The 72,089-nt window shown below is 39.2% G+C and overlaps 1 pseudogene; it reads right to left on the reverse strand.

The window, feature by feature from the left end:
• Positions 1 to 20,938: 20,938 nt before the first annotated feature.
• LOC127672324 (zinc finger protein 431-like) lies at positions 20,939 to 58,369 on the reverse strand (annotated as a pseudogene).
• Positions 58,370 to 72,089: the final 13,720 nt, after the last annotated feature.

The following is a 72,089-nucleotide window of genomic DNA, read 5'->3' on the forward strand; positions in this document are numbered from 1 at the left end:
AGGATTTATTCTTCATATTGGGCATTGTCTTTACGCAATGTAGGAATAATACATGAGTGCTTTTGAAAATGAAATACACATGTGTAAATATTTATATAGACAAAAACACTTTAATAATTTAAACAATATTTATTTCCCAAAATGCCTCATTAAAAACCAATAAATATACTAAGATAGAAAGATCAGCACAAGGCTTCTGACTTATTGTCTAAATTAAACAACAACCATTTTCATATCTTCAACTCCCTTGAATTAATATATCACAGAGGGTCTTTTTAAATGTTATTAAAACTCTGTGAAATGAGAGGACATGGGTGGCCAGTATTTCTATAATTTGTAGGGGGAATAACTTATTAGGTCATGTGAATTTGTCTAAACATATCCTGAGTAACTTGTTTTTGATGTATAGAATGTACTTCAGGGCTGGATAGAAGGCTCAGCATTTAAAAGCATTGACTGCTCTTCGAGAGGTTCTGAGTTCAATTCCCAGCAACCACAAGGTGGATCACTACCATATGTCACAGGATCATATGTCCTCTTTTTCTGTGTCTGAAGACAGGGATATTATGCTCACATACATGAAATAAATAAATAAATCTTTTTTTAAAGAAATGCTTTGTCAATTTTCTTTAGGGAAAAACAATAATTTTACCTTTTATCCTTTGATAAACTATGATACTTTTAAAACGTGGTATCATTGAAACTTAGAAATGGGGAATAAGGCCAGGCGGTGGTGGCACACGCCTGTAATCCCAGCACTCTGGGAGGCAGAGGCAGGTGGATTTCTGAGTTCGAGGCCAGCCTGGTCTACAGAGTGAATTCCAGGACAGCCAGGGCTATCCAGAGAAACCCTGTCTCGAAAAAAACAAAAGAAAACAAAACAAACAAACAAACAAAAAAAAAGAAATGGGGAATAAAAATATTTTATTCCCCACTCCTGAATTAATATTCTGACAATAAATTGTGGATTTATTTGTTAAAGCTATTTTAACTTATGGTGTTAACATTTAACAGTCTTAAAAAAGAAGTATTTATATATAGAGACTTCTATGTCTTCTATTCTGATCCTATATAGTTGGAGTTCAAGGTCATCATTTTATCTTCTTAAAAAGCTTTCTGAAAGCACATTTTCTAGAAAGAAAAAGAGCCAGGACTACTGAGTATCACTGGCCATCTTATTTTTCATTCCAATCATTGGACAGAAAGAATAATTAAGGCCACCCTGTTGGGGTAAATATTATTATTTTTTTACCACAATTGAATGATAAGGATTCCAAGTAAAAGACACAAAAGACTTGGTATTTATAATAAGATTTAAAGCACTAGAGTTGGACGGACTATTTTGTATAGTTCCTGTTAATAACTGTGAGATATTTGTCCGCAATGGGGGAGCTAGAGAAAGGACCCACGGAGCTGAAGGGGTTTGCAGTGCCACAGAAGGAACAGCAATGAGTCACCCATACTCCCAGAGCTCCCAGGGACAAAATCATCAACCAAAGAGTACACATGGAATTACTCAGGGCTCCAGACGCATAGGCAGCAGAGGATGGTATTGTTAGACACCAAAGGGAAGAAAGGCCCTTGGCCCTGGAAAAACTTGATGCCATAGTGTAGAGGAATATCAGAAAAAAAGAGCAGTTTAGGGTTGACTGTGGAGGGGAGATGGCTTAATGAATTTTTGGGGGAGGGGGAACCAGGACAGGAGACCAAATTTGAAATGTAAATAAAGAATATATTATAAAAAAGAAAAAAACGAATAGAAAAAAATTGGATACAATGGTCAAAAATAAATCTGGATTATAAAACTTTACTGGGACTAAACAACAAAGAGTTCTGTAACATATGAGAAAGCAAAGTTACAAACAATTGGAGAAAGGAAGAAGAAGAGGAAGAAGAAGAAGGAGAAGAAGAAAAGGAAGAAGAAGAAGAAGAAGAAGAAGAAGAAGAAGAAGAAGAAGAAGAAGAAGAAGAAGAAGAAGAAGAAGAAGAAGAAGAGGAGGAGGAGGAGGAGGAGGAGGAGGAGGAGGAGGAGGAGGAGGAGGAGGAGGAGGAGGAGGAGGAGGAGAAGGAGGAGGAGGAGGAAGAGGAGGAGGAGGAAGAAGAAGAAGAAGAAGAGGAGGAAGAGGAGGAAGAAGAAGATGAAAAAGAAGAGGAGGACGAGGAGGAAGAGGAGAAGAAACAGGAGGAGGATAAAGTCTGGAAAATATTTCCAATAAAATCATAAATGAAAATTTTCCTAAACTAAAGAAGGTGTCCGATAATGTACAAGAACCATCAAAAATACTAAACAGACTGAGAAAAAGTCCCTTTGAAACATAATAATCAAAACACTTAACATATAATAAAAGGAAATATTAAAAAAAACTGCTGCAGAAAAATTTAACAAACTAAACAAAACAAACGTTAGAAATGTATGAAATCACAACGATTAGCTTCATATCCATCTTATTTTTATGGAATTAATTCATTACACACACAATGTTCTCCCTGCATGTATTCCTGCAGGCCAGAAGAGGGCACCAGATCCCATTACATTTGGTTGTGAGCCACTATGTGGTTGCTAAGAATTGAACTCATGAACTGTGTAGGAACAGCCACAGCTCTTAACCTCTGAGCCATCTCTCCAGGTCTATTCCTGCTTTCTAATTGTATATTATAAAAGACAAAAAGATGCTGCATAGTCTCAGAAACCACCCATGCTTATACAAGAAAGCAACTGGTCCACGTGTTTTGGACAGAATAACAATCAGCCATGATCCTGAAGTTATTCAGAGATCATGTCCTGACCTATCAAGTAAGAAGCAACCACTAGAAACCTCACAGGAAGACACATCTGGCTGATCATTCCAATCCAAACCCATAGAGGACACACTGCTCAACCACATGTTCCACCCCATTGTGGGCAGTGATCCTGTACTCACCATGTCTTGATTTCAGAGCTTCCCTGAGGTCCCCTCACAGCACACAACAGCAGAGCTCAGAGCAGGACACAGAGAAGCATTCAAGCTGCACAGCCACAGGGAAAACGCTCAATCAGCATAAATGTCTAGAAAACATTTCCAAATAAAACCATAAATGAAAACTTTCTTAAACTAATGGAGGTGCCTGTTAATGTAAAAGAAGCATCCAAAATATCAAACAGATTGTAGAAAAGTGTCTTTCCTGCACAGTAATCAAAACAGCAAGCATCAAAGGAAAACAATGTAAATAACTACTACATAAATAATTAACAAAACTAAAGAAATAAAATAGCCTGGGACCTAGCCCCATCCATTCCACAGTCTTTGACACCAGCCAGCTCCAACCTGATTATTTATGTTCCTTGGGAAAGCGCCAGCCCAGACCTCTGTAAACTCTACCAGGTCTTTGTCATGTCACAGACCAGCCTGTGTCATTAAGGAACAGGATGCAGTTTATTGGCCTGTGAATTTCCTTCCTGTCTCACCAGCTCACAGGCAGAAGCCAGGGCCAGGCGCACAGCCCAGCGATCCATGGAGGCCAGGCTTGGCTTCTGTTCCCACAGGAGGGTCGTGCTAGGAGGCCACTGTCCCCACCTGGAGGAGCACAGAGAGGGTTTGCACTCTGCCCCGCTGCAAACTTTCCAGAGCGGGAAGCCTGCACCTTTCCCAGCCACTGTCCCGGCCTGGAGCACAGAGAGAGTTTGCACTCCGCCCTGCTGCAAACTTTCCAGAGCAGAGCGGGAAGCCCGTGCCTTGACTGGCCACTGTCCCCGCCTGGAGTAGCACAGAGAGAGTTTGCACTCGGCCCCGTTGCAAACTTTCTAGAGCGGGAAGCCCGCGCCTTGCCCGTCCACTGTCCCTGCCCAGAGCACAGAGAGGGTTTGCACTCCGCCCCACTGTAAACTTTACAGAGCGGGAAGCCCGAGTCTTGCCCGGCCTCTCCAAACTTACAGACTGCTTCTGTGGAGACGACAGGAGGATAGCGCGGTGTGACTTGAGAGCTCACAGACACCCGCAGCATGGAGCACTATCTACATCTGAATGCACACAGGAATACGGTCCCATTCCACAATTCCAGGCCCGGCTGCTCAGAGCCCGGGAAGCTCAGCAATAGCAGCAGTCGCTAAATGCGCGCACTCACCTCCTTCCCGCCTCTGCCAGACCTCCGACCAAGGCGCACATTCAAACTCCCTGCCCACTTTCATTCATAAAAATTAAAGACAGGAAATGACAACATTCCAGGAGGCTGGATGCAGGGCGGGCACTGCGGTGACGTCAGGGGTGGTGCCAGCGGTTGCCGGGTGATGGACAGGGATGCCAACATCGCGCCCGCCAGGGGCTGAGATGCACGGTCACGGGGAGGGGGCGGGGCGCGGGTGATGTCAGGGGGCGCGGCCAGCGGTTGCTGGGTGACAGTCAGAGAATCCAACATGGCTCCCACCAGGGGCTGAGATAGATGCGCGACATCAGGCGCAGGGCCAGCAGTCTCTGAGTGACTGACAGTGATGCCAATATGACATTTTCACTGAATTTGAAGAAATATATAAATATATGTGTTAAAATTGAAGAATTTGATGTAAAATAATACACATGAAAGTGTACACATAGTTAATACATCAAAACTGATTGACAAACCATGTAAAAAAAAAATCTAATCAAATTGATGGCTTTCATGGAAAATACTTCTTATACAATTGAAGAAATATACAGAAAATATATTTAAAATTAAGATTTGGCATTGAAAATAAATACACATAAAAAGTTGACAAAGAAAACTAACTGTGTATGCAAACTCAATTTTAGGAAAAAATTGAAAAATAAAGTGTTAAAATTGAAGAATCTGTTGGAAAATAATAATGGTAAAAGATAAATCATCTTTACTATTTCAAGCACTTACAAACATTTTCTTATTATATTAATGATTTTCATGGAAAATATTTCTGATAAAATTGAAGCAGTGTATAGAAAAGTAGTGTTAAAATTTTTCATGGGAAATTATTCAGATAGTATTGTGTACATAAAAACATCTCTAAATACTTGAAAAATTAAATAGAAATGTTTTCTGATAAAATTAAAGTTTCTCTTAACTAATATTCAAGTAATATTGAAGAAATATATATAGATATGTGTTAAAATTGAAGAATTAGTTAGAAAATAATAATAGTAAAATAACCTAAACCAAACCTTTATGTTTATGGGATAAAAATATCCATCTAAGCATTTTCAGTGCTTTGCTTTGTTATTATGCTACATTAACTTAGATAAAGCTTGATGTCAGGAGATTTTCTGTAAAGTTAGTTTTGGTAGGGATGAAAAAATTTTAATAAAAAGTTTTCTAATACTAAAATATAAGTCTTTTTTCGTGAATTACTAGAATAGAAAATATCTTAAGGGAATTAAGTTAAAAGTTCTTTAATGTTTTTGGGGTTTGGCATTAAAGTTGGCGGTGGGAGGGTTGGAGAATAAATCCATTGATATTAAAAAATTTAATTATAGAAATTAAGTGAAATAAAGTAATATGTCTAAAAAGCATTAAGATATTAGCCTTCGATGATTTGGTTATGTGGACTAATGATCCTTCACTTAATGTCCAGCTACATGATAAGTTGTCCTTCATGCCTTGACGGCTATGCTGAGTCACAGCATCCTAAAAATAAAAAAAAATACCAACTGCCCAAGACAGTTATGGAAGTCTTGGCTGGTTAGACCCGTACCATCGAGATGTCTTATTTAAGGGGAACGTATGGGCGATAACGCAATCAATGGCCCTGAAGTAAGAAGCAGATGTCTGATAAAGTTTCAGTTTAGCTACCCCCAAGTGTTATGGGCCCGGAGCGAAAAGAGGGGCATGGGAGGGCGGGTTGATGATTTCACGGAGGATGGTAGATTAATAGACCAAATGGGGAAGGGAATAGTGATATGGAAGAGAAGAGTTTATGACAGAATGGTGTATGTATGATAACGCAGATATGTCTATTGAGCATTAATTATAAATGTAATTAAATAATATTCATGTTATGAAGGGTCTTATGTACGATTAAGATGATTTATGTGCTATTACATTAACTTACTTTACTTGCTTATATGCTAGGGGAATGTAATTTAATGTACTATATACATAAATGTAATAATATACTATATAAATTTATGTACTCAAGAAGTAGTTTAACAAGAATATCAGCTTTGGGTGTTGATGGTGGGAAGGCAGTCCTTCTTTTTGATGCCCTGAAAAGATAGTTCTTCATTTTTTGGTTTACAAGACCAAGGTAATTTTTATACTATCAGGACATAGGTTTCATTTTAATATTTTATCTTCGATGATTCCTGAGATAGGTATAAGGATGAGGATAATAGAGAAGTAGCTGATTGAGGCTAGTTGGCCGATAATAATGAATGGGTGTTCTACTGGTTGACCTCCAATTCAGGTTAGAACAAGAAGGTTGGCAACTAGGATTCAGTACAGGGTTTGGGTAATTGGGCGAAATATTAGGCTACGTTGTTTGGAGGTATGAAGAAATGGTAATAGGGCGAGGATTAGAATAGATAAGATTAGAGCTAGAACCCCACCTAGTTTATTAGGGATGGATGGTAGGATTGCATAGGCGAATAGGAAGTATCATTCTGGTTTGATGTGTGGCGGAATATTTAGTGGGTTAGCAGGCATGTAGTTGTCTGGATCACCTAGTAGATCTGGAAAAAAAAGGACTAAGGTTAGTAGGAATGAGACTATTATGAGCACACCTAGGATGTCTTCAATTGTATAGTATGGGTGAAATGCGATTTTATCGGCATCTGAATTAAGGCCTGTTGGATTATTTGACCCAGTTTCGTGAAGAAATAAAAGGTGGACAACTACTAGGGCGGTAATGATGAATGGAAGAATAAAGTGAAAAGCGAAAAAAAGGTGTTAGTGTAGCTTTGTCTAATGAGAATCCTCCTCAGATTCATTCTACTAGGGTAGTTCCGATGTATGGGATTGCTGATAGTAAGTTTGTAATTACTGTTGCTCCTCAGAAGTACATTTGTCCTCATGGAAGAACATATCCTATGAATGCTGTGGATATTACTGCAAATAAAAGGATTACAGTGATATTTCATGTTTCTATGAAAGTATAGGATCCGTAGTATATTCCTCGTCCTACATGTAGAAATAGGCAAATGAAGAATATTGAAGCTCCGTTTGCATGTATATATCGGATCAATCATCCGTATTTTACGTCTCGGCAAATATGAGTTACTGAAGAAAATGCTGTTATTATGTCTGATGTGTAGTGTATTGCTAGAAATAGGCCTGTGAGCATTTGGATTATAAGGCAAATTCCTACTAGAGAACCAAAGTTTCATCATGATGAGATGTTAGATGGGGCTGGGAGGTCGATGAAAGAGTGGTCAATAATTTTTAGTAGTGGGTGTGTTTTTCGAATGTTTGTCATTAGGTTTCTATAGTTGAATTACAACGATGATTTTTCATGTCATTTGTCGCAGTTAAGTGCTGTGTGGAAATAATGCTAAATTATATTTCTGTTTTAAGTCTATTATTTTTGACTGGATGTCTTGGGTTGGCTTTAAAACCTTCTCCTATTTATGGTGGACTTGGATTAATTGTTAGTGGGTTTGTAGGATGCTTAATGGTTTTAGGGTTTGGTGGTTCATTTTTAGGGTTAATAGTGTTTTTAATTTATTTGGGTGATATAATGGTAGTGTTTGGGTATACTACTGCTATAGCTACTGAGGAATTTCCTGAGACTTGAGGGTCTAATTGAATGGCTTTTAGTATTCTGGTTGTTGGAGTATCAATGGAGTTGTTAATTATGTATATGTTAAGTTATTATAGTGAAGTGGAGTTGGTAAATTTTGACAGTTTAAATGATTGATTAATATACGAGATTGATGATGTAGGTGTGATGTTAGAGGGAGAAATTGGTGTTGCGGCTATATATAGTTGTGCTACTTGAATAATAGTAGTTGCTGGGTGGTCTTTATTTGCTGGAATTTTTATCATTATTGAAATTACTCGAGACTAGTAATGTAAATTAAGATTACTAGAAGTAGGGAAATTAAAAATGATAAAAAATATAACTTTACTAATCCTTTTTGATTGGTTAGCAGTTTTGAAATATGGGAGTGGATTGTTGAAGTGGATTTTGGGATAGATTTTTCTAGGCATGATAAATGTAGACGGTTAAGAGATACTTTAAAACTTGATATTAGAGTACTAGTGGGGATAATTCAGCGAATAATTAGTGGGAAGTATCCTAATGATGTAGAGAATGATGAGTATGGGTTTTTTTGTTAATAGAGAGGTTTAGTGTGAGGTTATTAAGATTATTTAGGTTATATAGGGCTATTAAGAGTCCTAAAATGGAGATTGCTAGAGCTGTAGTTTTTAGATATCATGGTATTGTGAGAAGTGGGATGTTAGTTGGTGGGATGTTATAAGAGATAAAAAATCCGGCTAGACGTATAATTAGGTTTATGAGGTCTGGATTGTTTTCGTTAATTGAGATTATTGGTGGGAATCATGGTTTTGATATTACTACAAAGTAAATGATTCGTATGCTGTATATGGCTGTTATTGATGTAGCGATTAGTGTAATTAATAGGACTCAGGCATTGGTATTACAGGTGTTGATAGCTTCAATAATTAGGTCTTTTGAGTAGAAGCCTGTGAGGAATGGTATTCCTGTTAAGGCTAGGCTGCCGATTGTAAGGCAAGATGATGTGAATGGTATAGTTTTTATTATATTCCCTATTTTTCGGATATCTTGTTTGTCGTTTAGGCTATGAATGATTGATCCTGAGCATATAAAGAGTATAGCTTTAAAGAATGCGTGAGTGCAAATGTGAAGGAAGGCTAAATAGGGTTGGTCAATTCCTAAGGTTACTATTATTAGTCCTAGTTGACTGGATGTGGAAAATGCTACAATTTTTTTTAATGTCGTTTTGGGTGAGGGCAGAGATCGCAGTGAAAAGAGTGGTTAGGGCTCCAAGACATAGTATTATTGTTAGAATGGAAGGGTTGTTTGATGTCAGTGGGTGAAATCGAACTAGTAAGAAGATGACTGCTACTACTATAGTACTAGAGTGAAGGAGGGCAGATACTGGTGTTGGTCCTTCTATGGCAGATGGGAGTCATGGGTGGAGGCCAAATTGGGCTGATTTCCCTGTTGCTGTGATTAGTAGACCTAGAAGGGGGATTATATTATGATTATCTGTAAGCATTATTTGTTGTAGTTCTCAGGAGTGTATATTTAGGCATAATCATGTTATGGCTAAAATGAATTTGATAACTCCAATTCGATTATATAAAATTGCTTGTAGGGCTGCTGTATTTGCATCTGCTCATCCGAATCATCATCCAATAAGTAGGAATGACATGATTCCAACTCCTTCTCATCCAATGAATAGTTGAAATAGGTTGTTAGCTGAGGTTAAAATTAGTATGGTAATAAGGAAGAGTAATAAGTACTTGATAAATCGGTTGATGTTAGGGTCTGAGTGTATATATCATGATGAAAATTGAATAATCGATCATGTAACGAATAATGCTACAGATATAAATATAATTGAGAAATAATCTATTTTGAAGATCATTGATAGTTCGATAGAATTTATTGTTGTTCAGTGTCATGAAGTAATTATATATTCTGCATTATAGTAGAATAGTATTATTAGTGGAAGTAAGCTTAGAAAGAATGAGAATTTAATTGATAGCATTGCATGAAGGGGAAAGTTAATATATTTAGATAGGCTAGTTATAGATATTATGATTGGTATAAGTAGTGTCATAAAATAGATAAAATAGATGTTATGGTGTTTTTTACTTTCATTTACATTTACACTAAGATTTTTGGTTCTTAAGAGCAATGGATTACTTTTGCCCTATAAAAGAAAGAAAGCCATGAATTTAAGCATGGGAGCATGAATTATCAGTTCTTGCATACTTTCTTGGTAAATAAAGAGGGTTAGTTCTTATTTTTAGATTCACAGTCTAATGTTTTTTTAAACTATATTTACATATTGTTAGTCCTGTAATAAGTTTTGGGCTGATAGTTAATAGAGTTAGGGGAATAATGTGGAGACTTATGAGTGTAAGTTCTTGTGTATGTGATGGTTGAAGGTTATTTATATGGTTGGTTAGTTTTCCTCGTTGGGTTGTAATAATTATATATATTGAATATATGGCTGTAATAATAATATTAATTCCTATGAGGATAATAGAGAAATTTGATCAGGAGAAAAGTGATATTGTGATAAATAACTCTCCAATTAGGTTAATTGATGGAGGAAGAGCAAGGTTAGAAAGGCTTGCAATTAGTCATGAGGTTGCTATAAGTGGGAAGATTATTTGCAGGCCTCGGGTTATAATTATGGTTCGTCTGTGGATACGTTCGTAGTTTGAATTTGCTAGACAGAATAATAATGATGAAGTTAATCCGTGAGCGATTATTAATATAGTGGCTCCTATAAAGCTTCATGGGGTTTGAATTATAATAGATGCAATAACTAGGGCTATATGGCTGACTGACGAATATGCAATTAGTGATTTTAGTTGTGTTTGACGTAGGCAGACTGAACTTGTTATAATTTTACCTGATAAAGACAGGAGAATAAATGGATAAGCTATATATTTGGTTAGAGGGTCTAGGATAATGGAAATTCGTATTATTCCATAGCTTCCTAATTTAAGTAGGACAGCTGCTAGAATTATAGATCCTGCGATTGGAGCCTCAATGTGAGTTTTTGGGAGTCATTGGTGAACTCCATATAATGGTATTTTAATGAGAAATGCTATTATGCATGCTAGTCATATAATATTATTTGTTCATGAGGGGTTAAGGGAGTTAGTAGTAATGATAAAATTATAATGTTGAGTGTTCCTGTGAAATTTTGAATATGAATTAGAGCAATTAGGAGGGGAATTGAGCCAATTAATGTATAAAATAAGAAGTAAAGTCCTGCATTTAAGCGTTCTGTTTGGTTTCCTCATCGTGTAATAATGATTAATGTGGGGATGAGAGTGGCTTCAAATAGAATATAGAATATGATTAGTTCGGTTGCTGAAAAAGTTATGACTAATAAAATTTGTAGGCTAGTAAGTAAAGAAATGCAGAGTTATTGATATAATATTTTTTTCTTTTTTAGGTGACTTTGGCTGGCTATAAGTATTAGTGGTAATAATCAGGTTGTTAAAATAATTAATGGAGTGGATAATGGATCTGAGGAAAATATAAGTGAGAAATTTAAATAATTTTCATCTGTTTGTCATAAAATTGATAGGCTAATTAGACTAACTAAAAAGCTGTAGGAGGGTACATATGTTCATACATTTTTTTGGATTAGAGAGTTAGGTTAATGGGAGAAGTATTAATGATAGGATGATAATTTTTAGCATTGTAGTAAGTTGAGGTTTTGTATGTAATCAATTCCATATGTGTTTGATACTTTTACTAGAAAAGCTAATCATACTGCTTCTTCGCATGCAGCAAATACTAGAATTGTAATTGGGATTGGTATTGATGCTATTGAGTTGGAATTTAAGGTAGCTATACAGGTTATGATAAATAGGGATAATATTAGGCCTTCTAAGCATAAAAGTGTAGATATAAGGTGAGAGCGGAATGTGAGTGTGCCTAAGAGTCATAAAGTAAAGGATAGTGTGAGGTTAAGGAAGGCAGATGTCATTTTGGTAATTATGAGTATATTCATAATCTAATGAGTCGAAATCATTAATTTTGTTTAAACTAATTACCAGTTACTCAGTTCATTCTAGTCCTTTTTGAGTTCATTCGTAAGCTAATCCTAAAGATAGAATGGTTTGTAAAATTAAAACTGAGATTATTATTGTCATTTTTTTTGTTGTTTGAATTGCTCATGGAAGGGGAAGGAGTAAGGCGATTTCAAGGTCGAAAAGTAGAAATGTAATAGCTACAAGGAAATTTTTTATTGAAAATGGTAGGCAGGCAGAGCTACTTGGGTCAAATCCGCATTTGTATGGGTTTGCTTTTTCTGTATATAAGTTCATTTGAGGACGTCAAAATGCAATTATAATAAGAATAAAAGATAGAATAGTGTTAATAGACATAATAATTAATAAATTGATTACTCTTTTCAGAGGGTTTTCAGAATTTACTAATTGGAAGTCAGTTGTATTATTTATACTAAAAGAGTAAGATCCTCATCAATAAATAGACACGTAAAGGAATAATCATACTATGTCTACGAAGTGTCAGTATCATGCTGCTGCTTCAAACCTGAAATGGTGTTTACATGTAAAGTGAAATTTTAGTTGTCGAAGAAGGCAGACGATTAGGAATGTAGATCCAATAATTAAGTGAAGTCCATGAAATCCTGTTGCTATGAATAATGTAGATACGTAAATTCCATCTGAGATGGAGAATGAGGTTTCGAAATATTCGGAAACTTGAAGAATAGTGAAGTAAAGTCCTAGTATAATAGTAATTAGAAGAGCTTGATTTATGTGATTGCGTTTTCCTTCTATCAAACTGTGATGGGCTCATGTAATTGAAACTCCTGATGCTAGAATAACTGATGTGTTTAGTAGTGGTACTTCTAGTGGATTAAGAGGGATAATTCCTGTTGGTGGTCAGCATCCTCCAAGGTCGTGTGTAGGTACTAAGCTTGAGTGGTAAAATGCTCAGAAGAAACCGGCGAAGAAAAATACTTCAGATACAATAAATAAGACTATTCCATATCGTAAATCTTTTTGGACAATGGGGGTATGATGTCCTTGGTATGTTCCTTCACAAATGATATCTCATCATCATTGATATATTGTGAGAGTATTAGCTTCGGTGACTGAGATTATTCTGGATTCTTGGACTTTGCATCCTATCCAGCTCTTGTGGAATAAGACAGACTGCATCCTGTAAGTCATTCTAATATAGCGCCCTATCAGGAAAGAGGGAGTGAGTGATAGATCATTTTATGCGATCTTTTCCTCTTAAAAACAGGCACCCCAAATAGACTCCCTGGCCCATGAGCACTTTCCCCATTACCTGTCTAATCAGTTGCCTATAATGTTTAACTCTAGACAATTGCATGATGTTGAAAGATATTTCCAATCCATTCACATTGAGGTGGTGAGAGGCTAGTGATTAGAAGGGAATGAGGAGGAGGAGCTAGGGAGAGAAACACAGGGAGATGCATGCAGGAGCCATGAGTGGGAGAGGGTAGAGATACAGGGTGCCAAGATGGAATCAGAGGTAAATATATCTAAAAGTTAGACTATTGGGATAGAACTTTTATTTTTATTTTATTTTTACTTTTATGTTTATTCATCTCAAAGGCAGGGAATAAAATGTGAGACAGACAAAGAGGCTGTGGAGTGGGCAGGTGGAGAGGAGAGTCTGTGTCCTGAAGCTTCATCTCTACACTTATCTGTTCCCCCTAACCATCTCTCTGCTGGGAATACAGGATTAGCAACTATTCAGGACATCAGCAAAAGAAAGTACACTTAACAGGATTCCCAAGCAGAATGAGGTGACATGCACCTTTAATCTCAGAACCAGGGAGGCAGAGACTGGAAGATCTTTTATTTGTGGTCACTTTGGTCTACAAAGCGATTTTCAGAACAGCCATGGTTACACAGGGAAATACACTCTGTGGACTCTATTCTGTGTTGTCAACTTGATTACATCTTGAATTATGTAAAATCCAACACATAAGGACACACCTTCAATGGATTTGTTGTTTAATTTGTAGAAGGTAATCAGGATCTTTGAAGTAGGAACACTATCATTAAATGCATGTCTCTGTGACTTAGAAAGACACAGGCCTTTAATCTGGATATGGAGCAAGAAAGCCACATAACTGTGCCATTGTGATTTTTATTGATTCTATGAGCCAGGGTTTGTCTGCAATACCACTGGCTGTATAGGAATGCACGTTGTAGACCAGGCTATGAACAGAGATCCAGCTTCCTGATTCACTCCCTTAGTGCTTGGATTAAAAGCATGTGTCACCACACCTGGCAGAAGACACTCACCTTTAATCCAGAGATTGAATCTGGAACACACACCTTTAATTTGGGCCACACTTTCATCTTGAGGCCTATATAAGAACACAAAGAAAGCAAGTTTTCACATTGCCTGCTTGCTCTCTCCTAGCTAGCAAGTCATATTGCTTAGCTGGCATTAGAGCTTGCTTCTCTGTGATTCCATCTTCTACTGAGGACCAGCTGAGACATCCAGCTTCGGGGACTGAGATTTTCTGGATTCTTGGACCTTGCATCCTACCCAGCTCTTGTGGAGTAAGACAGACTGCATCCTGGAGGTCAATCTAATATATTGCCCTATCAGGAAAGAGGGAGTGAGTGAGAGATCATTTTATGTGATCTTTTGCTCTCAAAAACAGGCACCCCAAATAGACTTGCTAGGCCATGAGCACTTTTCCCATTGCCTGTCTAGCCATTTGCCTATAATGTTTAACTCTAGACAATTGTGTGATGTTGAAAGATATTTCCTATCCCTTCACATTGAGGTGGTGAGAGGCTAGTGATTAGAAGGGAGTGAGGAGGAGGATCTAGGGAGAGAGACACAGGGAGATACATGCAGGAGCCATGAGTGCGAGAGGGTAGAGATACAGCATGCCAAGATGGAATCAGAGGTAAATATATCTAAAAGTTAGACTATTGGGATAGAACTTTTACTATCATAGATGGCTTTGTTATTACCTTATTGACATCTTGAACTTTTTTAAACATATGCTTAAATCTAATTGACAAATTAATTTATTAAGTGTTGAGAGTCTGTCCTTCTGAGTAATTTGAGGCACCTTGATTGGGGAACAGCAGAGCTGGTGTCCCACAGGTAGTGTGACATGTGTGAAACGTGGGTCCCCTGCATATGGCAGAGAGAGAACTCAGCTGAGATGCTAAGACAGCTAGTTGGAAGAGATTGCCTCAGAGTTAAAAATGAGAGCACCTCTGAAGAAGACACTGTGGAGGCATGGTAAGTGTCAGGTGAGGCAAGAGAGATGCCCAATGTGGCCCAGACTGCTCTAGAGAGTCTGAGGCAGGGACCAGATTCTTGATAGCCAGGCTTGACCCTACCAAAGAGCTAGATTGCTGCCTCTGCCAAGGACCTCACTGAGCAGACTGGCTGTTTCACCTGCAGTTATTATAGGTGAGGAATGTATTGGCTCATTTTTAAATCAAATACCATTACAGCATCCAGAGTGATAGCATTTTATGTTGAGAAGCTTCACTCCTTTTGTGTTTGCATGTTTTGTTCTTTGAGCCTAGGTTATCCTGTATAGTCCTGGCTGTCTTGAAAGTGGGTCTGACTACCAGGCTGGTCTTCAGATTAGAGATTCACCTGCCTCTGCTTCTATCCCCAATCTACTTCATTCCTATAGGTGATGAGATTAAAGTTTTACACCACCAGACAGGGCAGAATCTTGTCTCCTTAGACAATGCAAATAGATGCTACTATTGTAGTTTTAACACCCAATTTACCACAGCACAATGCTTGGGAGGGTATAATTAACTAACTGGAGACTTCTCTATATCAGAAGGTCAAGAACTTACCCTCAGCATTCCATGGATAACCTGAAGGTTCTGAGGGAGTACCTTCTCAGTTTTGTCAAAAATACAGCAGATTCCGAAGAGCATGGACTGTCGAGTGCATACAATTTTCCAGCTGTGAGTTCAGGATCTTCCACATCTCAGCATCTTTCTTTCTGTGGAGAGAGAAACCACAGCTTTGATGATGACTGGATTGTTGATTGGGATCTACACCCCTTTTACTATGTATCTGAGAGCTTAGACAACTTGAGACACAGCAGCACATTGAATTGTGTCATGAAGGGCCCAGAAGTCTTGCAGACTGAGTGTCAGAGGGAGCCACAAGTGTCCTCAAGAGATGTGGACAACATTTAAGACAAAGGTATAGAGGAGCCAGACCAACCCTCAGGAAGCTTGCTTAGGGAGAAAATGCTGGAACTTGCGACCTGTGATGGTGTAGACTGCCCTGACCAGAATCCTGCTTCTGACCTTCCCAGTAACCTAGGATGCTGGGCCTGGCTTCAAAGGGCTTTCAGTGGGCCCATGCCACGGCATCCTTCCTCCTGAGGTTACCAGACACAAGACAAGTTATAGTACAGAATAGAGTTTATTCAGGGCATGGAGAGGGGAGTTAAGAGGGTAGTAGAGGCAGAGAAAGGCAGAGAGAGGGAGAGAGTAGAGAAGCAGAGGCAGCCATGACCATGTGGAGAGGGGGGAGGGGAGAGGAAGGGAGGGGAGCACAAGAAGTAGCAAGAGAGAAGCCAAGAGTGAGAGAATAAGAGATGGGGAGGGGCAGGAAGCCCCTTTTATAGTGCACCAGACCTACCTGGCTGTTGCCAGGTAACAGTGGGGAGGGGCATAACTGGCTGTTGCCAGGTAACTGTGGGGTGGAGCTTAGACAGAATCCTAACAAGGGGGAGGTTCCTCAGGGCGTGGCTCTAAGGGACTGCCTTGGTTATCTTAACTGGTGTGGGAAGCCCCACCCACTGTGGGCGGCACCATTCCCTGGCTAGGATCCCAGGCAGTGTGTGGAAAGGGGCTGAGCAGCAGCAGGTGTTCTTTGCTCTTGGCGTCCTGATTATTTACACACCTGATGTGAGTGAGCAGATGCTTCACACTTCAGAGTGGCATCCCCACCATGAGGGACTTTACTGTGAACTGTGAGCTGGAATAAACCTGTTCTCCTGACAGAGTGTTTGATCAAACAACAGCAGTGATTAAGATTCTTGTGAACTGACCTTTATCCATTCAAGGTGGTCGCAATGAGAGGTAATGTTGTGTTTTGTTTAAATATTTTTTTATTAGATATTTTCTTATTTACATTTATTTTTTGCTTTTGTTTTTGTTTTTTGTTTTTTTTTTGTTGTTGTTGTTGTTTTTTTCGAGACAGGGTTTCACTGTGTAGTCCTGACTGTCCTGGTTCTCACTCTGTAGATAAGGCTGACCTCAAACTCAGAAATCCACCTGCCTGTGCTTCCCAAGTGCTTTTTTTTTAATTTTTATATTTATTTATATATTTTTATATTATATGTACATATTCTTATATTTATATTTTTTTTACATTTCAAATGCTGTCCCCTTTCCTCGTTTTCCCTCTGAAAACCCTCTATCCCATCCCCCCTCCCCATGCTCACTAACCCACCCACTCCTGCTTCCCTGACCTGCTATTCCCCTGACCTGGGTCAATGAGCCTTCATGGGTCCAAGGGCCTCTCCTCTCATGGATGTCTGACCAGGCCGTCCTCTGCTACACATGTGGCTGGAGCCATGGGTCCCTACATGTGTACACTTCGGTTGGTGGTTAGGTCCCTGGGAGCTCTTGGGTTACTAATTGGTTAATATTATTGATTCTCCTATGGGGCTGCAAACACCTTCAGTTCTTCGGGTCCTTTCTCTAGCTCCTCCATTGGGGACCCTGTGCTCAGTTCAATGCCTGGCTGAGAGCGTCCACTTCTGTGTTTGTCAGGCACTGGCAGAGACTCTCAGGTGACAACTATATCAGGCTCCTGTCAGCAAACACTTGTTGGCATCCACAATAGTGTCTGGGTTTGGTTTATGAGCTGGGTACTGGCCCCAATATGCTTGCATTACCCTAACTCACCCAAACTGTTATTGCAACAACACTGAAGGTAAGAGGAGGCCATTTGTCCACAGTCCATCTCTGCTGGCAGGGCTCGAGGTGGCCACAAGATGGCTCACAAATTTGTCCAGAGTGTATGAAAAAATAAAAGAGAGAAAATAAAAGCCTTACAGAATTTTTAGACGGGGTCATGGAGACATTTTGACAATACACACCCATGGACCCTGAATCACCAGAAGCAAAGGCAGCACTGGCTTGAGATTTTGTCAGTCAGGGAACACCAGCTCTGAAGACAATGCCCCAGAGGGTGGAGTTGTTAGGAAAGAGTTGTCTAAGAGATTTAAGGACAGTGGCAAAGAGAGTATTTAATGGAGGACAGACTGCAGAGGAGACGCAGATGAGAGGACTGAAGCAACAGACTGGAGACCTGGGAAAGACCCTGTTGTCAGCCAAGGCCAAATCAGAAGACCATGAGTGATGCCTAAAAAGGACGTAAGGGGGCCCTGAGAATCAAAAGTGCCCCCACCACAAGACCACGGTTACCCTAAATGTAAAATGGAAACCCACCAGCTTTTGTTGATAAAGTTCAACATTTTGTCTTGCTAAAACCTACAGATAGAGTCTCTTCATCAGTTTATAAATGACTTTCCAGTTGCTACAGAAGAAAACAAAAATGGAGGACCACTTAGATGCCTTAAAATTGAGGATATTTAAGCCTCTGCAAAGAAAAAAAAGCCTTACTCTGCCAACTTCAGGTGACCTTTGTAGACCTGTGGACTGCATACTCAGACCAGGGGTCCTGGCATTAGCCAATGACCAATGTGTAAACAATTGGAACAAGCTATCACTCTACTTACACCTCAGTCACAATGGCTTCTGGGTAAAAATGATGCCAGAAGGACTCATTACCAGCGACCCTTCTTGAATCCCCCCAGAGTATCTACTCAGCTGCTCTGCTGTTGGACCCTGACCTCACTGGATGGGCCTCTGTATGACTGCTCAAATAGAAGTAGGGGTAACGGGGTTCACCAATGGCAACTTCCTCATTCAGGATGGCCAGAGGTGTGCTGGGGCAGTGGTGGTGTCAAATACCGAGATCACATGTGGAGGACCACACCTGGCAGGAATGTCAGCCCAGGAAGTTGAACTGGCAGCTCTGAAATGTCATTAGAGCTGAGAAAAGACAAGACACACATGGCTGGTGTGCTATTGTTACCTCTCATACCCATGGGGCCATTTGTAAGGAGAGGACCGATCTGATGGGGAAGGACTAAATTGCACCCCAGAGAGAAACAAGAAAGCCCAGTGGGTGGCCCCTAGAAATTGGGTTCCTCATGTCCTTGATTGCACCAGACCCAGGAGTTCCAACACTCCATGATGAGACAAAATATATGATCTGGGCCAAAAACCTGTTGATGTCTCAGTGTTGTAAGAGATGAGGGAGGACAGCTAACTGACTATAAACTAATGTTTGAGAGAAAATGGGTCTACACAGAAAAAAGGAAGAAATCAGAGACTTTCTAGTGTTCAATGGAAATGAATATGCAACATGCACAGTCTCATGGAACACAAAGAAAATGAAAGTGGAGCTAAAAGAAAGTTCACAACACAAAATGCCTACATGAAAACATTGGAGAACTCCCATGCTGGCAATTGAACAGCATGTTTTAAAGGCTACAACAAAAATGACGTGAGGGAGCAAAGAAAATGAGGAGGAGACATCAAGAAATTTTCAAGTTGGGGGCTGAAATTGATAAAATAGAACGAGAACAATTCAAAGAATCAATGAAACATGGAGTTGGTCTTTTGATCCTTTTATTAGACAAGATAAACAAACCCCTATTAAAAGATAAAGAATATACAAATTAATAAAATCTAAAATGAAATGGGGGATTAATTAACAGGTAATGAAGAAATCCAGAGAGTCCTAAAGACATAGTTTAAAAAGGGTGCATTCCACCAACTTGGAAATTCTAAAAGAAATAGCTAACTTCCTCAATAGATTCCACATCCCAAAATTAGACTAGAGAAAAACAACTTAAACTGACATAAACATGAAGGAAAACGGAATTCATTAAAAATATGTCCCCAATATGAGCCCACATCTATGAGTTTTAGGGTAGAGTCCTACCAGACTTTCAAAGAGGACTTAACAAGAATTCAGTGTATTCAACAATATAGAAACAAAATAAATATTAGTCAATCTATTTTCTGAACACCTGATTACTCATATATCCAGTCAGGAAAGACTGAGCAATTAAAGAGAATTACAGACCAATTATCCCTAAAACCACAGTTTCAAAAATACTTAAAAGATAAAACAAATAAAATAAAATATAAAACACATCAAAAGATCGTTCAACATTAACAATGAGGAAGGCTTCATTCTAGAAACATTGATGGTTCAACAAAATGGGATTAAAGTGTAAGAAAAAGCAAGAATTGATCATCTCATGAGGTATTGTAAAATTCTCTGACAATATTCAACACCACTTCATGATAAAATTCTCGGAGTTCTGCTGCTTACTGGGGCTGGTACATGGCTCCTTCCATTCCATTATCAGCAGCTTTCAATATTTCAAATATATCACTGCCTAATCTTGGCTTTCCTGGAACTTGCTTAGAGATCTACCTTGATCTCAAAGATCTGCATGACTCTGTCTCATGAATAGTGGGTTAAAAAGCATGTAAAACCTTGCCTGGAACTAAGCCTTTCTGCTTATATTTTAAATTCAGAACCCAGAATCCAAATCTGTCTCTTGGCAATTTGACACATAATTGTATCTTCATGTGTCTACATCAAAACAGTATCCAGGTAATAATAATTCCTAACATAATACAGTTCTCTTTCATACAACTGCAAATCCATATGTTTAGCTGAATGCAATCTTGTCCTAATCTAACCATTCCTTTAATGCCATTGAATATCCTTGATCCCAAGATTAAACGTCATTCAACTTCCTGATGGTGCCTTGTATTCTGAACCTTTCTTTTTTTTATTTTTCCTTTCTTAGTTTCTATGCTTGTTAAAACTTTCAGGCCACATTCTATGCGGTGATTTTTGTGACTTAAGTTGTCAATACAATTAATGTAAACATCTTTACTTTAACCTCAAGGAAACTCTTCAGACGAGGGCAGCAAACTTCTTTGCAAAAGCATCAAAAAAAAAAAAAAAAAAAAAAAAAAAAAAAAAAAAACAACTCCAGAGTGGAAATAATCCCAAGCACACATGCCTATCATATCCTACTATGATATCATCCTAATTCCCACTCAATTCATGACCATATTCATTACGATTTTCTCTAGCAAACAAAATTTGGAGACTTATCCCTGGTGAAAACACTTTATCACATTGATTACATTAATAAGGTTTCTGTCCGTTGTGTGTTCTTTTATGATACTGGAGATGACTGGGTCTTGCAAAGGTTTTACCACATTGATTACACTCATAAGGTTTCTCTCCAGTATGTGTTCTTTTATGATATTGGAGATTACTGTGCTGTGCAAAGGCTTTACCACATTGATTGCACTCATAAGGTTTCTCTCCAGTATGTGTTCTTTTATGTCTTTGTAGATCACTGTGCTTTGCAAAGGCTTTACCACAGTGATTACATTCATAAGGTTTCTCTCCAGTATGTGTTCTTTTATGATATTGGAGATGACTGGGTACTGCAAAGGCTTTACCACATTGATTGCATTCATAAGGTTTCTCTCCAGTATGTGTTCTTTTATGATATTGGAGATGACTGGGTACTGCAAAGGCTTTACCACATTGATTGCATTCATAAGGTTTCTCTCCAGTATGTGTTCTTTTATGATATTGGAGATGACTGGGTACTGCAAAGGCTTTACCACATTGATTGCACTCATAAGGTTTCTTTCCAGTATGTATTCTTTTATGTCGTTGTAGATAACTATGAGCTGCAAAGGCTTTACCACATTGATTACATTCATAAGGTTTCTCTCCAGTATGTGTCCTTTTATGATATTGGAAAGTACTGTGATTTGCAAAAGTTTTACCACATTGATTACATTTATAAGGTTTCTCTCCTATATGTGATCTTTTATGTCTTTGTAGATAAGTGTGAGCTGCAAAGGGTTTACCACATTGATCACATTCATAAGGTTTCTCTCTAATATGTGTCATTTTATGTCTTTGTAGAAACTGGGTCTTGCAAAGGCTTTACCACATTGATTGCATTCATGAAGTTTTTCTCCAGTATGTGTTGTTTTATGATATTTGAGATTACTGCATCTTGTAAAGGCTTTACCACATATATTACACTCATAGTGTTTCACTCCACTATATCTTCTTACATGCCTGCAAAGATAATTAGCACATGTGAAAACTTTATGACATTCATTACTCTGATCAATCATGTAATCGATATGAATTATGTTTACAATTTGTCTAATGGTAAAAAAAAAAGCAGCAGATCTTAAGGATTTAGCACTTTCTATGTTCATGTTTTTCTCCCTCATCATGAGTTGTTCAAGACACCTGTCATGGTTATTACATGGCTCATACTTATAACACCCTCTTTTTATATGCTGTATTTTAGCTATCTGAAGAAAGTTATAAAAACTCTGATCTTTATAACACTGATTGTATTCATATTTTTCCTCTACTGTGAATTACAACATTTTTGACTGGTAACCAGGACACAAAGAAAAATTTCCAAATTTCTAGTGCCCATAAAGATTTTCTACACTTTCAGTTTAGGGATATTCCATGTAAAACTAAAAAACCAAGTAATTGCAAATGTCTTTCATATTCCTAATTACTTTCAAAGGCAGAATACTACATATCTTCTTGTTTCAGGACAAAAATTTTATGTTTCTTTTTTCAATATCCCTATGCTCACATAATTATTATCCATTGTGACACATGATATACCTAATAAAAAGAATGATAAGTGAAAGGTTTACACATTACATTCACACTGTTTGAATTTTTATTTCTTATAACATGTGCAATATGGACTAATGTTTCTCCACAACAACATTCTTGATTCTCATAAAATTCCCTCTCACCAAACTTAACCATATTACTACAAGAATATTAGTATCACCAAATTTTCTATGGATGATTTTCTTATTAAAATGTTTTGGATATAAATTTGTCACTATTCAATGTGCAGTTTCTAAATACTATGAGACACTACCGATTGGCAGGTACACAACATAGCTCTAAAAAAGCTACCTATCAGATGGATTCACAAATCAGTTATCAGACCTTGAGGTACATGGTTTTGTAAGAATATTATAATCATAGTTACAGTTAAAGGACTGTTAATTTACACTCTTGTTTTTGCTGGAGATTCCATGAGATATTAAAATTTCCTCAGAGACAAATTTGTATCAGCTTGCAAATGAAAATTACCTTTCATGTCTTCTGATACTTTGAAAATGTTCTTCAAGATGATGGTCTTCGCAATTATAGCCTAAAATACAGTACCGGAAATGAATGATATACTATTGGAAATTAGGAAATAATCAAGGTACTGTGAATTTTCACTGCACAATGAAAGTTACAGTGAAAATTTAGTGAAACTGAATTATTCAGTTCAATCTTCATTATTCACAATGAAAATAATAGAAGATCATCAATAATGAATAAACATTTGTTTCCTTTAGAAAAAAATAACAATCTTACCTATAGCTTTGAGGTTCAGGTAGGTTTCCAACATCACATCTTTGTAGAGATTCTTTTGGGAAGGATCCAGCAAATTCCATTCTTCCTCAGTGAAGTTCACATGCACATCATCAAAAGTCACTGCATCCTAAATTTCCCATATGTATACAACACAAAGCATGATACTAGCATCAATGTAAAGGAAATACATGCTTTTTTGAAAACATATTCATATAATTTTGGCACTTGCTCCACTTATATTCTGACTCAGAATTTACAATGACTGTGTCATTTTAGAAGGAGCGTTAATTATAAGATTTACCTGTGTTGCTTTTGAACACTTTGTATAGGATACTGCCTTGCCAGAGAAATGCCAATTAAGAGGGAGATGCAAGAGAAACAGATCTACAACATTGAGCACACATCTGAAAAATTGTATGAACATTTACTAACTACAAGAGTGATGGGCAAGCTGGATGTATTTGCCCATGACTTCAATCACAGACATACAAACAGGTGTATGTCAGTGAGTTGATGGAAGCATGGCATAAGTATCATGTTCTAGGAGATCAAAAGTTATATATTAAGACCCTCAATCCCTACAAAAATCCACCAAGGAAATAAAAATGATAGAGAACGCAGAGTTCTATACTAAAACTTCCCATAACGAATTATGCATTCACTTGAGATCCGTATCCATCTTGTAGAAGCATGAAGTGCAACAGTTTAAACAATAAAATTAATAAAATTTTGCTAAAAGGGAATGAGTGCTTAAACAGTTACAAAAGAACAGATGAAAATACATTAATATAAATGTTGATCATAAATAAGCAATATAGGGCAGGAGAGAGAGCTCAGCAGTGGAAAGCTCTAACTTGTCTTCCACATTGTGTTCGTCAATTTCTCACATAAGCATGGGGACCAACATCTATTCATTACTTCAAGATCAAGAGTTCTGAGGCCATCTTATGACAACAGTTATGAGGATACATATGATATTCATATTCATTCACATAGGCAAAATACTATTTATTCAAACATTTCAGAACAATCACAAGTGCGAGGAAGTACATCATACACCTGGGATCCGAGGACTCTGAAGGTCCAGGTAGTATTGATGTAATGAACATACATCAACTTGAGAATTAGAATATAACCTATATATTTGGCCAAATTTCAAAGTGAAACATGAGGATTAAAATTTGCACAAAAGCATATCCTTATTGTTCTAAACCATGTCAGGTGGCTTATGTGGTTCCTATATTGACTATCAGGACAGGAAGGATTTCACAGAGAGATTTTGTCTTGAAAACAACAAAGGATTTAAAAAAAATATTAAAACACCAGGCTTGCAAAATAGCTTAGCACTAAACGCAAATGGGGATAAGCATCTTATGTGATTTAGGGACACAGTCCAAATATTGAAGGTATGGGAGCATGAGAAGAAACCTGAAGGATCAGTTTCAACTACAGCACAGTAAACACAGAGAACAAAATCTGTCCCATCTAAAAGAAAAACAGGGGCACACCTGTAGCACAGATTGAGGGAATGCCCAATGAAAATTCGCCCAACTTGAGACCCACCTCATGGGCAACCTCCAATCCTTAACATTATTTTGGATATAATGTTAAGCTCCCAGACAGGAGACTTTCATAAGTGATCAGTGAGAGGCTTCACCCAGCAGCTGACTGAAATAAATGCAGAGAACCACAGTAAAACATGGGATGGACTTTGGAGATGCTTAAGGAAGAGTTGGGGAAGGATTGAAGGCCTTGAAGATGGTAGGAACTCCACATATAGTCTAGCAGACTCAACTAACCTGTAACCTTGGGGACACTGAGAGACTGAGCCACCAACCAAATAGCATACACAGGCTGGACTAAGGCCCCTGGCACATAAGTAGCAGAAATTCAGGTTAGTCTCCATGAGGGTCCTCCAACAACTAGAACAGGTTTGTCCCTAAAGCTGCTGCCTATCTTCGGTATCTGTTCCTTTAACTGTACTCCAATGTCTGGCCTCATTGGGAAAGGATGCATTTAACCCAGCAGACAATTGAAGCCCCATGTTGTGAGGATACCCAGGGGACCCAATGAACTGCATTCTGACCCTGGATGCTATAGGCTTATGTTTATCCTGTGATGAAAATGCATTCAGTCTACAGTGATCCTAATAGTCTGCTGGAGCTCCTACATGGTTCAAATGTCTAAAGTGTCTTCTGACACTCAAGGCAATATCTAGAAAGTCGAATCTTTTAAAATCAGAAAGCACGTCCTATCTTTCCAATATAAAATGGTACAGAATAAACCCTTCCTCTTCCAGTAGACAGGGATGTGTGCACTCATTTTTCAACCACATGCCATGCCTGCCAGGAGAAAAGTTAGGCATCCCATAAGATTCACCACACTATTTATTATCCCACATGCAATTTACACAGCTCTACCTAACACTGTACAAAAGCCAGAGACAACATAACCTCTCTCCTGACTAAGTCTCCTGGTGTATTGTTAAGATCATAATTTCCTGCCTGAGACTTCTGCCAGCTTTCAACATGAGCAAGCATTCCCTCTTGAACATAATCCACCAAACAGTTCAGTAAAATGGTAAAAGCACAGTCCACATTCTCTGAAAATACAGACAGCAAACAATACCTTGCGAATAAAATTACCACCTAAACAAGACAAACCCAGAGACAAGTACTTAGACATATGACCACAAACCCAGATACTTAGATATCAGCATAGGAATATAATTAGCGTAAGCCAAGAAAATATGTCAACAAGAAATCCAAGGTGTCCTGTCACAGCAGGTCCTCAAAAATTAAAACGTGCAAGAGTTCTGATACAAAAGAAGTTGTTTTGTGGAAAGGAGAGGAGTGACAACCTGGGGAAGGGATAGGGGTGCACAAGAGGACCCGTGGACTGGAACACATATAGGGAGCAGAGAGCCTGGGATGAGAGTAGAGAAAGACTATAGCGGGGGCTTGTGTAGAGAACAGAAACAGGGAAAAAATATAGAGAGCAGCTGAAGCTAGTGCTCCATGTATATAAAGCACACCTGACAAAACAGCAGCTGATGGAGGCAGGTAATGACTTAAGCAGGTGCTCAGTCCCTGAGAGCAGGCCATTGAAATTGCCTGCACGTTGACAACTACAGAGGCAAGGTTCACACACACTGAACAAGAAAGTAAGATAAATAGAATAAATGGACTTATTGGTCAAAAACTAATTTGTGCATAAAATTTTACTGGCACTAAATAACGAGGAACACTGCAATGTATCAAAAGCAAAGACTTCAATTGACTGTAATAAAAGAATATCAGCTCAAAGGTCAAGAAAATAGTTTTAATGAAATCATACATGAATAATTTCTAAACTAAAGATAAAGATTCCTATTAAGGTACATGAAGCATCCAAAATACCAAATAGAGTGAAACAAAAAAAGTTCCCTTGCCACAAAATATCCAAAACACTATACATGTAAAGAAATATGAAAACTGCAATAAAAATGAAACAAAAACAAATAATAGGTTAAAATAGACCTATTAGTTTCATACCTGCCCTCTCAATGTGTAGTGTAAAACACAAAATGTTTTGGACATATCCTTCAGAATCAAGAAAATAATCCATGATGCTTCTACAAGCAAACCAATGGTACAAATGATGTGGGAAGATCCAGCCTTGATAGTAATGATATTCAGAGGTCACCATCTTATTTAGCAAGTAAGAAGCATCACTAGAAACCGCACAGGTAGTCACATCTAGCTGATGTTTCCCATCCAACCACTGATAGGAGCCTGCACCTCAGCACCCTCTGATCAGCCACCTGTTCCCCCCCATTGTGGGAAGATATACTGTGCTTACCATGTTCAGATTTCAGGGCTTCCCCGAGGTCAGCTCACAGCACAACACAGAACAGCAAAGCTAAGATCAGGAAACAGTGAACTATCCTGGTCTGCAAAGCCACAGGGAACTTGAAGAAAGGTACCCGGAAGATCCCGCCTCTTTCTTTGAATGGTAGGTCTGGCTTGAGTTCTGGATTGGCCCGTAAGCCTTACCACTCCTTACAGTTAAATTGTGCCTCTAGTCCAGGGTGAAATTTTTTACAGATCTTAGGAGTGGGTTGCACTCACTTAGCATTTGTACCCTGCCTTGCAAGAGGACTTTCATACCAAGCAGCCCTATGGAAGGACCCCACTATTCCACCTCAGGCTATTCAGCTGCCTGCTACTTTCCTTGTTAGCAATGACCCTGCACTTGACAGGACCTAAATTCAGACCTTCCTTGAGCTTTCCTCAGAGCACTTGCCTTCCCCTTCATGTAATCAAGGTTAATAAGTTGCATAGCCCATTCCTCAGGTGCACTGAAGATATCAATCTGACTCACAAGGGCAGGGGTGCCCAGGCAATTAACTTTAAGTAGTGACTTTAGGAAATAAGAGTTTTCTTTTCTGGATTCATGCTGGGCTCAGGGAAATTGCAGCTCCCTTTCACTGGAAGATAAGTCCTTGATTTTGAAGTTTCCCTTGGCCTTGGCAGACAGCCATTATTAGAAGAAGAGGACAACTGTCTCTGAAACATTATAATAAATCTTCTTTCTACATACACAGAAAAATCCACCCTCTCTATGAGATATTTTGATCTAGAGAATCTGTGCTAACACAACTGTGGGTTTTTTCCCCACCTTGCCATTGAGAAAGATGTGCTGACTATAAGTAGTGTTCCACACTGTTTGTCATCTGTTTCCTGGTTTTCTCCAAGGTTTTATTCATATGAATCATCTAGTAGATTGGAATTGTATGAATCCACATAGCAAGTACATGTTTCGTAAAATCCCTCTTTAATATTAAGAGCCTTGGTTCTTAACTGGGCTTCTTCTTCGGATGAGCCAGCTTTATACCTCCAGTGGAAGTCAAGTAACAGGTTATCCCCCTAGATATCAGAAAGAAGGGAAAATGCTGTGCGGAATTCTCAAACAAGCTGTGTAGTCAGGTCATGATGAGTGCAGGGTCACTGCCCACAAAGGGGAAGAGAAAGCAGCTGAACAACCCCCAGCCTCAGTTGCAATGGTGTGTCCTCCTCCAGGGCTGGGTGGGAGTGCAGATGGATGACATTCTTGGAGGACAGGCACAAATGCTATGGGAGTGCAAACCTGACCTGAGATATAAGAAAGTTCTAGCACAGGAATGGGATCACACTCTAACCTTGAGGATAGGTAAGACTCACTGTCCAATCAAGGATACCAGGCAGACCTGCCAATCAGACTGAGAGGGAGGTTCTTCCTGGTGCCTTGTTGAAGTTTGTTTTAGCTTAACCAGCTTGAATGACTCTCTGTGTCCTGCTTTGAATGATGTTCTTGGCTGCTGTGTGGTGACCTCAAGAAAGTTCAATTTTTGACACGTGTTGAGCACAGGGTCTATCTCCATGAAGAGGAGAAAGTGGGTGAGCACTGGAGCTGGGGTGGTGTGTCCTCCCTGGTGCTGGATGGGAAGCATCAGTCACATGTAGTCAGATGGGGCCATCTTTGAGGTCCCTTGTGGTGCTCCTCATTTGGTACATCAGGTGGTGACCTCTGAATAATTTTACTACCAGGGCTGAATCTGCTCAAAACATTTGGGCCAGGGGCTTGCTTGTAGAAATGTCATGGGCAGGATGCCAAACATGGATAACCCTAGTATCTTTTGATTCTTATACAAGTCCTGCCCTCAGCATTTGCCACTTATGTGTAAAATCCACCTGCAGTTAATTTTGTAGAGCTGTTAAAAGGCATCTCATATATTGGGGAGCACTACCATATTAACCTGTGATGCAGAAGAGTAGAACTTATAATTAAAGGACTTACCGAGCTTAGGAAATAGTTACAGTCAGTAGCATTTACTTGATAGCGACTGCCTCAAAAACACCCCACAGATGAGTAGTGCGCTAAGCCGTCTGGCTAGAGACTAGGATACTAGGATTCACATATTTGTTCACCAGGTTTCTCGAGATATATGGCTGCAAACCATAACAGGTGAGGCAACTGTAATGTACAAAACAAACGTCCATTTTCTTGGCACATGCACATAGCAAAAATCAGGACAGTAATAAGCATTTCCATGGGTCATTACAACATCATAACCAACATTAAGGCCTGGTGTGCCTCAAGTGCCCATTTTCTAATTGGGAAAAGCATAGTTCTGCCTCAGTGGAAAGACTACACCCGCTGACAGCCATTTGAGAGGGAAAAACACCTATGTACTTGCAGGAAGGAGCTGAGCATGACTGTCTTCTGAAAAACAACAGGGGTTGTCCTGTGTTTTCCCTGTCTGTCAAGTGTACTCTTGGACCATGTCCCCAAGGCAACAGGGAAACTACAGCTAGATGAAATGACCAGCTGAGACAGAATACCAGTTGAGCACTTGTCTGTGCCATCTGGAAAATCTTAGGCAAACAGAAAGGAAAGCAGTTGCAAGGGGATTTTTATTTGCACTGAGTTTATTACATTGCTTGAGAGGGGGACAGTGTGGGATGTATTGACACACTTGTAGGGCCGAATGGGTCATTTACCTATGGTGGACAGAATAAAGTGTGCTTTTTGAAATGTCAGGAGGCTGAGCGCTCAGGAAAAAAATCTCAGCACCTGCACTGAATCTCCATCTGCTAACCTGGGCACCATGCATTCTGGTTAGGCTTTAGGAGCACAAGTTCCAGAACCAGAGTTCTCTGCAGAATTCCACCTCTGCCTGCCTGTCACAATCCAATCCTGTTAGCACACTGCATGCTCAGAGGAGCAAAAACACATATAAGGTATAAAATCACCTGCGGAAAAACAACTGAGGCCTGCTGACAGCCTAGCAGAACTTGGCTTGGGGGAGAATTCATAGCTACTAGAGAAGGGGATCCAAGGTGTGAGCACGGAGATCACCACCACCTGCAGTGCCCTCTGTGGTGAAGAAGTTGCTGGTCTGCAGCTCTGTAGGAGAACTGAAGATCTGCAAAAGGAGACTTTAGGCTTCTAGCCAGGCCTCATTCCATGGTTCTGGCTCCTGCATTGCCCTCAACCACCACTACCATCCTACATGACAGTGGTTCCTTGGAGGGGACCAAGCTAATTCAAATAAAATAAAATAATAAAATAGCAACCCTAATATGAGTTACATCAGATCGGCTCCTATCTGTTATTTTGTAGATCACTAACATTTCCCTAGCACTACACTTCCCTTCTCACCTAGTTGGAACTCACTTTGCAGACCAAGCTATTAACAGAGATTCACCTGCATGATTCACTCCCATGGTGCTTGGATTAAAGGTCTGCATAGGCACACCCAGCAGAAGACACTCACAATCCAGAGATCTGGAACACACACCTTTAATTTGAGCCACACCTTCATCTTGAGGCCTATATAAGAAAACAAAGGAAGAAAATTTTCACACTGCCTGCTTGCTCTCTCCCAGGTAGCAAGTCTTATTACTTAAATGACATTGGAGCTTACTTGTCTGTAATTCCATCTTCTACTGAAGTCCAACTGTGACATCCAGTCTCAGGGACTGAGACCTTCTGGATTCTTGGACTTTGCTTCCCATCCAGCTGTTGTGGAATAAGGCAGGCTGCATCATGTAAGTCATTCTAATATCCCCTTTCAGGAAAGAGAGAGTGAGAGATCATTCTATGTGATCTTTTACTATTTAAAACAGGCTCCCCAAGTAGATTATGAGCACTCCCCCCATTGCCTGACTACTATAATGCTTAGCAATATAATGTCCATTATAATGCTTAACTCTAGACACTTGCATCCAGAGTGACAGGATCTTAATTTGAAAAGCTTCCCTCCTTTCTTGTTTCCATTTTTTGATTTTTTAGACCAGGTGTTCCTGTGCAGCACTAGTTGTCTTAAAATTAAGTCTGACTACCAGGTTGGCCTTGAGATCAGAGATCCACCTGCCTTCGCGTCTATCCCCAATCTACTTCATTCCTATAGGTGCGGAGATTAAAGTCTTGCACCACCAGACTGGGCAAAATCTTGCCTCCTTAGGCAATGCAAATAAATGTTAGTATTGTGGGTTTGACACCCAATTTACCACAGTGCAATGCTTGGGAGGGTGTAATTAACTAACTGGAGACTTCTCTATATCAGAAGGTCAAGGAATTAACCTCAGCATTCCATGGACAACCTGAAGGTTCTGAGGGAGCACCTTCTCAGTTTTGTCAAAAATACTGCAGATTCCGAAGAGCATGGACTGTTGAGTGCACATGATTTTCCAGCTGTGACTTCAAGATCTTCCACGTCTCAGCCTCTTTCTTTCAGTGGAGAGCCAAACCACAGCTTTGATGATGGCTGGATTGTTGATTGGGATCTATACCCCTTTTATTATATATTTGAGAGCTTGGACAACCTGAGACACAGCAGCAGATTGAATTGTGCCAAGAATGGCACAGAGGTCTTTCAGACTGAGAGTCAGAGGGAGCCACAAGTGTCCTCAAGAGATGTGGACAACGACAAAAACAAAGGTATAGCAGAGCCAGACAACCCTCGCCAAATTTGTTCAGGGAGAAAGGCCTGGAACTTGAGACCTGTGATAGTGGAGACTGCCCTGACTAGGATCATGCTTTTGACAGTCCCAGGAACCTAGGATGCTGCATGTGGCTTCAAAGGACTTTCAGCCAGAAGAAGAAGAAGAAGTGAAAAAAAATTCAGCCAGGATTCTGTTTGAGGCCCAGGAACTCTGATGCCTGCTACGATTTGCAATTAGGAAATCTTCTCTCAGCTCCTGTATCACAAAAAAAAAAAAAAAAAAAAAAAAAGAAAGAAAGAAAAAAGAAAAAAACATACAAAGGCAGCCAGGTTTCTGCAGCTATCTACTTCATGTTTGGTTTTTTACAGCTTTCTTAATAAAAGTGTTGAAATTCTGGAAATTTGTGTCCTTCTTGAAATGGACTCAGGGAAAAGGTGACGTGTAGAGTGGATACAGATTAGGATACACTGTTCTCTAAACCAGGCACCCCAAATAGATTTGGTGGCCCATTATCCCATTCCCTTTGCCTGTCTATTGAGTCACCTATTATGCTTAGCTCTAGACAACTGCATCCAGAGTGAGGGGATTTTATTTTGAGAAGTGTCACATCCCATTTTTTTTTCCTGCTTGTTTTTTATTAGGAGCCTAGGTCACAGGAATAAATGGTGTTTTGTTTTTGTTTTTATTTTTTAAGAAGTCTTCAGGCAATCTTAGGAAACCTGGTTCTCATATGTCCTGGGCCATAAGGTAACCAGCACACCGGGAGTAAACTTGAGAACTTTGAGAAACCCCTGTGCTGAATCAACGTGGATGACAACTGTATTGAGAGTGTAGAGATCCAACACAGCCCAGAGATACTGAGAAACAATGGCAGCTGAGAGGACCTAAAAACAAAATGAAACTGAGTCAGTATCACATTTCTCATATAATCGCACATAGGCGCCAGGGATTTTGTCCAGTATTTCCTCCCCTCTTTCTGGACTCTAGGTTTTTGCAAAAGATCCTGGTACAGCCTGGAAAAGTCTGGTTCCTTTGGAAAACTAAAGCACCTAGAAACAAAATCAACTATGCTGTTTGCAATCAAGGTGTGATTTAGGATCAGACTGCTGACAGCACAGCATCATATCTCCTGCACACTCACACTCTAATGCCAAGAATTTTGGTTGGTTGCTAGGCACATGGGGTCTAGATCTTGGGTTCTCACACAATCCCACTGTAGCTTGCCTGGCAGTGTCTCATCCCGTCGGTGAAATAAAAACACAAAATCATGTATGAGGTCTGAAATCACTATCAGATTTCAGCTCAGAGTTTGTTGACAGCCTAGTAGAAATTGCATAAGCAGAAATTCTCAAGCACTCAGGGATAGGGCTGACCAGGGGGAACTGTGACAGTGCATTGTTAGCTCCTGAGCGCCCTCCACTGGAAGCAATCACAGGCTTGCAGCTGGGAGCCAAGAAACATTCATACTTCTGGCCAGACTTATTCATTGCCCAGGCTCCTTTTCTAGCTACTGCAGGTGTGACCTTGAGATGCCAAATCTTTTAAGTTAAGCTCCATTTTAGAGAACCTGACCTATGTTTGAACACAGGTAAAGTAACCGGCTGGTACCTAACATGAGTTTCCACATAGCCTCGAGACAGAATTTTGCTGTGGGGCAAATTCCCAACAAGACCGGCATTTCTGGGTTCCACCTTTGAAAAGACCTCCATCTCCAGGTCATTCACCCAACAAACACACACCCCCAGGTTACAAGCCAACCCCTTGCCTAACCTCCACCATTTCAGAGGAGATCAGAAATTAAGTTTATAACGCCCAGCACCAGGCAACTTATTAAAGGCCACAAAAGCTTTCCAATTAGATGTTTACACATGGACTCCCTGCTTACAGCTTTCTATAAAGCCTTGCCCTGATGGACATATGGGGTTAGCCGCCCAATACACACACAAACTGTCCTGAGTGAAGGTGGTGCGAGGCAGGGATGACTGTAAGCTAGATGGAGTAAATACCCTGCTGTGAGCTGCATCAATCAGCTCCTGTCTGTGTTTTGGAGATCACTAACATCTCCCTGACACTACAGACAAAGGAGTGGGCAGATTAATTATGGACTTAAGTAGGATCACAAAGCTGGCCCCAAACCCTGCATGTGTGAGTGAGAAGCCATCAGTTAGCATCTTCTGGCATGTTACACACTGGACAAGTGTTCACCAGGAAGATAGCCATGGAGTGACAGCAGAAACGAAGCCAAGCTCGAGAAAGCCAGCTCAGAGAGCAGAGCTTTGGTGTCCTGGACCTTGCTGTCCTGGAAAAGCCTCTTTACAAACAACCAAAAAAGCAGGTCCAGTTTAGATTCAGGCAGAGAGCAGTTTAGAGACCACCAGAGGTCTGCAGCAGCAGTGATTAAGATAATTGTGAATTGACCTTTATCCATTCAAGGTGGTCACAATGAGAGGTAATGTTGTGTTTTGTTTAAAGAAATTTTTATTAGATATTTTCTTATTTACATTTATTTTTTTTTTTTGCTTTTGTTTTTTTGAGACAGGGTTTCTCTGTGTAGCCCTGGCTGTCCTAGAACTCACTCAGGCTGGCTTCAAACTCAGAAATCCACCTGCCTCTGCCTCCCAAGTGCTTTTTTAAAATTATTTTTATTTTTATATTTATTTATATTTTTTATATATTTTATATTATATATACATATGCTTATATTTATATTTTATTTACTTTCAAATCTTGTCCCCTTTCCTTGTTTTACCTCTGAAAACCCTCTATCCCAACCCCCCTCCCCATGCTCACTAACCCACCCACTCCTGCTTCCCTGACCTGCTATTCCCCTACCCTGGGGCAATGAAACTTCACGGGTCCAAGGGCCTCTCCTCTCATGGATGTCCGACCAGGCCATCCTCTGCTACCCATGTGGCTGGAGCCAAGGGTCCCTCCATGTGTACTCTTCGGTTGGTGGTTTAGTCCCTGGGATCTCTGGGGTTACTGGTTGGTTCATATTGTTGTTCCTCCTATGGGGCTGCAAACCCCTTCAGCTCCTTGAGTCCTTTCTCTAGCTCCTCCATTGCTGACCTTGTGCTGAGTTCAATGGCTGGCTGAGAGTGTCCCCCTCTGTGTGTGTCATGCACTGGCAGAGACTCTCAGGACACAGCTATATCCGGTTCCTGTCAGCAAGCACTTGATGGCATCCACAATAGTGTCTGGGTTTGGTACATGAGCTGGTTACTGACCCCAATATGCTTGCTTTACCTTAACTCACCCAAACTGTTATTGCAACAACCCTGAAGTTAAGAGGAGGCCCTTTGTCCAGAGTCCATCTCTGCTGGCAGGTCTCAAGGTGGCCACAAGATGGCTCACAAATTTGGCCAGAGTGTATGAAAAAATAAAAGAGAGAAAATAAAAGTCCTGCAGCATTTTTAGACAGGGTTATGGAGACATTTTTGACAATACACACCCATGGATCCTGATTCACCAGAAGCAAAGGCAGCAGTGGCTTGAGATTTTGTCAATTAGGGAACACCAGCTATGAAGACAAAGCCCCAGAGGGTGGAGTAGTTAGGACAAAGTTGTCTAAGAGATTTAAGGACAGTGGCAAAGAGAGTATTTTATGGAGGACAGACTGCAGAGGAGACGCAGATGAGAGGACAGAAGCAACAGACTGGAGACCTGGGAAAGACCCTGTTGTCAGCCAAGGCCAAATCAGAAGACCTTAAGTGATGCCTAAAAAGGAGATAAGGGGGCCCTGAGAATCAAAAGTGCCCCCAACAGAAGACCAGGGTTACCCTAAAAGTAAAATGGAAACCCGTCATCTTTTGTTGATACAGTTCAACACTATATTGTACTAAAACCTACATACAGAGTCTCTTCATCAGTTTATAAATGACTTTCCAGTGGCTACAGAAGAAAACAAAAATGGAGGCCCTCTTAGATGCCTTAAAATTGAGGCTATTTAAGCCTCTGCAAAGAAAAAAAGCCTTACTCTGCCAACTTCAGGTGACCTTTGTAGACCTGTGGACTGCATACTCAGACCAGGGGTCCTGGCGTTAGCCAATGGCCAATGTGTAATCAATGGGCACAAGCTAACAACCACTCTATTTACACCTCAGTCACAATGGCTTCTGGGTAAAAATGATACCAGAAGGACTCATTGCCAGCCACCCTTCTTGAATCTCCCCAGAGTATCTACTCAGCTGCACTGCTGTCAGACTCTGTCCTCGCTGGATGGGCCTCTGTATGACTGCTCAAATAGAAGTAGGGGTAACGGGGTTCACCAATGGCAACTGCCTCATTCAGGATGGACAGGGGTATGCTGGGGCAGCGGTGGTGTCAAATACCGAGATCACATGTGGAGGACCACACCTGGCAGGAATGTCAGCCCTGAAAGCTGAACTGGCAGCTCTGAAATGTCATTAGAGCTGAGAAAAGACAAGACACACATGGCTGGTGTGCTATTGTTACCTCTCATATCCATGGGGCCATTTGTAAGGAGAGGACCAATCTGATGGGGAAGGACTAAATTGCACCCCAGAGAGCAACAAGAAAGCCCAGTGGGTGGCCCCTAGAAATTGGGTTCCTCATGTCCTTGATTGCACCACACCCAGGAGTCCCCACAGTCTCTGATGAAACAAAATATATGATATGGGCCAAAAACCTGTTGATGTCTCAGTGTTGTAAGAGATGAGGGAGGAGAGCTAACTGACTACAAACTAATGTTTGAGAGAAAATGGGTCTACACAGAAATAAAGGAAGAAATAAGAGACTCTCTAATGTTCATTGGAAATGACTATGCAACATGAACAATCTCATGGAACAAAAAGAAAATGAAAGTGGAGCTGAAAGAAAGTTCACAGCACAAAATGCCTACATGAAAAAATTGGAGAACTCCCATGCTGGCAATTTAACAGCATGTTTTAAAGGCTACAACAAAAAGAAGTGAGGGAGCAAAGAAAACGAGGAGGAGACATCAAGAAATTTTCAAGTTGGGGGATGAAATTGATAAAATAGAAAGAGAACAATTCAAATAATTAATGAAACATGGAGTTGGTCTTTTGATCCTTTTATTAGACAAGATAAACAAACTCCTATTTAAAGATAAAGAATATACAAATTAATGAAATCTAAAATGAAATGGGGAATTAAATAACAGGTAATGAAGAAATACAGAGAGTGGTAAAGACATAGTTTAAAAAGGGTGCATTCCACCAACTTGGAAATTTTAAAACAAATAGCTAACTTCCTCAACAGATTCCACATCCCAAAATTAAACTAGAGAAAAACAACTTAAATTGACATAAACATGAAGGAAAACAGAATTCATTAAAAATATGTCCCCAATATGAGCCCACGTCTATGAGTTTTAGGGTAGCGTCCTACCAGACTTTCAAAGAGGATTTAACAAGAATTCAGTGTATTAAACAATATAGAAATAAAATAAATATTAGTCAATTTATTTTCTGAACCCCTGATTACTCATATATCCAGTCAGGAAAGATTGAGTGATAAAAAGAGAATTACAGACCAATTATCCCTAAAACCACAGATTCAAAAATACTTAAAAGATAAAACAAATAAAATAAAATATAAAACACATCAAAAGATCGTCCACCATTAACAATGAGGAAGGCTTCATTCTAGAAACCGTGATGGTTCAACAAAATGGGATTAAAGTGTAAGAAAAACCAAGAATTGATCATCTCATGAGGTAATGTAAAATTCTCTGACAATATTCAACACCACTTCATGATAAAATTCTCGGAGTTCTGCTGCTTACTGGGGCTGGAACATGGCTCCTTCTATTCCACTATCAGCAGCTTTCTATATTTCAGATATATCACTGCCTAATCTTGGCTTTCCTGGAACTTGCTTAGAGATCTACCTTGATCTCAAAGATCTGCATGACTCTGTCTCGTGAATGGTGGGTTAAAAAGCATGTAACACCATGCCTGGAACTAAGCTTTTCTGTTTATATTTTAAATTCAGAACCCAGAATCCAAATCTATCTCTTGGCAATTTGACACATAATTGTATCTTCATGTGTCTACATCAAAACAGTATCCAAGTAATAATAATTCCTAACACGATACAGTTCTCTTTCATACAACTGCAAAACCATATGTTTAGCTGAATGTAATCTTGTCTTAATGTAAACATTCCTTTAATGCCATTGAATATCCTTGATCACAAGATTAAACTTCATTCAACTTCCTGATGATGCCTTGTATTTTGAACCTTTCTTTTTTTTATTGTTCCTTTCTTAGTTTCTATGTTTGTTAAAAATTTTCATGCCAAAATCTATGCAGTGATTTCCGTGACTTACTTTGTCAATACAATTAATGTAAACATCTTAACCTTAACCTCAAGGAAACTCTTCAGACGAGGGCAGCAAACTTCTTTGCAAAAGCATTAAAAAAAAATCTCCAGAGTGGAAATAATCCCAAGCACCCATGTCTATCATATCCTACTTTATGATACCTTCCTAACTCCCAATTAATTCATGTTCATATTCATTAATTTTCTCTCCAGCACACAGATTTTTGGGACTTATCCCTGGTGAAAACAATTTACCACATTGATTACATTAATAAGGTTTCTGTCCGGTGTGTGTTCTCTTATGTCTTTGGAGATAACTGTGACATGCAAAGGCTTTACCACATTGATTACATTCATAAGGTTTCTCTCCAGTATGTGTTCTTTCATGATATTGGAGATGACTGCGCTGTGCAAAGGCTTTACCACATTGATTACATTCATAAGGTTTCTCTCCAGTATGTGTTCTTTTATGATGTTGGAGATTACTGCGCTGTGCAAAGGCTTTACCACATTGATTACATTCATAAGGTTTCTCTCCAGTATGTGTTATTTTATGATGTTGGAGATGACTGCGCTGTGCAAAGGCTTTACCACATTGATTACAATCATAAGGTTTCTCTCCAGTATGTGTTCTTTTATGTATTTGGAGATCACTGTGCTGTGCAAAGGCTTTACCACATTGATTACATTCATGAGGTTTCTCTCCAGTATGTGTTCTTTTATGATATTGGAGAGTACTGTGCTGTGCAAAGGCTTTACCACATTGATTACATTCATAAGGTTTCTCTCCAGTATGTGTCATTTTATGTCTTTGGAGATGACTGGGTCTTGTAAAGGCTTTACCACATTGATTACATTCATGAGGTTTCTCTCCACTGTGTGTTCTTTTATGACATTGGAGATGACTGGATCTTGTAAAGGCTTTACCACATAGATTGCATTCATAAGGTTTCTCTCCAGTATGTGTTGTTTTATGATATTGGAGATTTCTGCATCTTGTAAAGGCTTTACCACATATATTACACTCATAGAGTTTCACTCCAGTATATCTTCTTACATGCATGCAATGATAATTAGTACATGTGAAATCATTACCACATTCATTACTCTGATCAATCATGTAATCAATATGAATTTTGTTTACAATTTGTCTAATGGTAAAGAAGCATCAGATCTTACAGTTTTATCTCTTTATATGTTCATGTTTTTCTCCCTCATCATGAATTGTTCAAGACACCTATGATGGTTATTACATGGCTCATATTCATAACACCCTCTTTTTATATGATGTATTTTAGCTATCTGAAGAAAGTTAGAAAGACTCTGATCTGTATAACACTGATTGTATTCATATTTTTCCTCTAGTGTGAATTACAGCATGTGAGACAGGGAACCAGGACACACAGAAGAATTTCCAAATTCCTAGTACCCATAAAGATTTTTTACACGATGAGTTTTGGGATATTCCCTGTAAAGCTAAAAACCCAACTAATTGCAAATGACTTTCATATTCCTAATTTCTTTCAAAGGCAGAATACTACATATATTCTTGTTTCAGAACAAAAATTTTATGTTTCTTCTTTACATATCCCTATGCTCACATGATTATTATCCTTTGTGACACATGATATACCTAATAAAAGAATGATAACTGAAAGGTTTACACATTGCATTCACACTGTTTGAATTTTTGTTTCTCATAACTTGTGCAATATGGACTAATGTTTCTCCACAACAATATTCTTGATTCTCATAAAATTCCCTCTCATTAAGCTGAACCACATTAATACAAGAATATGAGTATCACCAAATTTTCTGTGGATGATTTTCTTATTAAAATGTTTTGGATATAAATTTACCACTATTCAATGTGCAGTTTCTAAATACTATGAGACGCTACAGATTGGCAGGTCCACAGCATAGCTCTAAAGAAGCTACTTATCAAATGGATACCTAAATCAGGTATCAGTCCTTGAGGTACATGGTTTTGTAAGAATATTATAATCCTAGCTACAGTTAAAGGACTGTTATTTTATACTCTTGTTTTTTGCTGGAGATTCCATAAGATATTAAAATTTCCTCAGAGACAAATTGGTATCAGCTTGCACATGAAAATTACCTTTCATGTCTTCTATTACTTTGAAAATGTTCTTCAAGATGTTGGTCTTCCCAATTACAGCCTAAAACACAGTACCAGAAATGAATGATATACTATTGGAAATAAGGAAATAATCAAGGTACTGTGAATTTTCACTGCACCATGAAAGTTACAGTGAAAATTTAGTGAAACTGAATTATTCAGCTCAATCTTCACTATTCACAATTAAAATAAGAGATCATCAATAACCAATAAACATGTGTTTCCTTTAGAAAAAATAACAGTCTTACCTATAGCATTGAGGTTCAGGTAGGTTTCCAACATCACATCTTTGTAGAGATTCTTCTGGGAAGGATCCAGCAAATTCCACTCTTCCTCAGTGAAGTTCACATGCACATCATCCAAAGTCACTGCATCCTAAATTTCCCATACATGTGTACAACAAAAAGCATGATACTAACATCAATGTAAAGGAAATACATGCTTCCTTGAAAACATATTCGTATAATTTTGGCATTTGCTCCACTTATATTCTGACTCAGAATTTACAATCACTGTGTCATTTTAAAAGGTGCTTGAATTATAAGATTCACTTGTTTTGCTTTTAAACACTTTGCATAGGATATAGCTTTGGCAGAGAAATGCAAATTGAGAGAGAAATGCATGGGAAATTCTATAACACTCTGCATGCATCTGAAAAATCTTATGTTCAATTACTAACTACAAAAGTGATGAGCAAACTGTGTGTATTTGCCCATGTTTTTAATCACAGACGCACAGGAAGGTGTATGTCATAGAGTTGGATATCAGCATGGCATATGTAATATGTTCTAGGAGACCAAAAGTTATATATTAAAACCCTCAGTCCATACAAAAATCAACCAAGGAAACAAAAATGATAGAGAACTCACATTTCTTTCCTAAAAGTTCCCACAAAGAATTATACATTCACTTCAGATCGGTATTAATCTTGTTGAAATATGAAGTGAAACAGTTTAAACCAAAACATTAATACAATTTTACTAAAAGGAAATGCATTCTTAAACAGATACGAATGAACAGATGAAAATATAGTAATATAAATGTTAATCATGAATAAGAAATATAGGGCAGGAGAGAGAGCTCAGCAGTGGAAAGCTCTAGCTGGTCTTCCACATTGTGTTTGTCAATTTCTCACACATGTGGACCACCAGCTACTAATTACTTCAAGATCAAGAGTTCTGAGGCCATCTTATGACAACAGTAAAGAAGAGACATATGATATTCATATTCATACACATAGGAAAACACTATTTATTCAAACATTTCAAAAGAATCACAAGTGTGAGGAAGTACACCATACACCTGGAATCCAAGGACTCTGAAGGCTCAGGTAGTATTGATGTAATGAACATATATCAACTTGAGAAATAGAATATAACGTATCTATTTGGCCAAATTTCAAAGTGAAACATGAGTATTCAAAGTTGCATAAAAGCATATCCTTATTGTGCACAACCTTGTCAGCTGGCTTATATGGTTCCCATATTGGCTATCAGACAGGAAGGAATTCACAGCGAAATTTTGTCTTGAAAAACATAAACAAAGGAATAAAATTAAAAAAAAATAGTAAACCGCCAGGCTTGCAAAATAGCATAGCATTAAATGCAGATGGGCCTAAAGCATCTTATGTGATTTAGGGACAGAGTCCAAATATTGACTGTATGGGAGCATGAGAAGAAACCTGAAGGATTTAGTTAAAACTACAGCACAGTAGACACACAGAACAAAATTAGTCCCATCTAAAAGAAATGCAGGGGTACACATGGAGCACAGAATGTGGGAATGGTCAATGAAAAGTCGCCCAACTAGAGACACACCTTATAGGCAATATCCAATCCTTAACATTATGGATACAATGCTATGCTAACAGACAGGAGACATTCATAAGTGTCCAATGAGAGTCTTCAGCCAGCAGCTGACCTAAACAGATACAGAGAACCACAGTGAAACAGGGGATGGACCTTGGAGATTCTTAAGGGAGATTTGGGGAAATATTCAATGTCCTGAAGATGGTAGGAACTCCACAGGTAGTCTAGCAGACTCAATCAACCTTTAACCTTGGGGACATTGAGAGACTGAGCCATCAACCAAATAGCAGACACAGGCTGGACTAAGGCCCCTGGCACATAAGTAGCAGAAGTTCAGGTTAGTCTCCATGAGGGTCCTCCAACAACCTTAACAGGGGCTATCCCTAAAGCTGCAGCCTATCTTTGGTATCTGTTCCTTTAACTGTACTCCAAAGCCTGGACTCAGTGGGAGAGGATGCACTTAACCCAGCAGAAACATCAAGCCCCACCCAGGGGACCCAATCAACTGCATTCTGACCCTGGATGCTATAGACTCATGTTTATCCTGTGATGAAAATGCACTCAATCTACAATGATCCTAATAGTCTGCTGGAGCTCCTACATGGTTCAAATGTCTTAAGTGTCTTCTGACACTCAACGCAATATCTTGAACTTCAAATCTTTTAAAATCTCAAAATAAGTCATATCTTTCTGACATACAATGATAGAGAATACTCCTTCCTTTTCCACTAGAAAGGAATATATACTCCCTTTTCAACCACATGCCATTCCTGCCAGGAGATAAAGTAGGCATTCCATGGGTCTACCACACTATTTGTTATCCCACATGCAATTTACACAGCTGTCCCTAACACTGTTCAAACACCAGAGATAGCTTACCCTTTCTCCTGACTATTGCTCTGGGTGGACTGCTAAGATCATATCTGACTGCCTGCCACTTTTCCTAGCTTTCAACATTCGCAAGCATTCCCTCTTGAACATACCCGCCAAACAGGTCAATAAATGAGGCAAAACGCAGCCAACATTCTCTGAAAATACAAACAGCAAACAGTAATTCAGGAATAAAATTACCACCCAAACAAGACAAACCCAGAGACCAGAATCTAGACCTATTTTCACCACAAACCCAGATGTATACACACCAGAATAGGAATATAATGAAGATCTGCCAGGGAAATATGTCACAAAGAAATTCAAAGTGTCTTGTCACAGCATGTCCTCAAATATTAAAACATGCAAGAGATCTGATACAAAAGAGCTTGTTTTGTGGAAAGGACAGGAGTGAGAACCTCCAAACTGGAATACCTATATGGAGCAAAGAGAACATGATGAGAGTAGAGAAAGACTATAGAAGGGGCGTGTGTAGAGAACAGAAACAGGGAAGAAATATGGAGAGCAGCTGAAGCTAGTGATCCATGTATCTAAAGCACACCTGACAACAGCAGCAGTTGATGGAGGCAGGTAATGATTTAAGCAGGAGCTAAGTCCCTGAGAGCAGGCCATTGAAATTGCCTGCACGTTGACTACTACAGATGTAAGGTTCACATACCAAACAGGAAAGGAGGATTAAATGAATAAATGGACTAATTGATCTAAAAATATTTGTAGTCTAAAAGTTTCCTGATACTAAATAAACAGGAACACTGCAACATATCAAAAGCAAATACTAGAAATGACTGTAATAGAAGATGAATATTATCTCAAAGACAAGGAAGTACTTTTAATGAAATCCTAAATGAGTAATTTCTAAACTAAAACTTTGATTCCTATTAAAGTATAAGAAGCATCCAAAATATGAAATAGATTGGAATAAAAAAAAAAGTCCCCTCGCCACACAATATTTAAAACACTGTACATGTAAAGAAATAGGAATAGTGCAAAAAAGAAGAAAATAATAAAGAAAAGAAAACCTCTCAAGAAATAGTGTAAAACAAAAAAAAAATGTTTTGGAAACATGCTGCAGAATTAAAAATAAAAACAAAAAAGCAGCCATGATATTTCTAAAATCAACTCAGTGGTCCAAATGATTTAGAAAGATTCAGCCATGATAGGGAAGATATTCAGAGGTCAGTGCCTGATTTAGCAAGTAAGAACCACTAGAAACCTCATACATAGTCACATCTAGCTGATGTTTCCCATCTAATTCCTGATAGGACCCTCCACCCCAGCACTCACTGCTCAACCACCTGTCCTCCCCATTGTGGGCAGATGTCCTGTGCTTACCATGTCTCGAATTCAGAGCTTCCCTGAGGTCCCCTCACAGCACAGCACGAAACAGCAGATTTCAGAGCAGGAAATAGTGAACTATTCTGGCCTGCACAACCACAGTGAACTTGCAGAGAGGTACCCGGAACTACTCAGCTGCCTGCTCCTCTCCTTGTAAGCAATGACCCTGAACTTACCAAGACCTAAATTCAAACCTTGCCTGAGCTTCCCTCACAGCACTTGCCTTCCTCTTCCTGTAATCAAGGTGAATTGCTTGCATAGACCATTCCTCAGGTGCAGTGGGGGAGTCAATCTGAACTACAAGGGGATGGGTTCCCAGGCTATTAACTTTAATGGATGACTTTAGGAAACAAGTGTTTTGTATTCTGGCTTCATGCTGGGCTCAGGAAAATTGCAGCTCTTTTTCAGCAGAAAATATGTCCTTGATTTTGAAGTTTCCTTTGGCAGACAGCCATTATTTGAAGAAGAGAACAACTGTCTTTGGGACATTATAATAAATCTTCTTTCTACATACGCAGAAAAATTCACTCACTCTATGAGATCTGTTGATCTAGAGAACATGTGCTAACACAACTGTGTGTTTTCCCCACCTTGCCATTGAAAAAGATGTGCTGACTAACAGTGCTCCAAATGGTTTGTCATCTGTTTCCTGGTTTTCTCTCGGGGTTGTTTGTTGCCTATCATATGGTGGTAGGGAATTGTATGAAGCCGCAAAGCAAAGCACGTGATTCCTAAAATCCCTCTTTAATGTTAACAGCCTGGGAATCCTTTCACTGATGGGCCAGCTTTATACCACCACTGCAAGTCAAGTAACAGGTTATCCTCCTTGATTTCAGTAAGAAGAAGGGAAAGTGCTGTGAGGAATTCTCAAACAAGCTATGAAGTCAGCTCATGATGAGTGCAGAATCAGTGCCCACAATAGGGAGGAGAAAACAGCTGAACAGCCTCAGTTGCAATGGTGTGTCCTCCTTCAGTGCTGGGTGGGAGTGCAGATGGATGAGGCACTTGGAGGACAGGCACAAATGCTATGGGAGTGCAAACCTGACCGAGATATGTGAAAGGTCTGGCACAGGACTGGAAGCACACTCTGACTTTGAGGAGGGGTTTTGTTAATGTTGATGCATTTTGAATCCATTCTGCATCCTATTTTTGGAAGGAGAATTGGTAGATGTGAAGGATTTAGTACATCTACATGCACCCAACTGTCTTTTTGGAAATGTTGTTTTCTAGGAAGCAGCATACATAATCAAAGCATCTGGCTCCCATTATATCTTCCAGAATTTTTGAGTCAAGGAACTCATTCAGAACTCCACACCAATGGCAGACTCTGAGAAAAAAAATAACTACATTCCTACATCAGTAGTTTTACCAATCCCTTCCATACATTCATTAAAATAGCAGTGTTCACATATCTACATGCTTTTTTATTTTATTCTGTTCTTTTAATTCTTTGATCTTTATTATATAAACTTATGTAGTTATCACCCTCCTTATTTGCCCCCTGACTCTTCCTCTTCACATATTTCCTCTCCCATTTCCAAGAGGATATCCACACCTCACAACTCTCAGACCTTCCCAATTCCTGGGTCCTACCAATTATCAGGGGTCAATGTGTCTTCTCCCACTGAAGCCAAACCAGGCCATCGTGTACCATATATGTGAGGACCTCATGTCAGCTTGTTTATGCTGCCTGGTTGGTGGCACAGTGTCTGAGCTCTTGGTTGTCTGGGGTAGTTGAGATCATTGGTCTCCCTATGGGTCACCCTTTTCGTCAGCCTATTCCAGCTATTCCATAATTCAATCACTGTGTTCCACAGCTTCTGCACATTGTTGGATATAATATTTTGTACTTGAGAGCAGAAAAAGAAATTTTCTGCCTCAGACTATGACCAATATATTGAACAATAGGTGAAAAAACAGGCAGAACTCTGTCTTCTATGTGCTCCTACTGGAAATAAGAAATTGTGATCTGATTTCATCTTTGTAGATTAGTTTATTTGTTTGTTTGATTTGAATCGTGGTTTCTATTTGTAGCTATGTCTGTTCTGTTACTCACTTTCTATACAATGTCATAGATACCTCTTTCTTATCAAATTTTCCTGGAAGATACCAGGGGACAAATATCCACCAAAGCAATATGATGAATAAATTTGTAATAAGGATTTGAGAATTTTATTTCTTTCATAGTGAACAAAACAAGGTAATGGGTAAAGATTTTATGAAGAATGCACAGAATATTGGCAGATTAGATACTTCTAGTCATCAGTAGAGCTGCCAGTGAGAGTGATTTCAAAACCAGACACATGCACTCTAATCCAATAATTGATAGATATATGTCAACGTTTGACAGAATTCCTAAATAATTTATTCAAAAATATGATTTCTCCCTGACCTTTTGGATAGAATTTCTGTCTGGTTTTATTAAAATCATGTAGATCTTGGGCACAAATATGCATCCAAGCATCCCTGCACTGGATGCCAAGATGGAGAAGATCTCCACAGCAGCAACCATGACCTTGCCCTTGATGCTATGGTAGACAGGGAGGAAGGTGACCCAGACACTGCAGAACACTAGCAGGCTGAAAGTCAAGTACTTGGCTTCATTGAATGTGTCAGGCAGATTTCTTGCAAAGAAAACAACTGTGAAGTTTCCAAGGGCCAGGCAGGCAAAGTATCCCAGGACACAGTAGAATGCAGTAACTGAGCCTTTGTTGCAAACAATGATGATGTGGCCATGCTCAGAGTGTTCATCAATATCAACAAAGGGAGGGGAAACTGCTAGCCATATTACACACAGAATACATTGGAGCATGGAACATATGGGGATAATGTAGTTGGGTGCACCTGATACCAGGAAGTTTCTTAACCTTCTTCCTTGGTCTGTGACTTTGAAAGCCAGGACTATAGTGATTGTTTTGGCCAGAATTGTGGAAACAACCACTGTGAATACAATTCCAAATGTGATTTGCCATAAAATATAAGTTGCTTTGTTAGGATGTCCAATGAAGAAAAAGGAGCACAGAAAAGAGAACATAAGTGACACGAGTAATAGGTAGCTGAGGATTCTCTTATTGGCCTTCACAATAGGAGTGTCATGGTGCTTCACAAAGACACAGAGTACCACAGCTGTGAATGCAGAGAAACAGAAGGCTATTAAGGCAAGAGCCATACCGAAGTGGTCTTCATAGCTTGGAAATATCACACCTTTGTGAATGCATTTGTTGTGTTCTGTGTTGGCATACTGGTATTTTGTCCTATCACAATGTCCCACTGTCCCATCACAATGCCCCATTGTCCCATCACAATGCCCCATTGTCCCATCACAGTGCCCCATTGATCCATCACAGTGACCCACTGTCCCATCACAATGCCCCATTATCCCATCACAGTGCCCCATTGTCCCATCACAATGCCCCATTGTCCCATCACAATGAAACATTGTCACATCACAATGCTCCACTGTCCCATCACAATTCCCCACTGTCCTATCACAATGACACATTGTCACATTACAGTTCCCCATTGTCCCATCACAGTGACACACTGTCACATCACAATGCCCCATTGTCCCATCACAATGCCCCTCTCTCCCATCACAATGCCCCATTGTCCCATCACAATGCCCCATTGTCCCATCACAGTGCCCCACTCTCCCATCACAATGCCCCATTGTCCCATCACAATGTCCCACTCTCTGATCATAGTGCCCCACTATCCCATCACAGTGCTCCACTGTCCCTTCACAATGCCCCACTGTCCCATCACAATGACACCTTGTCACATCACAATGCCCCATTGTCCCATCACAATGCCCTACTCTCCCATCACAATACCCCTCTGACACATCACAGTGCCACACTGTCCAAACACATTGCCCCACTGTCCCATCACAATGCTTTTATTAATCAGGGTTCTTCTGAGTCACAGAACACATGGGTGGTCTCTGTATATTTAGGGAATTTCTCGGGGACTCACAGTCTGCAGTCCAACTCCCCAACCATGGTCAGCAGTAGCTCTAGGATCGAGCAGTCACTCAGTCCCATGAGGTAAGCAGGCAGAAAGAGTGTCTGCCTCCTTCCAATGTCTTTATGTAGGTCTCCAGCAGAGGGTGTGGCCCAGATTTAAGGCTGTCAGTCTCCTGCAGGGGTCGTGGCCCAGATTAAAGGCTGTCAGTCTCCAGCAGGGGTCGTGGCCCAGATTAAAGGCTTCTCAGTCTCCAGCAGGGGGTGTGGCCCAGATTAAAGCAAAGTGCTCCCGTGACTTTAATCCCAGATGATCTTGAACTTGGAGATCTCCTTGTCTTAATCTTCTGGAATTCACAGACTCCATGCTTCAAAATCTCCTCACCAAGATCCAGGTCAGAAACTTGTATCTCTGAGCCTCCAGATTAGGATCACAGGTGAGCTAATTCTGGATTAATTTTGAGATTGCAATTAGGATTCTTAACATTCAGGGCAAAAATTGTCTTTTCCACGAGAATATGAAATTTATTAATATATGGCCATGTAGGGCTTTACAACTATATCCTTCCCATGCAAGGAAGGACTCTAGAGACCAGGCTAGACATCACTGCCCATGCTCAGGCTTCGTGGTCATTATCTCTCTCCAGGAAACACTTATCTACTGGAAAACACGGCATGTGATCTGCATGGAGTAATGGGGTGTTGTTAGACCACACTTGGAGGCAGTCGTATGTGATATATTCACATGTCATTAGTCGTATGTCATTAATTCAGTTATAGAATATTTTGGAAATGTCTGAGAGACAGATGAGAGCTGTTTAGGAAATGGGGAATTTGGACATCTGTTGACAAATTTGGATACACAACTGTTGGGGAGTGTCTGCTGTGATGGGTTTCTCACAGCCTGACTGACAGAGCATGGAATACAGAGAATACACTATACCCTTTGTTTTCATCTCTCGGTCAGAATGTCAGCTTTCTTGGCAACTTGGAATCCTGGCTGGGTAAGAAATCCTGCCTCTGCCTCCCAAGTGCTGGGATTACAGGCTTGTGTCACCACCACCCACCTTACAGCTTTCTTAATAAAACTGCTAAAAGCTGGAAATTTGTATTCTTATTGAATAGCCCAAGGGAAAATATGGAGGTAGAGTGGACCCAGATGAGGATATTCTACTCTTTCCTACCTTCGGTTACAGGAAGTTTGTTCTTAAAAAGTCCTTAGGAGATTTTGACATCCTGGTTTTCATGTGTGCTGGGACACAAAATAACCAGCACACAGGGAATAACCCTTAGCAGTTTGGGAAACCTCTCTGCTTAATCAACATGGTTGAGGAGTGATCAACCCAGATGCTTCCTTTACAAATTACTCTAGGGCCACCTGCAACTTCCATTTTACCCCTTCTTCCTTCTGTGTAGACTAGACTAGCCCTGAACTCAGATTTACTTTACCTTGTCTCTCTAGTATGGGGATTAGAGGCCTGTGCCACGACTTCTGCACAGAAGATTCTCTCTATTTTCAGCAATTTCCTTTGGAAATTTCTGCTTCACAGGGGAAATCATCTGCCGAAACCGGACAGGCTACATCTGGAAGCTCAGGACAGTGCTGGCCCTGACACAGAAAACCCAGCTCCCTGGCCTCGAGAGTGTGTCTTTTAAGTGCTTCCAGTCTTGGAAGAGCTTCACCTCTTACAAGCCTTATTTGTATTGTTGGTCTCCCTAGCAGTTGAATCCCTCAGTAGGCTAAGCCATGTACCAGGCTAAAGAATGATTTCTTACATTTGACTCTCTGAACTTCATTTCTCAGGAAGTGTATGTAGCAAACAATAGACACTACACAGAAATACTGACCAGCAGGTTTTCCTTTGAATATTCAATATTTTTTGTAATTCACATCACCTAGAACTTTCAAAAGAGGTGGGAAGACTCAGGTAATACATCTTGCATTCACTGAGAGAATGACTCATCCCTGGGCACAAGGCTGTTCTGTCAGTATTTAGGAGTGCAGCCTGGGTTCAAATCAAGTCCTATTGTAGCCTGCTGGGTATAATCTGATTTGGTTTTCTAAACGATAACACCAAGAAATCACGGACACAGTTGGAAATGATTTCAGCTCGCACAAGGCAACACCCATGGAAAACTTGGCTGTGTGGGAAATTCACAGTTAGGAGAGCACTGAGAATGCAAACATGGGCACTGAACATTGCATTCCTCTCTGGTGGAAGAGCAGCCCATGGTGACCTTTGCTGGGAAGAAGTGTCAGTGCATGGAGCTCAGAGGCAGAGCTGTGGAACTAGGAAGCTTTGGAGCTTCTGGATCCTTCCTTGGTCCCAGGTCTAGCTGTTGTCTCTACAAGTAGGGTTATGCAGATAGAACTAACTATGAACCTGCCTTTCCAGGATTGCAACACTCACATAAAACTCGGGGTGTATGAGTGTGTCCACATGGTTGTCCTGTGTTTTCCCTGTCAAGTGTACTCTTGGGCCATGGCCCCAAGGCAACAAGGAAACTACAGCTACATGAAAAGACCAGCTAAGGCAGAACACCAGTTGAGCACTTGTCTGTGCCATCTGGAAAATCTTAGGCAAACAGAAAGGAAAGCAGCTGCAGGGAGATCTGTGTTTGCAATGAATATTTTGCATTGTATGAGAGGGGGACAATGTCGGAAGTATTGACACACTTGTAGGGCCGAATGGGTCATTTAACTATGGTAGACCGAATAAAGTCTGCTTTTTGAAATGTCAGGAGGCTGAGCTGTCCTGCTCATATCACCTGCAATAAATCTCCATCCTCGAACCTGGGCACCATGCGTTTTGGTCAGCCTTTAGGAGCACAAGTTCCAGAACCAGAGCTCTCTGCAGAATTCCACCTCTGCCTGCCTTTCACAATCCAATCCTGTCAGCACAGCGAATGTTCAGAGGAACAATAACACATATGAGGTTTCAAATCACCTTCAAAAAATAACTCAGGGCTGCTGACAGCCTAGCATAACTTGGCTTGGGGGACAAGTCATAGCTCCTAGAGAAGGGAATCCAAGGTGTGAGCACTGAGATAATCACCACCTGGAGCGCCAGTGCCTCAGCACCCTCTGTGGTGAAGAAGTTGCTGGGCTGCAGCTCTGTAGGAGAACTGAGGATTTGCAAAAGGAGACTTGAAAAAAAAATGAAAGAATTCTTAATTATCTGGAATTTTAGAGGAATAATCCCAAGCAAGAGATTACAGCAGTGATGCATTTGAAATTAATTATTGACTTACTAAACAAATAAAGATAGAATGGATTAGGCAGTATTCATTCTGTTTCTATCATGGTTTCTTAGCTGGTCCCCACAATACATTTCTTTGTATGGAAACAAACAGAGTATCAATTTCATCCACATGAAAAGGAATTTTCATTTTGAGAAGTGATAACACCATTCCATTCCACGATGTTGGCAAAAGATGATGTAATAAGGACCAACATTGACCCCTCTCTGGTTAATGATTGTGAGTCCATTTATATTACCAAAGAATGTCTTAAATATCCCAACATTGCTGCATTATAAGACAAAGACTTTGAAGCCAACTATAAGAAGTTCCTGGAGGTCCTTAAAGAGGAAATGGCTAAGTCACTTACAGAATTCCAGGAAAACACAAACAATTGGAGGGAATCAATAAATACCTCAAAGTCACCCAGGAAAACAGAAACAAAAAAGTGGATAAAACCAATAAATTCTATAAATAAAGAAATCATAAACAAAGTGTTGAAGGAAACAAACTACTAGAGACCAAGAAATACAAAAAAAAATGAAGCAAACACAAATTGAGGGAATACAGGAAATAAAAATTTAGGAGTGTGTGCATTGGAACTAAAGGTAAGGTTCAGTGAGAGAATACAGAGATGGAAGACAAATCTCAAGCATTGAAAATAAAATAGAAGGGATGGACGCATCAGGAAATAAATGTTGTATCTAATGCTTCCTGACATAATATCCACAAGATCCAGGACATTGTGTAAGATCAAAGCATTAGAAGACTAGCAATAGAGGAAGAACACTCGATCAAAATCTCAGAAAGTATTGACAAGAAAATCATACAAGAAAAATTTCCTAACCTAAAGAGTGAGGTACCTAACAAAGTACAAGAATCATCAAAACACCGCACAGAATGGACGATAAAATGAAGTCTCTTCCCTGAATAATAATCAAAACATACAATACAAAGAACAAATACTAAATGATGCAATGGTATAAAAGCCAAAAAACATATAAAGGAAGATCTGTTGAAATCACAGATGACTTCTCATTGGAGTATGTTAATGCAAAAAAGGGCTTGCACACACGTGTTGCAGAATGTACACACGCCCAGATTATTATATGTAGAAAATATTTAATTACCACAAATGAAAAATAAGATAGTCTATGATAAAGTTAAATTTGAATAATATCTGTCTACAAATACAGACCTTCACAAAGTAATCGAAGAAGAATCTAACCCAAAGAAGTTAATTATACACAGGTAGTCAAAAGTCTCGTGTTATCTACAAAAGAATGGAAAGCACACACACACACACACACACACACACACACCAATACCAAAACACCCTGCAGTATCAAGAAGAAGAAGAAGAAGAAGAAGAAGAAGAAGAAGAAGAAGAAGAAGAAGAAGAAGAGGAGGAGGAGGAGGAGGAGGAGGAGGAGGAGGAGGAGGAGGAGGAGGAGGAGGAGGAGGAGGAGGAGGAGGAGGAGGAGGAGAAGGAAGAGGAAGAGGAAGAAGAAGAAGCAGAAGAAGAAGAAGAAGAAGAAGAAGAAGAAGAAGAAGAAGAAGAAGAAGAAGAACAACAACAACAACAACAACAACAACAACAACAACAACTTCCAGGAGTTAAGTATCCCTGTTCATGAACCATTCCAATATCCATAATCTCAGTGTACCAATGAAAAGATACAGGCTAACAGAATGGATATTAACACAAACCTATCCTTCTATTGCATACACGAATTAAAGCTCAACAGCAACAATAGACATTGCTTCAAGATAAAGGTGAGTAAATATATATTCTAATCAAATGGACAACGAACCAAGCTGGTGTAGCCATTTTAAAAATTAGCAAAATAGATTTTGATCAAAGTATAATCAAAATAATTCAAGTAGACTACATATTCCTCAAAGGAATAAATATTACTATAGATGGCATCATAATTTTTTTTTAATATTTGCCTTAAATATATGGTCACCAACCTATGTAAAAGAAACATTTTAAGGCCAAAATGATGTATTAAACTTCATACACTTAGAATTATTGATTTCAATACCCCTCTCTTACCAAGGGACACATTCTCCAGACCAAAACTAAACAGAGAAATATTCCAGCTAACTGAGAGCAAGGACATGAATCCAGCTGATATTTTGAAAACATTGTACTGAAATATAAGATAATATACCTTCTGTTCAACACCTCACAAAACTTACTCATAAACTGACCACATAATCAGACACATTGAAAGTCTTTACACGTACAAGGAAATTGAAACAACACCATGTGTCCCATCAAACCACCAAGAATTACAGCTGCATATCAACAAAACAAGAGAGAACACAAGGTTTACAAACTCATGGGAACTGCACACCACACAACTGAATGAAAAATAGGTTAAAGCAGAAATAGAGGAAGAAATAAGAGATTTTCAGGAATTCAATGAATATGAATATGCAACATGCACAATCCTATTTAAAAAAAAGAAAAATAAAAGTGGTGCTTAGAAGAAAGTTCATTGCACAAATGCCTACATTAAAAAATAGGAGAACTCACACATATTGGCAATTTAAGATCATAAATTTAAGTCTAGAACAGAAAGAAGTGAATGAGCTATTATAAAATGGAGTAGACATCAAGAAATTATCCAACTGGGGGAGGCTGAAATCAATAAAATAGAAAGAGAGGAAAACAAGGAAACAATGAAACATGGAGTTGATCCTTTGAACATTTCATTAGAAAAGACAGGCAATCCCTTATTGACAGATAGAGAATATCAAAATTACTGAAATCTAAAATAAAAATGGTGAAAAAATAAAAGACAATAAAGAAATTGTGAGAATGATAAAAACCTACACTTGAAAAAAAACCTGTCTTCCACTGAGTTGGATATTCTTAAAGAAATGAGAAATTTCCTGGATAGCATCAACTCACCATAATTAAATCAAACTATGACAAACAATTTTTAAAAAGATATATTTTTTATTTATCTATTTATCTATCTATCTATCTATCTATCTATCTATCTATCTATCTATCTATTTATTTAATATATATAAGTACACTATCACAGACTTCAGACACACCAGAAGAGGGCATTAAATCCAATTATGGATGGTTGCTAGTGATCGTGTGTTATCTGGGCATATAACACAATACCTTTGGAAGAGCAGTCAGTGCTCTTATCCACTGAACTGTCTCTCCAGCCCTAGGATAAACAACTTAGACGTAATCATCTAGAAAAAGAGAAGGCACTACAAATCTGCCACCAAAAGGAACCCCGGACCGTGAGTTTCAGGGTAGAATTCTACCAGACTTCCAAAGAAGAGTTAATGACAATACTCCTTAAAGTATTTAACAATATAAACACAGAACAAACATTAACTGGTTTATTTTGTGAACCCATGGTTGCTCAAGTAGCCAGTCAAAAAAGACTAAGCAACAAAAGAGCATTACAGAGCAATTTTCTTTAAATCCACAAATGCAAAAATACTTAATAAAACAAAACAAATAAAAAAAGCAATCTTTACACATTACCTAGGTCAAATATTGGCAATTTCTGGAACACATGTTCTTTGCCCCTAAGAAAACACTACCCAGAAGATTTAACCTCAGAAATGCTGATTTCTTCATCATCACCGCTAATTACTTAGCTGTAGCTAGCTTGCATCTGTTGTTCCATTAGTTCCTTCTATTCTTACAACTAAGACAAAGCCACATGGACAAAGCTTCTGAGTTCTGCTACTTCCTGAGGCTGGAATATGGATGGCCCCTTCTATTACATTATCATCAGCTTTTTCCCCCAAAACTTCACTGCCTAAGCTTGGGTGTCTTGAAATTTGCTCAGAAATCTAACTTGACCTCAGAGATCTGTATGGCTCTGTCTCATGAATGCTGGAATAAAAAGCATGTAACAAAATGCCTGAACCTAAGCTTTTCCTTTTAGAACTTAAATTGAAAACACAGAATAGCAATCAAACCCATCCCTTTTCACTTTGACGCAAATTTGTATCAACATATGTCAACATGAAAACGATAACCAGGTAATAATAATTCCTAACATGAAACATTTCTCTTTCATACAACTGCAAATCTGTAAGATTAGATGGATGGAATCAGGCCCTAATATAACCATTCCTTTAGTATCTTTGAATATCCTTCATTACAAGATTTACCTTCATTCAACTTCCTGGTAATGCTTTGCTTTTTGAAGCTTAAATTTTGTATTACTCCTTTGGGAGATTGCTATGCTTGATCAAAACAGTCAGGCCAAATTCTATGTGGGGATTTTTGAGATTTCCTTTGTCAATGCAATCAATGTAAACCTGTTTACCATAACCTCAAGAAGACTATTCAGACAAGGGAAATAGGCAGCAACATTCTTTACCAAAACATCCTAAGAAACAGATAAAGGTAATCATGAGGAAATACTGGACCTAAAGAAGACCAAAGCCAGCAGAACAATCTCCAAATTCTGCATCTCCATGTCTGATGTCAAAGTGTTCTTCAGGTCTCCAACTCCTTTCTGCTTTGTTCACTGAAGCACAATTTGTTCTCTTTGACTAGTTTTATTCAATTCCTGAGCAGGTATCGTATAGTTCTAACATCTCAAAAACTTGGGATCTCTAAGGTAACTTCAATTTCACAGGTTCTTGTTTCAATGTCCTGGATCCACACATGATCTTCGCTGTTCCTCCAAAGAGATTGGGTCACTTTTCCAGCTCTGCCCTCTGTATCACTTTAAGCTCTGGTTGACTCCATTCTACTGCTCCTGTTGTTCTTGCTGTTCATCCCATGGTACTTCCATCCTCAAGATGCTGGGTTCTTTTGCTAGAACTAGTCTTGACCCATAGCCTCCCTTATGCTTGCTCAATGGTGCCAAGCCTCAGCTGTTCTGCATGACAACTTCATGAATTCGAAGTCAGTACCACCTGGGATATTCTTACATATAACCAAGCTGAGCTGCACCATGAGGTCAAACCTTGGTGAGCTCTAGAACACACCCTTTCTGTCACTCAGAAAATACCAGTCAGTTTTCACCACAGTGATGCTGATTTCTTCTTCATCACCTCTAATTAGTAGCTAGCCAGCATCAATTGTCTCTGTATTATTACCATTTAAGATAGAGCTGCTGAGTTCTGCTGCTTACTGGGGCTGGAACACGGCTCCTTCTATTCCATTATCAGCAGCTTTCAATATTTCAAATATATCACTGCCTAATCTTGGCTTTCCTGGAACTTGCTTAGAGATCTACCTTGATCTCAAAGATGTGCATGACTCTGTCTCGTAAGGGTGGGTTAAAAAACATGTAACACAATGACATGAACTAAGCCTTTCTGTTTATATTTTAAATTCAGAACCCAGAATCCAAATATATCCCTTAGCAATTTGACACATACTTGTATCTTCATATGTCTATATAAAAACAATAACCAGGTAATAAAAATTCCTAACATGATACAGTTCTCTTTCATACAACTGCAAATCTATGTTTACCTGAATGTAATCTTGTCCTAATGTAACCATTCCTTTAATGCCATTGAATAACCTTGATCACAAGATTAAACATCATTTAACTTCCTGATGATGCCTTGTATTTTGAACCTTTCTTTTTTTATTTTTCCTTTCTTAGTTTCTATGCTTGTTAAAAACTTTCAGGCCAAAATCTATGCAGTGATTTTCGTGATGTACTTTGTCAATACAAGTAGTGTAAACAGTTTTACCTTAACCTCAAGGAAACTCTTTAGACAAGGGCAGAAAACTTCTTTGCAAAAGCATAAAAAAAAAAAACAAAAAAAAAAAACAAAAAAAAACAAACAAAAAAAAAAAAACTCCAGAATGTAAATAATCCCAAGCACACATATCTATCATATCCTACTATGATACCCCCCTAACTCCCACTTAATTCATGATCATATTCATTATGTTTCTCTCCAGGACACAGAATTTGGAGCCTTATCCCTGGTGAAAACACTTTACCACATTGATGACATTAATAAGTTTTCTGTCCGGTGTGTGTTCTTTTATGATACTGGAGATGACTGGGTCTTGCAAAGGCTTTACCACATTGTTTACCTTCATAATGTTTCTCTCCAGTATGTGTTCTTTTATGATATTGGAGATGACTATGCTGTGCAAAGGCTTTACCACATTGAGTGCACTCATAAGGTTTCTCTCCGGTATGTGTTCTTTTATGATATTGGAGATTACTGTGCTGTGCAAAGGCTTTACCACATTGATTACATTCATAAGGTTTCTCTCCAGTATGTGTTCTTTTATGTCTTTGGAGATTACTGTGATAGGCAAAGGCTTTACCACATTGATTACATTCATGAGGTTTCTCTCCAGTATGTGTTCTTTTATGTCTTTGGAGATGACTGGGTCCTGCAAAGGCTTTACCACATTGATTACATTCATATGGTTTCTCTCCAGTATGTGTTCTTTTATGATATCGGAGATCATTGTGATAGGCAAAGGCTTTACCACATTGTTTACATTCATAACGTTTCTCTCCAGTATGTGTTCTTTTATGTCTTTGTAGATCACTGTGACATGCAAAGGCTTTACCACATTGAGTGCACTCATAAGGTTTCTCTCCAGTATGTGTTCTTTTATGATATTGGAGATGACTGCGCTGTGCAAAGGCTTTACCACATTGATTACATTCATAAGGTTTCTCTCCAGTATGTGTTCTTTTATGTCTTTGGAGATCACTGTGACATGCAAAGGCTTTACCACATTGATTACATTCATGAGGTTTCCCTCCAGTATGTGTTCTTTTATGATATTGGAGATGACTGTGCTGTGCAAAGGCTTTACCACATTGATTACATTCATAAGGTTTCTCTCCAGTATGTGTTCTTTTATGAATTTGGAGATGACTGTGACATGCAAAGGCTTTACCACATTGATCACATTCATAAGGTTTCTCTCCAGTATGTGTTCTTTTATGAATTTGGAGATAACTGTGCTGTGCAAAGGCTTTACCACATTGATCGCATTCATAAGGTTTCTCTCTTGTATTTGTCATTTTCTGTGTTTGGAGATGACTGGGTCTTGTAAAGGCTTTACCACATTGATTACATTCATGAGCTTTCTCTCCAGTAGGTGTTGTTTTATGATATTGTAGATTTCTGCATCTTGTAAAGGCTTTACCACATATATTACACTCATAGAGTTTCACTCCAGTATATCTTCTTACATGCCTGCAATGATAATTAGCACATGTGAAATCTTTACCACATTCATTAATTAATCATATAATTAATATGAATTATGTTTACAATTTGTCTAATGATAAAGAAGCATCAGATCTTAAGGTTTTAGCACCTTATATGTTCATGTTGTTCTCCCTCATCATGAGTTGTTCAAGACAACTGTGATGGTTATTACATGGCTCATATTTATAATACCCTCTTTTTATATGATGTATTTTAGCTATCTGAATAAAGTTAGAAAAACTCTGATCTTTATAACACTGATTGCATTCATATTTTTCCTCTAGTGTGAATTACAACACATGTGACTGGGAACCAGGACACACAGAAGAATTTCCAAATTCCTAGTACCCATAAAGTTCTTTTTACACTATGAGTTTTGGGATATTCCCTGTAAAGCTAAAAACCCAACTAATTACAAATGTCTTTCATATTCCTAATTTCTTTCAAAGGCAGAATACTACATATCTTCTTGTTTTAGAACAAAAATTTTATGCTTCTTCTTTGCATATCCCAATGCTCACATGATTATTAACTATTGTGACACATGATATACCTAATAAAAAGAATGATAAATGAAAGGTTTATGCATTACATTCATACTGTTTGAAATTTTGTTTCTCATAACATGTGCAATATGGACTAATGTTTCTCCACAACAATATTCTTGATTCTCATAAAATGCCCTCTCACCAAACTGAACCATATTACTACAAGAATATTAGTATCACCAAATTTTCTATGGACTATTTGCTTATTAGAATGTTTTGGGTATAAATTTATCACTATTCAATGTACAATTTCTAAATACTATGAGACTATACAGATTGGCAGATCCACAGCACAAGTCTAATGGAGCAACTTATCAAATGGATACACAAATCACATATCGGATCTTGAGGTCCATGGTTTTGTAAGAATATTATAATCATATCTACACTTAAAGGACTGTTATTTTACACTCTAGCTTTTTGCTGGAAATTCCATAAGATATTAAAATTTCCGAAGAGACAAATTTGTATCAGCTTGCACATGAAAATTACCTTTCATGACTTCTATTATTTTGACAATGTTCTTCAAGATGATGCTCTTCCCAATTATAGCCTAAAACATAGTACCAGAAAATGAATGATATACTATTGGAAAATAGGCAAAATTAAAGGTACTGTGAATTTTAACTGCACCATGAAAGTTACAGTGAAAATTCAGTGAAACTGAAATATTCAGCTCAATTTTCATACAATTAAAATAATAGAAGTTCATCAATAACCAAGAAACATTTGTTTCCTTCAGAAAAAAATAACAGTCTTACCTATAGCTTTGAGGTTCAGGTAGGTTTCAAACATCACATTTTTGTAGAGACTCTTCTGGGAAGGATCCAGCAAATTCCACTCTTCCTCCGTGAATTTCACATGCACATCATCAAAAGTCACTGCATCCTAAATATCCCATACAAATGTACAACACAAAGCATGATACTAACATCACCGGAAAACAAATATATGCTTTCTCAAATATATACTCATATAATTCTCGTGCTTGGTCTGCTTATTTTCTGACTCAGAATTTATAATTACTGTGTTATTTTAGAAGGAGCTTTAATTATAAGATACACTTCTGTCACTTTTGAACACTTTGAATAGGATACAGCTTTGCCAGAGAAATGCGAATTGAGAGGGACATGCAGGGGAAACAGATCCACAATACCGAGCACACATCTGAAAAATTGTATGAACAATTACTAACTACAAACATGATGGGCAAGCTGGGTGTATTTGCTCATGTCTTTAATCACAGAGGCACAGGAAGGTGTATGTCATTTATGTAGACACTGGCATGGCCTTTGTAATGGGTTCTAGGAGACTAAAATGTATATGTTAAGACCCTCAATCCCTACAAAAAACAACCATGGGAAAAAAAATGATACTGAACTCAAAGTTCTTTATGAAAGTTTCTACAAAGAATGATAAATTCACATCACATCTGTATTCATCTGGTAGAAATATGAAGTTTAATCTATAATATTTGGTCAAATTTCAATCCTAAAGAAAAGGATGAAAAAACACGGAGCCGGGCGGTGTTGGCGCACACCTGTAATCCCAGCACTCTGGGAGGCAGAGACAGGCAGATTTCTGAGTTCGAGGCCAACTTGGTCTACAAAGTGAGTTCCAGGACAGCCAGGTCTACACAGAGAAACCCTGTCTCGAAAAAACCAAATCCAAAAAAAGAAAGAAAGAAAGAAAGAAAGAAAGAAAGAAAGAAAGAAAGAAAGAAAGAAAGAAAGAAAGAAGGAAGAAAGAAAGAAAAACCGCACAAAAATATGCCTATATAACAAATACAAGACATGTGTCTTTTTTGGTTTCTCTACTACTTTAAGGACAGACAAAGTTACACAGCGAAATTTGTTTTGGAAAAGAAAAACAAAGAATAAAATAAATATAAAAATATAAAACAACTAGACTTGTAAAATAGACTAGCACTGATTAGCAAATGTATCCATTGTGTTTTATATGATTTAAGGATAAGAGATTATAGTGCATATATGGGAGCATGAGAAGAAAGTTGAAGGGTCAGTTTCAACCACAACACAGAACACACCAAGGACACAATGGTTCCCCTCTACAAGAAATGCTGGGTAAATCTGGAGCAGAGACTGAGGGCATGGCCAATGAAAATTTGTCCCACTTGAGAGTGCCATCCTATGGACAAGCACCAATCCATGAGATTATTAATGACACTGTTATGCTCCCATACTGAATCCTTGAGCAATTGTCCATTGAGAGGATCCACCAAGCATCTGACTGAAAAAGCTGCAGAGATCCGGAGTCAAACATTGCATGGACCTTGGGGAATCTTGGGCAAGAGTTGGCAGGAAGATTGAAACCCCTGAGGAGGATAGGAACTCCACACTAAGACCAAGAGACTCAAGTAACAAGCACCTTTGGGGACACTCAGAGACTAAGCCACAAACCAAATAGCATACACAGGACAGACTAAGTCCCCTGGCACATATATAGCAGGTGTGCAGCTCACAAGCTCAGAAGGTCATCTAACAACTGTAGCAATGGATTTCCCTATAGCTGTGGGCGTGGGATATCTTTTGAATCTGTTTCTTTAACTGGGCTGCCATATCTGGCCTCAGTGAGAGAGGATGCACTTAACTCACAAGAGAATTGATGCACCAATTATGGGGATACCTGGGGGCCCCACAACCTCTCAAAGAAAAACAGAGGAGACTCGGGGAGGTACTCTGCCATAGGAAGGGACATATAATGCGGATAGTGATAAGGGTGACAATGAATATATAAATTATTAGAAAATCAAAAAAAGGGAGAAAAAATAAAATTTTCATTCTATAAACACTATCCTGGAAGGTATCTGGAATGACCCCTCCTACCAGAAGATCTTCCACAATCTTCACAAAGAAAGCCAGACATGACAGACAAGCAGCCAAAGACATCATCCTATCTAGAAGCTTTTTGTTTCAATCAACTGCATCCTGACCCTTGACACTATGGGCAAATATTCATCCTGTGATGAAAATGCATTCAGTCTTTCTTCAGGGATCCTAACAGTCTGCAGGTACTCCTACACTGTTCAAACATCTAAAGTCTCTTCTGACACACATGGCAAAATCTTGAAGGTCACCTCTTATAACAGTTTCGATACATCCTCTCCTTGTATACATCTCTCCATGGAAGATTTACCAATGCTTTAGTTATCTCAATGAGCTGTGGTCGCAAAATGCAACTCAAGAATCATCCTCATAATTTAACTGCAATGAACTCTCATGGAGTCTTCCCATGGCTCTGACTCTGCCAAAAGATATCTGGATTCGGGCCAAATTGAAACCAGACAGGAAGAATCCAAGAACTCGAATTTATCATCTATCAGTTTTCAGAAGCCATATCATATAAAAGATCCTCTTAAGTTTGGCTTCTAAGGTGATGGACTCTGCCTCACTTGGTCCATATGTGCAGCAGGTTTTATTTAAAGTTCCTTCTTGGGACTTGGAAACACATTGCCTACTCCTTCCATGAATTTAAGATTTGGCAGGAGGACATGTTACACTTAGGATATGTTCTTAGGATATCTACCCACTAGAGCATGTGTTCCACTAAGTTCATATCTGTTTTACTTATAACAGCTGGAAACTGAAAAAAATCAATAAGGCCGCCAACCAAAATTTGGATACAGAATATGTGGTTCATATACAAAATGGAATACTATTCAGCTAGTAAAAAGAAGAACAATATGAATCTTATTATTATTCAGAGATTATGACCTGAACTATGAGGTAAATAGCACCACTAGAAACCTCACAGGAAGTCACATCTGGCTGATGCTTCTGATCCAACCCCATAGAGGACCCACCACCCCAGGTCCCACTGCTCAGCTGCATGTTACTCCTCATTGTGGGCAGATATTGTGTACTCACCATGTCTTGATTTCAGCATTTCCCTGAGGTCCCCTCACAGCACATAACAGCAGAGCTCAGAGCAGGACACAGAGAAGCATTCAAGCTGCACACCCACAGGGAACACCTCAGAAGGAGAAGGTGAGGGTGAGAGTGAAGAAGATCAATCAGCATAAATGTCTAGAAAACATTTCCAATAAAATCCTAAATGAAAATTTCCTAAACTAAAGAAGGTGCCTGTGTAAGAACAGCCAGAGTTATTATAAATATATAGCCAGAGTTAATGTAAAAGCATGCAAAATAGCAAAGAGATTGGGGAAAAGTCCCTTTACTGCACAATAATCGAAACCTTAAGCATCAAAAATAAAGCAATAAAAAAAAAACTACTACAGAAATTAACAAAACTAAAAAACAAACAAACAAACAAACAAACAAAAAAATCAAGTTACCCTAGGACCTAGCCCCACCCATCCCACAGCCCTTCACCCCAGCCAGCTGCAACTTGATTATTTATGTTCCTTGGGAAAGCGCCAGCCCAGACCTCTGTAAACTCTACCAGGTCTTTGTCATGTCACAGTCCAGCCTGTGTCATTAAGGAACAGGATGCAGTTTATTGGCCTGTGAATTCCCTTCCTGTCTCACCAGCTCACAGGCAGAAGCCAGGGCTGGGCGCACAGCCCAGCGATCCATGGCGGCCAGGCTCGGCTTCCGTTCCCACAGGAGGGTCTTGCCAGGAGGCCACTGTCCCCGCCTGGAGGAGCACAGAGCGGGTTTGCACTCTGCCCTGCTGCAAACTTTCCAGAGCGGGAAGCCTGCGCCTTGCCCGGCCACTGTCTCTGCCTGGAGGAACACAGAGAGGGTTTGCACTCCGCCCTGCCACAAACTTTCCAGAGCAGAGCCGGAAGCCTGCGCCTTAACCAGCCAATGTCCCTGCCTGGAGGAGCACAGAGAGGGTTTGCACTCCGCCCCGCTGCAAACTTTCCAGAGCGGGAAGCCCATGCCTTGCCAGTCGACTGTCCCTGCCCACAGCACAGAGAGAGTTTGCACTTTGCCCCGCTGCAAACTTTCCAGAGCGGGAAGCCTGCGCCTTGCCCATACACTGTCCACACCTGGAGCACAGAGAGAGTTTGCACTCTGCCCCGCTGCAAACTTTCCAGAGCAGAGCGGGAAGCTTGCTCCTTGCCCGGCCATTGTTCCCGCCTGGAGGAGCACAGAGAGGGTTTGCACTCGGCCCCGCTGCAAACTTTCCAGAGCGGGAAGCCCGCACCTTGCCTGTCCACTGTCCCTGCCCAGAGCACAGAGAGGTTTTGGACTCCGCCCCACTGTAAACTTTACAGAGCGGGAAGCCCGCATCTTGCCCGGCCTCTCCAAACTTACAGACCACGCCTGTGGAGACGACAGGAGGATAGCGTGGTGTAACTTGAGAGCTCACAGACACCCACAGCACGGGGCACTATCTTCATCCGGATACGCACACGAATGCGGTCCTGTTCCACAATTCCAGGCCTGGCTGCTCAGAGCCCAGGAAGCTCAGCAGTCGCAGCAGTCGCTAAATGCGCGCACTCACCTCCTTCTTGCCTCTGCCAGACCTCTGACCAACGTGCACATTCAAACTCCCAGCCCACTTTCATTCTAAAAATTAAAGACAGGAAATGACTACATTCCAGGAAATATACAGAAAATTAGTTTAAAATTAAGATTTGGCATTGAAATAAATACACATAAAATGTTGACAAAGAAAACTAACTGTGTAGGCAAACTCATTTTTAGGAAAAAATTGAAAAATAAAGTGTTAAAATTGAAGAATCTGTTGGAAAATAATAATGGTAAAAGATAAATCATCTTTACTAAATCAAGCACCTAGAAACATTTTCTCATAAAATTCATGATATTCAAAGAATTTTTTTTGATATAATTAAAACAATATATAGAAAAGTACTGTTAAATTGAAGATTTTCACTGGAAATTATTCAGATAATTTTGTGTACATAAAAACATCTCTTAATAATTGAGAAATTAAATAGAAATATTTTCTTATAAAATTAAAGTTTATCTTAACTAATATCTGTAGTGATATTGAAGATATGTGTGTTCAAATTGAAGAATTAATTGGAAAATAATAATAGTAAAATAGTAAACATAGAAAATATACCTAGAACATTGTCCAATAACCTAGAAAAATTTTTGATAAAATTGAAGATTTTGATGGAAAATATTTCTAATACAATTGAAGTAATATACAGGAAATGTATTATAATTGAAGATATCAGAAAAGATAATACAGAGAAAATATTAGACATATAAACTATTTCTAAACTAATTGAAAAAGGTAGTAGAAACATTCACTGATAATATTTGTGAAAAAAATGAAGTAGAAGTTGAAATAGTGAAGGTTTTAATTGAAAAATAATACAGATAAACAGTAGACATAAAAAATTCCTAAAATGATTGAAAAATAAACTAGAAACATTTTCTGATAAAATTGAGGGTTTACATGTAAAACATTTCCGAGAAAATTAAAATATATATTGAAAAATGTGTTAAAATTGAATAATTTGTTGGAAAATAATGTTAAAAAATGTAGATAATTTTACTTTTATTGAATGACCAAGGACATAGAAAAATTTGGGATGAACGGGAAGATTTTCATGGAATATATTCCTGATAAAATTGAAGAAATACATAGAAAAAAGTTTGAAATTTGAAGATTTACAAGGAAAGGGATGCTTCTAAAATGATAGAAATAAAAATATTTCTAAATTAAATAAATAGAGAATTAGAAAATTTTGATAAAATTGGAGATTTACATGGAAAACAATCCTAGAACTGTGCCTTTTTCTAGTTCCATTTAGCTTTGAGTTTCATAATTTATTCATGTAAATGTCTATAGTAAGCTCCATTTTTGAGACATGTTGAGCACAGAGTCACTGCTCATAGTAAGAAAGAGCAGACATATCAGCAGTGGGAGCAGTGGTGGTTGGTCCTCCCTAGAGCTGCATGGGAAGCGTCGGCCAGGTGTAGCCAGATGTTTGCACCTGTGAGGTCCCTTGTGGTGCTCCTCCCTTGCTAGATCAGGCCGTGACCTGTGAATGACTTCACTCTCATTGCTGAATCTGCTCAAAATACTTGGACCAGGGGCTTGTTTGAAGAAATGTCCTGGGCAGGATGAAACAATTGGACAGCGCTGGTTTCTCTGGAATCTTCTACAAGTTCTGCCCTTAGCAGTTAACACCAAGGTGTAAGATCCACCTGCTGTTAATTTTGCAGAATATTTAAAAGGCCTCTCATGTGTTGGGTAGCACTGCAATATTAAACTGAGTTGTAGAAGGTTGGATTTGGTGAAGGAAAGGTCTTACCGAGCTTAGGAAATAGTGACAGTAAGTAGCATTTAGCTGAAGGAGGACGGCCTTAAAAACACCCCACAGATATGATGCTAAGCAGGCCAGTTAGAAACTAGGAAGTTAGGATTCCCATGTTCCTTCATCAGGTTTGTTTAGAAACCTGTCTCCAAACTATAACAAAGGACACAAATGTGATGTACAACCAGCTACTTGGTACATGCTCATAAAAAAAAAAAAAAAAAAAAAAAAAGGTTTGTACAGGCTGCGCAAAGTGTCAGTATTGAGTCACCACCAACATCAAGGTCTGGTGGGCCTGAAGCTCCCTTTTTCTGATTGTGAAAAGCAGAGGTCTGTCTCATTGTGGATACTACATTGGAATTGTAAACATTTTCTGATAAACTCGATGATTGACATGGAAAATATTTCTGATACGTTTGAAAAAATACATAGAAAAACATGTTATAATTGAACACTATAATGAAGATTATACAGATAAAATGATAGCTATAAAATAATTCGAAGTTGACTGAAAGTGGAATCACAAACATTTTCAGGTAAAATTGAAGATTTATGTAAAAAAAATTCTAATAAAATTCCAGAAATATATAGACAAACACGTTAAAATTTAATATTTCCATAGCAATTTTATAAATAAAATGGTAGATATAAAAACCTTTCTAAGTTAATTGAAGGTGGATGCCTACCATTATTTAATCTATATAATATTTTCCATGATAATCTTCAATTTTAACATATTTTTTCTAAAATTTTCTATAATTTTATCAGAAATATTTTCCATGAAAAACTTTAATTCAACCATAAAAGGTTCTATTTTATTTTTGAAATAATATAGCAATGTTTTTTGCATATCATTTTACTCTTTAACTTTCCATGAAAATTTTAAATTTTAAACTTTTTTCTATATATCTCTTCTACATTATCAGAAATATTTTCCACGAAAATCTTCAATTTTATCATAAACTGTTTTTAATTCTTCCTTTCAATACAAAAATCTATATTGGGAGACAGCCATTTGAGAAGGGAAGAAACCCTATGTTCTTGCAGACAGGAGCCTAGCATCGCTGTCCTCTGAGAGGCTCTGACAGCAACTGAGACAGATGCAGATACTCACAGCCAATCATTGCACTCAGGCCATGGATCCCTATGGAAGAGTTAGAAGAAGAATGGAAGGAGCTGTAGGGGATTCCAATAACTTAAGAAGACCAACAGTATCAGTAACCCAGAACCCTGGGAGCTCACAGAGTCTAAGCCATCCAGCAAAGAGCACAGTTGAGCTTGGGCGGGACCCCAGTCACATGTGCATCAGAGGACAGCATTGTCTGTAGTCAGCGGGAGACTATTCACCTAATCCTTGTTTTTTTGTGTGAATTACAAATAATCAGAATTACGAGTTTTCTTATCAGCACTGCGTCTGTTGTGTGTCAAAGGTTAGGATTTGTTTTGCCCTCATTTTCACTAAATTCTAATCGTTTTTTCTTTAATTCATCCTTGTCCAAGTTATCATGGAGTAGGGTGTTGTTCGGTATCCATGTTGAGGTGGGACTTCTCTTATTATTTCAAACCCAGCCGAAGTCTTTGTTGATGTGATAGGACGCATGGGATCATCGTCAAACGTTTTGTGTCTGTTTAGGCCTGTTTTATGAAACTGGAGCTACAAACTGAAGGTAAAAGCATGGACAAGCTTGGTCTCCTGGCTTGCTCTCCTGCTTGGGCGTTGTCCCATGCTCAGGTCGCTCTCTTATCCAGCTTAGGCCCCCTTGATTATGAATATTGTCACATTCAGAATCATGAACACTGCCTCACACGGACATAAAAACCGCCATTCTGATGAGACCACACCCTCAACTAAGGCTCCTTCAGATGAACGTAGCTCTGACATGGAGAAATGCCGGTAGATTTAACTCTCTCCTGACTATGTCCCCTTGTGGATTGAAAACATGATCTCTTGCTGCCCACCTGTTCACCTAGCAGTCAACAATAACCCACAATCTCTCCTGAACATAACAAAGAGGTCAGTGAAAGAGGCCACACTCAGCCAACACTCTATAAATCTAGACAGAAAACTGTAACACAGGAATAACAGGCTGGTCTACAAAGTGAGTTCGAGGACAGCCAGAGATATAGAGAAAATCTGTCACAAAACAAACAAACAAACAAACAAACAAACAAACAAACCAGGAGGTTTGTTTATGGCTAAATGCTTGGATCAGGGAAACTGAAGCTCCCTTAAACAGATGATAGGTAATAGACAACCTCAGATGAAAAGCCAGACATGTAAGGCAATCGTTGTTGAACACTATTATTATCCATACAATTTTCACCATTGGCAAATTAGAGAAAAAACACACAGTTGGATTAGTATAGATTTACTAGATAATCCTATCTCAAATCATAGAGACAATGAATCTTTCTCTGTATATAGAAAGGGTAATTAATAGAATGTCCTGATGAAGGCTGTCAGCCAAGGGAAGTTAAATATATCAAGAACTGGTTAATTTCACGTTGCAGGATCTTACAGGGAACACTTAGGAAATAATTACTTCTGATGCGAGTTTTAAAAAAGCAAAGTTAAACAAATCTCTTTTTGTTTTGTAAAATAAAGTAGTACAAATACAAAAAAACAAAAAATGACCTTTCCATATATAGGTTGAAAAAGCATCTCTAGTCTAGATCAAAGGTGGGTCAGAACATCTCAAAAGATCAAGAGTAAGAAACGGTTTCTCAATTTAAAATGTATAATTTAGAAACACCCCTAGGCGATTAGAGGGTTATGGTTACGATCAGAACAAGGGTTGTTATGGTTAAGATGCTTAGGAAATTAAGGAGATAAGATTAGAGATTTAGAATAAGTCACAGGGAGAGGCTCAGGGTTAGGTTCAAGATGGCCACCATTATTCTTCATGGTTTCACTGAATCAGTAGTTTCCCTATTTTACAAAGAAGAAATGTCAGAGTTAGGGTTAGTCTCAGGATCGTGTCAAAGGAATTGTTTATTGTGCTATGCGAAAACAGGTTCTATCTTTTCACTCATCTGCCTTCCTAGTCCTCTTTTTCATAATATCAAAATCTTCTTTCCAGCCCCCAGTGAAAGTAGAAAGTGAGTTATCCGCATAGGCAGAATTCCCAGATGGAAAATATCATTACGTCATCATGGGGCCCAGTTCACATACAACAGAAGAGAACATATGACTCCCAACATCAGCTTTCCAAAGCTCACAGACACACTGCACCTAAAAAAATTATTATGGTTTTTGTTGTTGTTGTTTTTTTGTTTGTTTGTTTTTTTGTTTTTTTGTTTTTTGAGACATGGTTTCTCTGTGTAGTCCTGGCTGGCCTGGAACTCACTCTGTAGACCAGGCTGGCCTCAAACTCAGAAATCCACTTGCCTCTGCCTCCCAAGTGCTGGGATTACAGGTGTGCGCCACCATGCCTGGCTAATTATTATGTTTTTTTAAAGAATGGCAGTAAATGTCCTTGATATTAATTAGTAGTTGCTGATCAATTTATTACCTACTCTGAGGTCAGGACACACCTCATCCCTCCCCAGGCTCTGAAGAGCGTCTTTAAAAGCACAAGCCTAGCCAGGTGAGGCACGCACACACTGCCACCACCACACAAACATCACAGGGCACTTGTAAAGCAGGAGACTGCAGTGAGCTCCAGCCAACCTAGAAGACGTAGTGGGTTTTAGGGCAGCCCTAGACTACACAGCAGGATCCTGTCTCAAAACACGCAAGTTAATAAACATCACACACTACATGTGTGCAACTCAAACGACTCCAGTTTGAGAACAAAGATTGCAGCCAACATTTAGAAATTACAGCAGGTTACTTCAACGCAGCAACCTCTGGATCCGGGACTTGGACACCTTTATCAGAGGGAATATTAAATAACACTGGGCGACATTACTGCTTTACAGTGACAACTGCAAACACAGTCAATAAAAAATGTGAGCAAAAAGTTTAGCCACTGAGCTAATGGCTTGGCTGCTGAAGTTCCCACCCTTCTAAACCCCTCTCGAATCCCTTCCTTTTCAACAAAACAGTAGGACAGCAAGAGCAGGTTTTGCACTTAGCAGTTGCCATGTGTTCTCATGTATCAGGTGGCTCTCAGTGTTGGTCTACATCCTACCATATTTAAAAAGAACATGGACAACCAAGCAGTGGTGGAATACACCTTTAATCTGAGCACTTGAGGGGGAGGGGGCAGAAACAGGCTGATATCTTGTGAGTTCGAGGCCAGACTGGCTTACAAAACTATATCTAGGGACATCTCGGGCTAATGATGAAACCCTGTCTCAAAAAAAAAAAAATAAAATAAAATAAAAATAAATAAAAAAAAAACAAGCAAACAATCCAAAACCCTTGGAAAGCATGTAAAATATCCCACCGGTCTCAAACATGCTCCAAGTTCATCCCCTTACCCATCCATGGAGGACCCACCCATATCATCTTCCCCCACAGCCTCATCTCACCCTGACAAGTCAACAGCACTTTAATTCCCTGCAAGCTCACTGCCTGATGCCTTAAGACTGAGCTTCAGGATTCACATGTCTGCATTTGATTGCAAGGTAAATCCCACTTCCAAATGTGTTTTTTTTTTTAAATAAAAATTAAGGTTTTAGTTTGCAAACCAAAGCCTATTTATTGCTTGTCTATTGCGGAGGGCTTTAAGGGGGAAAAAGTCAAAACTTATACATCTTTGTCTTTTCTAGACATCAGAGACAATCACTCATTATTATTATTATTGTATGTTAGTTCTCAATGTTGAGAGGAGAGGCTAGCCTAATTCCTGTAAGAAATTTAATTTGGGGGTCTGTCTACATTTTAAACGCACTGCTGTTATTTTTAAAATATATGCATGCACACTTGAATAAGGCTCAGCCTAAGCTTTCCATATAACCATGCCCTGAGCACTCCATAACTGATTAGATACCAGGCTCCCTGCCTAACACATCAACTCCACTATCTCATTTGTTGAACAAATAAACTCTTATCATCTCTGCCACGCCAGGCATAAGCAGCAGCCATGACAGTTATCAAAGTGATATCTGTACCGGATAATGTTGTTGTGTGGAACCCTTAATGCCTAACACACACGTGTGATCCAGCTCAGCCCATGTTGCTGTCAGCATGGACTCCATCAGCAATGCCAGGGGAGCTGCTGTGTCTGCCATCTGTGGTAGCACAACAGGGAAAGTCATGATGAAGTGATGTCAACTCACATTCCTTTCTACAGGGAGATGAACATTATCTTAGCCACCCAGAGACTTAATTCCCACCATAATTGCAAATTAAATTTCCCCAAACATGATGATCAGCACGTCACCCAAAGAGTGACAACCCTACACAGAGATGCGAAGAAGTCAACAGTGGAGTCACTTTGGGGGAAAGAGTGGAGTCTGAGACCATTTTTGCTCACGGTGGCAATGCCATCTGGGAAATCCAAGTCACCCACACAGTCCTTAGGGAGCCATGTTTCCCTGGCAGGGCGGCCACCAGGAGCTCCCTCCACCCACGAGTCAGTTCTTGAGTCCTCGCCCTTGTTCTCATCTGTGGAGTGGGAGGGGTCATCCTAGGCGAACGAGCAATTTGCCCCTCCCAGACCAAGGGGAGAAACTGAGGTAAAGCTTATGAAGAGCTTTGATCTCTGTGGCACGAAGCCACTGGGCAGCCATATTAATTACAGTAAGGACAGAAAATACTACCCCTGGTGAGGAGGGAAATGAGAGGGG

The sequence above is a fragment of the Apodemus sylvaticus genome, chromosome 22 (assembly GCF_947179515.1).
Source record: "Apodemus sylvaticus chromosome 22, mApoSyl1.1, whole genome shotgun sequence".
NCBI lineage: Eukaryota > Metazoa > Chordata > Mammalia > Rodentia > Muridae > Apodemus > Apodemus sylvaticus.